The sequence below is a fragment of the Glycine soja genome, chromosome 4 (assembly GCF_004193775.1).
Source record: "Glycine soja cultivar W05 chromosome 4, ASM419377v2, whole genome shotgun sequence".
Lineage (NCBI taxonomy): Eukaryota > Viridiplantae > Streptophyta > Magnoliopsida > Fabales > Fabaceae > Glycine > Glycine soja.
This window is the reverse complement of record NC_041005.1, coordinates 8,226,539-8,290,460: the sequence shown is the minus strand read 5'-3', so window position 1 is coordinate 8,290,460 and position 63,922 is coordinate 8,226,539. Positions and strand designations below refer to the sequence as shown.

At 32.1% G+C, this 63,922-nt stretch overlaps 4 protein-coding genes, 3 long non-coding RNA genes and 1 pseudogene across 9 annotated transcripts in view; 5 read left to right on the top strand and 3 right to left on the bottom strand.

The window, feature by feature from the left end:
• The window catches only part of LOC114409212 (O-fucosyltransferase 31-like), a 5,552-nt gene extending 3,753 nt beyond the window's left edge, over window positions 1-1,799 (bottom strand). The window contains exons 1-6 of the mRNA XM_028372574.1: window positions 1,483-1,799; window positions 1,286-1,348; window positions 1,065-1,146; window positions 858-928; window positions 605-693; window positions 308-511 (exon numbers count right to left, since the gene is read on the bottom strand). Coding sequence (XP_028228375.1) covers window positions 308-511; window positions 605-693; window positions 858-928; window positions 1,065-1,146; window positions 1,286-1,348; window positions 1,483-1,617 — 644 coding nt within the window. The 5' untranslated portion in view covers window positions 1,618-1,799. The remainder of the gene's footprint in view (window positions 1-307; window positions 512-604; window positions 694-857; window positions 929-1,064; window positions 1,147-1,285; window positions 1,349-1,482) is intronic.
• Window positions 1,800-5,444: 3,645 nt separating this feature from the next.
• Window positions 5,445-6,648, bottom strand: LOC114409214 (dnaJ homolog subfamily B member 14-like). Its single transcript, XM_028372575.1, has one exon. The coding sequence runs from the start codon at window positions 6,528-6,530 to the stop codon at window positions 5,796-5,798; it is 735 nt and encodes a 244-aa protein (XP_028228376.1). The 5' UTR covers window positions 6,531-6,648; the 3' UTR covers window positions 5,445-5,795.
• Window positions 6,649-11,063: 4,415 nt separating this feature from the next.
• Window positions 11,064-18,843, top strand: LOC114408096 (MADS-box protein AGL24-like). Its single transcript, XM_028371213.1, has 8 exons — window positions 11,064-11,246; window positions 17,013-17,091; window positions 17,522-17,582; window positions 17,676-17,776; window positions 17,851-17,892; window positions 18,141-18,182; window positions 18,529-18,707; window positions 18,825-18,843. Exons 1-8 carry the CDS (start codon window positions 11,065-11,067, stop codon window positions 18,841-18,843), a joined length of 705 nt encoding a protein of 234 aa, XP_028227014.1. The 5' UTR covers window position 11,064.
• Window positions 18,844-22,012: 3,169 nt separating this feature from the next.
• Window positions 22,013-23,766, bottom strand: LOC114409210. The gene is made up of 2 exons (XR_003666008.1): window positions 23,572-23,766; window positions 22,013-22,450 (listed from the first exon to the last, which is right to left on the bottom strand). It is a non-coding gene; the product is annotated as an uncharacterized LOC114409210 (long non-coding RNA).
• Window positions 23,767-30,871: 7,105 nt separating this feature from the next.
• Window positions 30,872-32,516, top strand: LOC114408095. Its single transcript, XR_003665808.1, has 4 exons — window positions 30,872-31,076; window positions 31,226-31,264; window positions 31,564-31,800; window positions 32,414-32,516. It is a non-coding gene; the product is annotated as an uncharacterized LOC114408095 (long non-coding RNA).
• A 152-nt stretch (window positions 32,517-32,668) lies between these two features.
• LOC114408094 lies at window positions 32,669-35,920 on the top strand. The gene is made up of 6 exons (XR_003665807.1): window positions 32,669-33,027; window positions 33,153-33,198; window positions 33,293-33,337; window positions 34,941-35,076; window positions 35,508-35,586; window positions 35,772-35,920. It is a non-coding gene; the product is annotated as an uncharacterized LOC114408094 (long non-coding RNA).
• Window positions 35,921-37,326: 1,406 nt separating this feature from the next.
• On the top strand, window positions 37,327-47,491 carry LOC114409209 (annotated as a pseudogene). Its single transcript, XR_003666007.1, has 15 exons — window positions 37,327-37,515; window positions 38,436-38,719; window positions 38,861-38,951; window positions 39,060-39,106; window positions 39,505-39,702; window positions 39,784-39,859; window positions 40,061-40,169; window positions 40,512-40,568; window positions 41,198-41,329; window positions 42,243-42,443; window positions 42,530-42,749; window positions 44,085-44,178; window positions 45,135-45,254; window positions 45,744-46,133; window positions 46,521-47,491. The product of XR_003666007.1 is annotated as a probable ubiquitin-like-specific protease 2B (transcript).
• A 1,171-nt stretch (window positions 47,492-48,662) lies between these two features.
• LOC114409208 (pyridoxine/pyridoxamine 5'-phosphate oxidase 1, chloroplastic-like) lies at window positions 48,663-55,854 on the top strand. 2 transcript variants are annotated; one of them, XM_028372570.1, is made up of 14 exons: window positions 48,663-48,947; window positions 49,043-49,240; window positions 49,342-49,380; window positions 49,604-49,771; window positions 49,875-49,980; window positions 50,411-50,580; window positions 50,722-50,964; window positions 51,154-51,242; window positions 51,387-51,437; window positions 51,535-51,625; window positions 53,186-53,290; window positions 53,379-53,449; window positions 53,663-53,758; window positions 55,494-55,854. In XM_028372570.1, the coding sequence occupies exons 1-14, from the start codon at window positions 48,789-48,791 to the stop codon at window positions 55,558-55,560; spliced, it is 1,653 nt and encodes a 550-aa protein (XP_028228371.1). In that variant the 5' UTR covers window positions 48,663-48,788; the 3' UTR covers window positions 55,561-55,854. The 2 variants fall into 2 exon arrangements, with proteins under 2 accessions (XP_028228371.1, XP_028228372.1); XM_028372571.1 differs by lacking the exon at window positions 53,663-53,758.
• Window positions 55,855-63,922: the final 8,068 nt, after the last annotated feature.

Sequence of the window (63,922 nt, the reverse complement as noted above, 5' to 3'; positions counted from 1 at the left end):
ACCAATATAATTCTCTCGAATTCTGTAAAATATTTCTGAACATTTTATTTCCTTTTTTCCCTTATTTTGTCACACTTTCTCACACATTATTGATTCATATCACAGAGAATAACACTTATAAAATGTTTTTTGAAAATCCATCTCAGCATTAGTAACAAAAGCTTTTAAGTCATATTTACAGAAAATAGAAGCCCGTAACTAACCAAGTAAAGCAATGAAAATAGTGGTAAAACCCAAGTCCAATAGTGGAGGATGGGGAGCGGGAAGAAGGAACACATTAGAATCTGAGGTTAAGCTATGTACATACCTCTGAAGTACAGGCAAGACATTTTCTATATACCAATCAACAGTTGCTTGAACAGGTGCGGTTTTGATTCTCGTAGCTCTTATGCCCGTGCCATAGTACTCTCTTGTACTCCAAGAGTAGTCACTAGGAAGCTCCTTCACTATGGACACTTCATCACGGAGGTCATCAATAAAGTGATCCACGTCAAATATATCTGCAAATGAACTGCGGAAACACAACAACTTCACATAAATGGCAACTTTCCAGTTTGAAAATTAAACATATAAAGGTTGAAAAAATAGCAGACTCTGGATATACCTTGAATCTTGCCAGACAGGATTCACTTCAAAATGTGGGAGCACCAACGTCGCATTCAAAATCTTAGCAACAGCAACAGCATCACATATCTTTTAAAGATAAAAAAGAGGAAGAACAGTATTAGACAAGCGATCAAGTTTTGACTTTTGAGGCAAATGTCAATGAGATAAATGATAAAACACTACATTTTTTTTCCACTTTACCTCTTCGATCAAATTATACCCTTTCAACACAATCTCATTCATTCACTTACCCCTATCTTCTGCTGGTTCAACCCTCCATCAAGGAAAACCTGGATATAACCCCATGACTTTTCAGGTAGTGCTGCAAGAAATTATAAGCAAAAAGAAACATGTAAAATACCAGACACTACCAACAGACAACAGAGCCCTCGTTTTCATGAGAAATAAATGTCCAATGTGTAAAAGAAAATTAAATTCAATATACAATTTGAACTCACAAGGTGGTTTTGGACGCTCAGTACAAGGCTTCCATCCTTGGAAAGCCAAGGGAGACCAGATACTAGTTTGGAGTTCAACTGACTGAAAGAATAAATAAACAATTGGTAATCTTGAAACAACTAGAGACACAAAAAGCATGCCAAGTCAACCTAATTTTTTTAACAGTTAAATAAAATTATCATTATAATCATGAATTGATTAACATGCATTCTTCACTCACTGTTTGGCGTTGCAAGGCACCCTCTAGCAAAGCCACGTGCATAGGCCTCGGAGCATTCCACTCCTGCAATGGTAATTCATTGATTTCAAAGTAAAATCAATCTTCTTTTTTTAATTTCTCACAGAGAAGTCACATTTAATTTGACAAATTTAAGGAACGAAAAAATAAAAATAAAAAAGTTGAGAATTAGGAGTTACAGAGAACGTAGAAGGCGAAGCACGACCGAGAGGTTGGAAAAGATTGGAAAAGAAAGGCGGCAAGAGAATCACGAAAACCACCGCGAATGCGGATTTTTGAGATTGGTTCAGTTGGGTGAAAATCTGAAGCTTCATTGTTCATACAAGCGAGTTTCAGTGCTGCTCTAAACGCTGCGTTTCTGTACCCGATCAACTCAACTCAGAAGATAATGTTCCCTTAGCTTCATTAGATTCATCTGCATCTGTAGGTCAGAGATCCAATTCTGGAGCACAAGAACTTTGTTTTATGAAAATTTTCAAGATTAATGTGGTACTAACCGGACTCAATTACGAGAAGAAGGAGAAAAAATTATTTCACATTTTATTAAGAAAATTATTTAACTTTTTAATAAAAAATTCTTTTTTTTAGATAACAATCAAAATTTTCTTAAACTACTTTTTGATTGAAATTCGATATCAACATAAACTTCTATTAGATGAAGGATAAACGAAGGATAAGAATAATTAAAATTTGTTTATATTTAAGAGTGAAATGACTTTGAGATCAAATTAATTTACAAAAATATATTAAATATTAATAAAATTATAATATTTTAATGTTCTTTATATAAGCAATTCAACTTATGTTATCTTTTAAGTAATTCAATCATTTTTTCTTAAATGAAAGTTTTGAATATTAAGGTAGCGTTTTTTTATAGATTATTTACTTATTTTTTGTAAAACTTATTTTCACATTTGTTATAAGGTGATAAAATGATTATTGAAGGATATATCACACATTTTCTTTTAAGTATCAGGAATAATATTTTCACGTTATATTTCCAAAATAATATCTTCGAGAATAAACAAATGCCTCGTAATGTTTTTTATAAAATAACTTGATAGTGTATTAAGTGAGTTATTTAATTAATTCATACTAATAAAAAAATTCAATCACAAAATTAAGTTTTTTTATGCAAATCATAAAATTAAAAGTTAAACATTTACTTTAACAACTTTAATGTTAAAATTGACTTTTATCTAAAATACTTAAATTTATATAATAACTTTCATAAAATTGATATAAACAACTCATTTAAATAATTATGTATTATAAATATTCTAAAACTTTTATTTATTGAGGAATTATACCACAACTTGAACAAAATTTTGATTCACATTTGAAATTCAATATGAAAATAATATATTATATTTTTAAAATTAACATCAAATATTATTTTTCTTAACAAAACAATAAAAAAAATTTAAGAACTGTATTAAACAAATTTGTTAACGTCAATTTCTTTGAGCTAATTTAAAACTTAACATTTAAGCATGATAGTTTTTTATTTAAAAAGAAAGTATTTATTATAATTTTATATTTTAATGTAATAATTAATAAAAGCTTACCACTTTTTTAAGATAATTTTTTAATACTTTTAAACACTTTAAATTAACTCTTTAACAGCTTCCTATATTTAATTACCACATTGGTAAGCATAGTTTAAATTGCATTGTTCATAAATGATTCCATCTAATACAAAATTATCCAAAAAATTGAATATTGAATGATGAATAAATCTAAAAAACTGAATGAAAGCAAGATAACTTGTGTGTTTGGTCATTAGTGTTTTATCCCACATAAAATACGTGAAAATCAGAAGCTATAACAAATGGCTTTTACTTTGATGCATTTAATTAACATACCAAACACATTTAGATTTACATCGTTTTCATTTTTTTTGCTTTAAATGTAATTTTAGTTTTTTTATTTTTAAAAATATGTAATTTTGGTTACTCTATTTTTAAATAGAGATATTTAATTTTCATATTCTCTAAATTTCATAATTTTAATTTTTTTTATTTTAAAATAGAAATATTTAGTGCTCCAATTTTATAAAATCTATATTTTTAATCTTTCAATCAAATTTAAAAAATATTGATAAGTAAGAAATTTACTTAATGTGATACCAAATAATTAGTTTAATCTATGTTATAGTCAACGTTAATCTTAATTAACTTTCAATTTGAGTAAATGAGTAAAATTGCATATTTTATATAAAAAAAATAGGAGATTAAATATTTTTATTTTAAAATAGAAGATTAAAATTACAGATTTTAAAAAATAGAAAATTAAATGTCTTTAATTTAAAATAGGAGATCAAAATTACTAATTTTTAAAAATAAAGAAACCAAAATTATTAAACTTTTTTTCAGTCGCTTAGATTTACATCTAAAATCACGTTTTCACGTGAATGCATAAACAATTCTTTGATGCTTCAAAATTAACATGCGAATGCGGATACCAAAGAAGAATTCAAAGACGCTGAAAGAGTCATTTGCTGGCTCAAACTATCCCTGCAGAATCACAGAATTGTTCATCATACGGAATATTTGTTTTTGAAAGGAAATCTGTATTTTTTAATACCTATATTATATAGTTTTTTAAGTTATAATTTTGTTATAATTCATTCACGTATTCACCTGTATTTGTAACTTGTAAGTCCTTGTACATGAGCTGGATGGGGTGGCTCATGGACTTAAACGAATATTGACATTTACTTCTTACTTTAGAGAGACGCTTATTTTATTTTAAAAGAACTTCATAATGTTTTCTTTTTTCACATAGGTCGACATCTCACATAAAGTAAACCAAGCGAAATCGAAGATGAGTCTAATCAAGCCTATAAACTTGTTTGTTTGCAGTTGCCTAATTATTTAGTAACAAACTCCCTAACTATTTATTCCCCTAAAATATCATCCTTTTATTACTTTCAACCAAACATAGCCTGAGACCGAGGAGGGGAGATGGACTAATAAAATTGGCTGTTATTAACACAATTCTAGATTATCTCACGAACAACTATTGAACATTCAACAATGTGTTAAATGAAATAGAGCTAATGCTATGGTAGAATGCAGTTTGTAAGGAGGACTGTAATGGCTCACCCAGATTATCCAATCAAACATTTTGCCCAAGGCAAGACATAAATTTAAACCCTAGCTCACGTGCTTATATGAGTTCTAAGCAGGGAGAGTATGAACCATACCAGAAATATTATTGACCTACTATTATCTCTAGCCCCTATCCTTCTCTCTCTTGTTTGATCTGACTACATATCTTTCAGCTCCTGAACTTGATCTGCCTATCCATAACTAAAGAGACTAACCATTTACCTGATCAGTTAACCTACACACAAGAGCACTTGTATCTTAATCCTACTGTTACCCATAACCTGGTTATGAGGAGATATCTGCATAACACAATGGACACATGTCACTATCCAATAACTCCACTCTTGATTTTCTTATTAATGGTTACCACAATACTTTAATCTTCTATACTAAAGTGCATCCCTCCCTTTAGAGGAGGGAAAGCTTAACAAATAATGGTGTTGTCATCATAATCTAGATTGTGATTTCCTTTTAAGCCTATACACACTTCATTCAACAAGGGCAAGGTTGCGGTATAACACCCACTGAATGCAAGTTTGGAATGGAAGAAAAATATTGGACCTCAAACTCGTCCGTCCAAACTCCGAATGCAAAGGCAGTTTTAATTCATAAGTGAGTGGAATACCAATTTGTAAAGATAATCTAGGGTTGCCTCTTAAGTACTTACAATCAGTGCATTGAGGTTCACATAAAGTTCAACAAAACGTGTCCCAAACTAGTTCAACATCAGTAAAACAGGCACAAACTTGATATACAGAAGAAGAAAAATAGAAAAGATCGGCTTCCCAATATCTAAAATGAATCTTAGATCAATAGAATTTTCCTAAACAGCAGAAATTACAACGAAACTGATCCACTTAAAAAGTTTAGCAATTAGCTTACGTATACAAAATGAACTCCAAAACTAAAAATCCCCCCACAGCAATTTAGTGAGAACATCGTGGCAGCATCAAATGAATGATGATGACAAAAGGATACAGCAAATGTGCCTCAAACAAAATCCTTTAAACTTGAGTAATGATCGTATATTTAATGTAAACAACAGATGAACGTTTCCCAAATCCATATAAAGCTAGAAAACTAGCCCAGTACTATAAGTCTATAACCTTATTCTGAAATAAATAAATAAAAGAAAACGGTGATGATGATATTGAGTGACATAAACATTGATCTACTACTTTGTGCCATCGTCATTGTACCAGACACAAGAGAGCTACATTTATAACATCAACAACAACGAAAAGAGCATGCATGTACAACAAACAAAGAAATAATTAAGGTAAAAAAAAATAAAATAAACAAAACAAAACACCACCTCCATGTTTTGCTTCAGTTGCAATTCGCTCCAAGCAAAACCAAAAACAAAAAGTGAACAAAACTCAAACCCCCTTTCGCGGCCTTCCACGCTTCCGCGAAGCAACGTTAACCCCATTCGAAACCGCCACCGCAGTAGGTCCATTCTCGACCATAGGCCCAGGCCCAGGCCCGTCGGAGCCCAAATTCCCAAACACAAAGCCCATGGGCAAGCAGCCCCAGTTACAATAATAGGCCTCCTGGCCCGGCACGAGCGGCGGCAGCGAGGGAATCGAAAGCCCATGGAAGGACCTCTCGCAATTCTGGCACCTCAGGCAGCACCCCTCGCAAACCGCAGGGTACTCGTAGAGAAAATAACAGTACGGACACGCGGTCCAGAAGCTCTCCGGTTCGACCGAACCGGCCACGTCCCTGTCATAAATCGCTTTCTGGACCGGGTCGGAAAGCACGGCCCAGGCATCGGAGACGAGCTTGAAGGCGTGGTCGGCGAGGGAGAAAGGGTTCTTGTCGGGGTGAAGAAGAAGACCGAGTCTACGGTACTGTTTTTTGATGAGATCGAGGTCCTGGCACGTGCGATCGACCTGGAGAATAGCGTACCAATCGAGGTGGTCGTTGGTGATTGGCTTCTCGGCGGCGAGGAGGACTTCGACGATGGCCAGGATCTGGTCGGAGCCTTCGAGGAGCGGCTCGGCTTCCTGGGCGAGGATGGCGAAGTCGCGCGAGCTGCTCAGATCGCGGCTCTGAAGCAGCTTCTCGCCGATCGCTAGCAAGCGTTCCGCTTCGGCTCTGCTTGTTTTCATGTTTTAGTTTTTTTTAATTTATTTTGTTATTGTTGTGGTGATAGGCCTCGTGCTGGGAGTTACAGTTACATCAGCGACAGTGCTGAACACATTGACTGCTACTTCTGGACAAACTGGGTTAACCTTTTGTTAAAACTAGCCATGCCCCAAGTGTAAATAAATGTTGGATTTTGTATACTCTGTTTCCAGATTAACTCACGTCACGTGATTTTCATAACTATTTTTTTTAATAGAATTATTTATAACTATTTGGTATTTACTACCCGTTTGCACTCTTTATAGTTTTTACACGAAATTCGTTAATTTAGTTTGGTAAAAATATTGAAAATTAACGAAATGTCCATTTAAAAATGGACAATGATTTGATTTTAATGTATTTGTTTATGCTCACCTAAAAACAGGTCAGTATTTAAACATATAAAATTAGGATGTGCAAAAATATAAAAATTTAAAATAAATATATATGTTTTATTAAAATGAGAAAATGCAATTTTTTTACCTTCATATATGATTAGGTTCATCAATGTCAGTGAATTTAAATTCTTCTTTATTCTTTCAACTCTTTTGTTTCTTTTGCAATCACCAGTCCCCTTTATAACTGCATTAAATACAAATATATTTTTTATGGACTAATTAGGCTGTTGGTTACTTATCTTTATTTTAGGTTATAAGTTGCCCCTTTATTTTTAAAAGTTACAAAATAGTATCTTGTTTATTGAAAGTTGTAAAATTGTCTCTTAAATCATTTTTTGTTTATCTTGAAATAATGACTTTTTCAGTTATTTTGGATAACCATGCTATAAAATATTATTTAAATGATCATTTTATAGCTTTTTAATAAATATAGGACCATTTTGTAATTTTTCAAAATGTCTCTCTCATTATGATGATAAACATATAGGATATATTATTGATAATAAAGGATATCAATCAAACATATTTAGAAATTAATTAATTTTAATTATTATATGATACACACTAATTAATAATGTTTAATTTTAATAAATGCAATCATACATGTAACTTTGTAAAAAATAATTATTATAAAAATAAAAAATATTTATCAAAAATATTATTGTATAATAAATAAATAGTATAGTTTTTTTCACTGTCACACTATATTTTAAATAAATTTATTGTACAATAGTATAGTTTTTAATGCAATCATACATGTAACTTTTTAAATAATGACATTGCTTGACTAAATAATAGTATAGTTTTTTTCACTGTCACACTATATCTTAATTAAATTTATTGTATAATAAATAAATAAATGTATTATTAATTATTTGCATATTGATTATTGATATAAAAAATAGAAAAATTAGTATAGGATAGAATAATGTATCATATGAAATAATAATTCAGAGGTAAAAGCACGTCAGACAGGCAGCATGGCCATGATGTACGAAAAAGCAATACTCCACAGAAATATATAAAATATTCATTGAAAAAATAAATAGAAAAGAATTTATAGATAAACAATCCTTCGTATTATCAAATGAAAATAGTTCGTGTACATCATGTATGACCTAACATGATATTAAATGAAAATAATTCATGTACAAATTCATTGAAAAAAATAAAAATAATTTCGTAGACAAACAATTCCTCCATATTATAAAATGCAAATTTTATCTAACATGATATTATTAGGGATGTCAATGACCTAGCCCGTTTAATCAATTCGGCTTGGGACAAAGGGATTTTTAACAAATTTGGATTCATAAAATTAGACTTATACGTTAAAAAAACAAGTCCAAGTCATTCAACTATAACTTCTTAATTTAATAAATAAAAAATTATTTTACATAGATATTATTAATATTATATTTATATCGATATTATATATCTTAAAATATATATTACAAAATATACCTTAATTTTTGTTGTGTATTTATTTAATTATAAGATTTAGTTATATTTAACATTTAGATTAATATATTATGCCAATTATGACCTTATTTTCTTTCATTTTTGTTGGATCTTAATCGAATTAAATTTAAGTTCACGGGTCAAATATAAAGCTATCCCAACTCGTCCTATAAACCTCTTATTGAGTTTTAATTCACAAGAAAGAGATAAAAATATAAGTATGATGATAATATAAAAAAAAGGGAAATATAAACAAATGATAAATATTGATGAAGTATTTATTTAATATATAAAGGTACTTATATTACTGTTAATTAATTATTAATCTGCTCCTATATTATATTATAAATACGAAGTCATAATTCCTTATCATTGAACGGGAGCATTTCTTAAATTCTTTTTTTTTATTCCACTGAGATACATGTCTTATTTAAATTTCTATAGTGTTTTATTTTATTTTTAGAATACATCTCTTAATTTTAATTATTTTATTTAACACATAATCCTTAAAATTATTTTTTAGCTATCTCAAACTATTTTTAAAATCTTTTTTATAGATTATTTTATCTTTTTTTAAAAAAAATATTTTTTTAATAAAAATTTCAATAATTAAAAATAACTTTATATGATAATATAAAGGCTTAAATATTAACAAGTCATTAGTCCGATGGTATTGGCTCGATCCTTTTAAAAAATATATCAAGTTTAAATCTTGTAGATGAAAAATCATACCTAGGAGATTGACTAAATGTGACTAACCATGTTTCTTGGTAGAACTTAGTCATTAATAAAACTAATAAATGCTTTAGAGTAATGTCATGATGACTCAAAAATAAAATTTTATATTCTTTTTGGACCCCTATGAGTGTATTTGTTTAACAGATTAAAGGTTAATTTCGGGGATGTAACATAAGACTATTACATACCCACGTTTGTTACTAGTTTTGGAAAAAAATATTTTAAGGTATTATTGATTCCTACAAATATAATAACTTCTATTTTTATTATACTTTCCTACACTTTTATTCCCAAGTGGAGGGACAAGAATGAGGTATTCTCATAGGAATAAGTATAATTATTTGCTAAAATATCATTAATTTTACTTTTATATATTTTTATTTAAAATATTTAAAATTTAAAAAGATATTCTCAAACATATTAAAATGTAACCAAACATTATTTTTTAAAATACTCATGAATGAAATTTTTGAGAATGTAAAAAATTTCCATGAAACAAACATCTTCTATAGATTTATGATTGTATCATTTTAATTTGTTACCTAAGAAATTTCTATTACACATTTGGTTTTCACATTTTTGAAATTTAACAATTATGGTTTTTACTCTTAATTTGTTGTTATTTTTTTAACAAAAATTGATAACATCACATCTAAGTAATATGATAATAAATGTGTGAGGCGATAAATAATGTGATAGTCTTAGACATATGATGACTTGACCCTAATCAATGTATAGAGGTGATAGTATAAACTAAAATTTGAATTGCTAATATCCAAACATGTAATATATATATAGAGAACTATCACTTTATTTATCACATTAATGTGTCAATGTCAAATCATCATTTAAATATTACATTAATATTTTTTATTTAAAAATTAACAACAAACTATAAAATTACTAAATTTTAAAAAAAGTGAAGATCAATGTGCAATAAAATTTGTTATTACAGCAAAATTGTACAATCATGAATTATAATGGATAAAAGTATATTTAAGTATAATATAATGTATTTATCATAAATTTAAAATATTTATTTATTATAAATTTAAATTTATATAAAAAATATATTTATCAAAAAATAATTGTAAAAGACAAAACGAAAAATATGAGATCGCGTTCACATCTATCTCTAAAGAACCAATGGCAGTTTTCCTAGAATTGATTGTCCTAGTTTTTTGAAATATCCTTATCCAACTTTGACCATTTTGTCATGGTCATCTTAATTATTTTAAACGAATTTCAGGCAAGAAAAAATAATTAAAAAAAGAAAGTATATTGTATAATTAGTAATAAAAATAGAAAGAGTCCGACGTTTACCTATTAAGGGAAGGTTTCTTTCCTTTCTTGTTACCAAGCCAGCATTTCCAATCAAGGTTATCTTTCTTTCTCTCTCTTTTCTGTCTCTCTTTCTTGCTGTGTTCCTGACTCCTCAGAGTTCTCGTTCTCTAGTTCCTTTATTTGATACTACTATATCTGATTGGTAACATTTTCTTCTTCTTCTTCAATTTTCCCCTTTCACAAATCGAGATAGTGCTCCAACTAGGGTGAAATATATCAACAAATTTAAATCAAACCCCACCAATCCGAATTTGGCTTCTCATGAAAAAGGACAACGAGGTCCCACCAATCCAAAGCTCTCATACCCTTGCATGCTCACGAGCTTCCTTTTGGGTAGTAGGTTCTTTTTTCTCTTCCCCTTAACTAGATCTGAAACTGGCCAGTGTGTGTTTTATTAGGGTTTTTTTTTTCTATCTAAGTTACGCAAGAACCCAGTGTTTATCATCCCATATATATGATATATCCTTATATATATGGCATATATTGTTATTTTGTTTTTAGAAAAGTGTGAGAGAATGTGTTTAATTAAAATAGTTGTTTTTTTTTTACTCTCAGCTTTGTGCAGCTAATTTATAAAATGACGAGGGCGAAGATAAAGATAAAGAAAATCGACAACATAACGGCGAGGCAAGTAACATTTTCTAAGAGGAGGCGAGGGCTGTTCAAGAAAGCTGAAGAGCTTTCTGTGCTATGCGATGCTGAGGTTGGTCTCATTGTTTTCTCATCTACCGGGAAGCTCTTTGATTATAGCAACGCCAGGTACGTACATACGGACTAGTATGTATATATATATTATCACTCACTACTCTTTTGACTTTTCTCTCAGTATTTATATACACATATATATACTAATACCATACTTATATATATACATGTATGTGTAAAGCACATTCTTACGTTGTTTTCTATCCTAATTCCTAGCTAGTAGTGCCTGTAGTTTATGTACGGAGTATGTGGGAGTGTGTTAGAGAGAGTCTGTGTATAAGAACTGAGAGGAGAAGGACGGAGATTAATTAGACGTAATCTCATGATGGGTTTGGAACAGAAACCTCGTTTCACTCGCTTATGGTTCTAATTTTATGGAAATTTAATAGTAGTTTATTGAAGTTTCCATGAAAGGTAAGTTGTGATGGGAGAAAAAAAGAAAATGCAGCATTAATTAATAGTTTTACTTATTACTAAGCTTTTGATAGATCGTTTTAACTATTTTTTAAAATATTATAAAAAGGAAACTCTTTGATAGATGATTGAATTATGCACGTCATGCTATTTAATTGCGTGCAAAAGCATTGCTATTATTGACACATCATACCAGGGATATTTCTCCTGTAGAATTTCGATTTGAACTTAAGTTAGATTTCAAAAATTAGCTTATAGAATGAAAATTATATATCTTATTTTGTTTATTTTACTATTTAACGTGAGATCACCAACACTTTACTCCTTCTGAAGTGATCATTTCGTGGCCCAAATTGTTCCTCTTGGATAAATCGTGATCGCTAGCTCCAAGTGATCTAGCAATATGATGGAGTTTTTGTATGACTTACAGCATCGTTGGACAAGCTGTGCGATCTACGTCATTGTCAGATGGCCTCTCCAATTGGCGCTAATGCTAGGCATCCTCTACCACTTCCCTCTCGTTGTTGTTGACCTCTCACTCCTGCATTTGCAATCTCTCTTATAAGGAGTTAGGGTTTCGTAGACAGAGGCACTACTTAGCTAGCAACTAGGGGTGTTTGTGGTTTCATTTAGATCCAACTTGAACTAATTAAAAGTCATATGATTAATTCAAAATTAAAATAACTTGTGGTTTGGAAGACTGATTTCTTAAAAAAAATAGGTTCAATCCAACATGATAATAAGATGCGGTTCGGATTAAATTAGATGATTTGGTATTTACCAATACATTATGTCTAAGAACATATTACAATCCTATATTATTTATATTATTTAAATATTGCTAAGCCAAAAGAAAATATGAATTGCTAAAATCATATAAAAAATCATAGTTATGCAAGGCAGAGATAACTTCCAAAATTCAGAGTGTGTATGAATTCAATGATGTAATTCTTGGAGTATTTGATGCTAATAACAGCATAAATTTTCCAATATAAACTATTAAAAATAAATTTACATATTTATATACCTTTATTTAAATAGTTACCAAAAAATAATCTTAAATTAAATATATTAGTTAGTCCTTATGTTAATATATTATAATAATATTGGGAAATTATATTCTATTATGATTTTAAATTCTTTGATATGTTGGACGACATGTATGGATGAAACTATACATATACGTGAATAAAAGCCCTAAATTCTAAAAATATTTCTAACAGTGGCTATTGGTGAGGAAATGTTTTTTCCTAAGTAAACTACATTCTTAAAATTTTCATCATTATCAGAAATATGAGCAGTATGGGAAATTAAGTTGACTAAGTATATATTTAGTTGTAATGTTTTAACTTAGGAATAATAGAATTGCTTTCTCAACATAATGTCATTTTTAGGTTTGGTCAAGGGAAATATCCCCAACAATATACTTAGCTTTCTCAAAATAATCCCAATAAAAAAATAAGTTAAGATACAGCACATTGTCAATCAATAAAGTCATTGTTAGTATGATTTTAAGATAATTAATGTAAAAGTCAATAAACTTATCATTACAATGAGTAGTGAATGAATAACAGTAAAAACTTTTTTATAGTATTTTTAGTGCACAACATATCTTTTCATAAAAAAACTTACATCTTACTATGGTAATATTTAGAAATTCAAAGTTTTATAGTGTGTTGAAATTGTTTTCACTACTAGAAAATATACTTTTAATATCAGTTATTACAAACTTTCAACATCGATTATGAATCGATGTTAAAACTACCATCGTTAAAAGTATCAATTTTAACATCGGTTATGAAAACCGATGTTAAAATCTACTATACAACATTAATATTTATGAAAATTGATGTCGTATAGTAAGAAATATACAAAAAAATGCAAAAATAACATCAATGTTGACCAAAACCGATGTTGTAATGTAGTTTACGACATTGATTTTGACCAACATCGATTTTGATCAAAACCGATGTTGTATGGTGGATTATAACATTAGTTCTGTCAAAACCGATGTTGTAATGTTCAATGCAACATTGATTTTGGCAAAACCGATGTTGTTTTGCACCTTACAACATCGATTTTGATAAAATTGATGTTGTAAGTCACCATACGACATCGGTTTTGACAACATCGATTCTTCATTTCTACATTTTTTTAATATGCTATCTATTTTGTTAATTAACCCAAACCTGCAAATTGCAAACAAAAACCAATTATGTGTGTGTATGTGTGTGAAATCTGTTAAGTTTATACTATTATTGAATAAAATGTTAGTATAAAGCCCAAAAAAAGGAAAAATAGAAAGTAATAATAATATGTCTTTAACATGTCTTCCTCATGTATTTTTCATTATGAAATAAAAAAATAATATGCATAATGCACCATTCTATGCATATGGTTAACTTTAAGGTAGTTTGGTTTAAATTGCCTTGGGTGAATTTGAGATGTGAGTTTTAAAAAATGGTATAGAACTTATACCTCTACATTCTACTTTAATTTAAATTTTTCATCTTTTTTCATCTCTTTTTACTTTCACATCTCTTCCATTTCTTTAAACTAAACATAGGCTAAAGATCATGTGATGATTCAATTAAAACACATAACCTACTGAATTAGATAGATCAGATCAATCATCAATAGAAAAAATTAATTATAATTAGATGTAAATTAAAGAAGTTAGTATAACTACATGTCTGGACCAAACGTGACACAAGTGGTTGAAGAGAATTGTGGTATTTCTCTAGGCTTATAATATGTCAATAGTCCAGCAGTAGCACCACCAATCAAGTGTCCGACAATTTATACAAAACTATTATTATAACTATATGTTAAAATATAGGATGAATTACATTACATGATTGAATAAAAATCACATATTAGAGATTGATTACCTTTAAGCACGATCAATTGGAATCATATAACGCAATCAATCAAAAGTGCGAATGGTTGGTTACCTTTAAGCGTGAGAATTCTAGTGTTAGGATTCATACGTTGTTCTATGGCGCAATTTCCCTAATGCAAATGTACTTGTCCGATTCCATGGTGACATGCGTGAAAGAGACGTGCACTGTTGATTTTCTAGATAAGAAACTTACACTAGTGCACAAAGGAATGAGGCCGCCAGAATTCATAGGGGCAAAAGCTGTCAAAGAATGTTGTGGTGAAACTAGAACAATCTATTGACTTGAATGCATTCACATATGAAAAGAAAACCCTGAAACATCAAAATTGGAAATAAACTCAAGAATTGAAAAGAATGTTGAAGAAAAGGGGAACATACTAGGGATTTTGAACATGAAAGTGACAGTGTTGCTACCATTGTCGGCCTTGATGGTGATGATATCGTCATTACCAGCACATGGAGATGTTGCGGTCGCAGCAGTAGTGCTCGAAGCCCTCAAATCGAAGGAGGAGCGTGACGAGGGCAACATGGTTGGAGTCCATGGCTTGGAGGGAGAACCCTATGGAGGAGCAGTTGAAGTTTGCATCGTTCATGAGCTCCTTGATGGACTCCAAAACCATCTTCAGGAGGGAGCCTTGCATGAGACGGAGTTCCAACATCTTGATGATGATGATCAGAGAAAGAGGGTTTTCTTTTGTGATGAGAAGAGAGAGTGTTAGGGCGACAGTGTGGTGCTTACTCACTCACTCACCTAATGACTTCAAGAGAAACAAAGAAATGGCAAAAGAGAGAGAAAAAGTAAATAAAATGTGTTAACATCGGTTTTTAAAAATTGATGTTGACCGAGTACGCATAATATCAATTTAAAAAAAACCAATATTGAAATGGGAATCTTAACATCCGTTTTTTAAAAAACTGATGTTAAATGAGTATTGACAACATCGGTTTTTTGAAAACCGATATTAAACTTCTCATTTCAACATCGATTTTTTAAAAACTGATATTAATGATGACATTTTATTTACGAAAATTCTATCACACATTTTGTAACATCGGTTTTCGTCAAAATTGATGCTAACTTGACGATGTTAAATCTTGTTTTTGTAGTAGTGTTTAGCCAAATTTCAACGGGTAGGAATTCGATATGTGGTTTAAATTGGTGGTTGAAGCAATGCGAAAATAAGTGAATAAAGGAATGGTGATAGTGTTTTTGTATGTGATGTGGTTAGTTACTCTTTCCCTTAGTTACTCCATCTGTCCATGTCTGAGCTTATGATATACTATATAAGTACTAGTAGCTTGTATCCTTCCTTTTCCAGCTAAATGAGAAAATTCACCTTTTTCTTCCATTGATGTTCGTGCTCCTCACAAAGAGCAAGTCTTGCAAGCTCTCATTCTTTCAATATTTCTTTTATCTTGGCTCAATTTTCACAAATGGTAGAAAAAACAACGGAACAAAATCAAATGAATGTGAAGCAGCAAATGAGTCTATGATAAAGGAAGATAAAATCAATAGACAGTTTAACATTTTGGGTTGTTACATTTTTTTTATATTCTCACAGGAATGTTTTAATCTCACTACGTACAAAGCAGCAGCAGAAGTGAAAATTTTCTCCCTATTTCATAATTTTTCATTCCTAAATATGCTTTATACATAATAGTTTTCTTTAATATTTATATTAAATGTAAGAAGCTTTTATTTTCACTTTATTTCCCATAAATCTTAAAATATGTTTTTTAGCTGAAGAAGTTTGTCTTTAAGAAATTTGTTTGTTGGTACGTATATCATCATATAGTAAGATGATATTTCTTTTTAAGTTCCAAACTATAAGATGCAAGTCAGGAATGATTTTTAACCGTACGAGTCAGCTGGAATATGTAAGAGTTCCTAACTACCTCAAAAATAAACTGTCAGAAATTGTTTCTCTACAAATAGAGAATTTCCATATGAATTAATATCGTTCACGTGCTCCTTCTGAAAGATTATTTGCATAAGAATGATAATATGTAATATACACTGATTAATCACCTGAACCAACCTGTTTATAGAGCCAAAAAATTACCAGTGAGAATGATGTCACTGGAATTGCTTAATTCACCCGTAAAAGTAGTCTTTTTGCATTGCCAACTTATATGTGCTTATATTTGTTCATGTTGATCACGTGTTTTTTTTATCCTCAAAAAACATATTCTATATTGTGGCTTAGCTTCCTTCTAGTTTGATTTATAAGGAAATTTGTGCCTAGTTAACAACTTCAAGTTGCAAATCATAGTAGAGTACGTAGTAGACAACTACTTTAATGAAAAATACTGATCATTTTAATTATATTGGCTTGAGGATATCCTTTAATTTCCGACTAATAAGAACTAATATAATTTTGTTTTTCTCGAATATAGCACAATCCTTGCAAATGTGCTTCTTTTTCTATTAAAAAAATTATTTAATTTGACACTTGTTGACTAACTTTTTTTTCTTGATATCTTCTTGTTTTGGTCGTGTAAAGTATAAATGACATAATTACAATTTATAATACGCACTCCCATGGCGTCAACAAATTGGGCAAGCCATCACTAGAATTGCAGGTTGTACAAAAAACCAAGTTCTTATATTTTGCTTTTCTCTATTTATGAGTTTCTTATGATTGTGTAGAGCTTATACCGCTTGAACTTCTTGATGCCCAAAGTATAAAATTCAATATGTTTATATAATTGCTTTAATTATTTTTTTAGAATTTAATGCTTATACACGGATAATGTAAAATAATTTTACATTATCATCTAATCACAAATTACCGTTTAAATTAATTTAAAAGGCAGTAAATGCATTGTGATTGGATGATTATGTAATACACTATTAATTAATGTATAACTTTTTTATTTGTTTTTATATATTTTGACTTATTTATGTTATTGCTTACATTTGAAAGAGGTGTAGTTAATGAAATAGTCACGTTTTAACATTTTAGGCTGTTGTTTGTTGCACTAACTGGTTAGGCACTTTTGTTCATTTCAGCTAGAGGCTGGCAATAGCGCCAAATTTAGTAAGGAAATTGTAGATAGAACCCAAGAATTAAGGTATATTAATTTCGTTAATTAAAGATACAAATAGGTGAATATAAATAGATGAATTTAGTAAAATCTATTGTGTTTTATATTTTGATCGACCTGTTGGTTGAAAGACAATGATCTTCAAGGACTAGGGCTAAATGAGTTGCAGCAACTTGAGAAAACAATTGAAATAGGACTCGATCGCGTGACTGAGATAAAGGTACACAAATTAACCTCTTCTGGGGCATTGTTGATGCATGGTTTATACTAACTCAATTCAACTTTTACCTTCAGGAAAAGCAAATAATGAGTCAGATTTCTGAACTTCAGAAAAAGGTTTATTGATATAGTTTGATAATGAAGCTAGTATTTGATAATGAAATAAACATATAATTAGTATAATGCTCCTTTTTGTAGTGTAACGGCTAGATAGGTACAAGTACAAGGTATTCTTGTTGGATGAATCTTAAATAATGCTTACTTTAATGAATATCAAGATTTCTGCGTTTCTAGAATCTAGATTTGCACTCACTTCAAAATTTTGAGGATTGTTGGTTTCTTTTGTGTGCATCTCTGCTAATAAGGGGAATCTGTTGGAAGAAGAGAACAAACATTTAAAGAAAAAGGTGAGAAATCAAGCAATTGCACACTTGATTTCTTTTTATATGTTTACTTAAAAAAATAATACAGATTAAATAATGTAATTAGTATCCTCTTGTTCGTATCTAAAATCATGTTTAACGTTTTAACATGAGATTCACTAAGTACTATTTTTTCTTTCTTTTATGATAATTAAATATTTAAGAATTAAGTGAAGATAAATACATAAATGATGAAAAGATAATAATTAATATCATCTTAAAAAAACATGCATGGAAAGTGCGAAAAAAAGATGTGTTGGGTTTGTTAAAATAATGAGAATGTCTTGATCTTTTTTTTCATTTCAATTACTAAGTTAAATTAAATAATCAGTTAGTGGAGACAGAGATGGAGGCTATGCTGTGTGAGCCAGAAATTCCTTTCATGGTGGACTTAGATAAAAGAATAATGCAGGAAGAAGGTGTCTCACTAGATTCTACAAATAACATTAGCAGTTGCATCAATGATCCTCCTCCCGAGGACGGTTCCTCAGACATATCTCTTACGTTAGGGTAAGCAACCGAAACAAATTAACACTTACAATTAATTAGTTACAACTGTATATTATATTCTACAAAAATTAGCTATTTGCATTTTCATTAATTTGAATAAGTTCTTTGTTTTTTCAGGCTACCCTTCTCTAACTGAAGAGGTAATATGGTGAAAGAATCATGCCCCGTTTAGGGCGTTATTAAGATTTTTTCTTAAAAGTGTACCAGTATTTTTCTTTTTAATAAAAAATTGTACCACTATTTGTTGGATTTGTTTATAAGTGAGAAGTGTGTTAAAAATTAAAATGTATGATTATTAAATAAATCAATGAAATATATTTTAATAAATTTATAATTTATTATATATTTCCATGTATTAATTTAATACAATATTAACTATTAATCTTCTCATCACATATATCTTTGTAGTATTTTACTATATTTTTTCTTTGTCAAAGTGTACCTATGGGAAATCAAATTGATTTTGGTGGTATCCAATGGATATGAATTAGTTGATAATACACCTTGAATTTTTCAAAAAAGATTTATATTTCATCTTCGTATAATACACTCTTAGAGAGAAGAAAAGAACTTTTAAGTGTGATTAAAAATCCTAAGACATAGTCCAATGGTCAATCTAAAGAATTAAAACTTGTGTACATATCTTGAGTATCACTAGGAAGGTTAAGGTCTTAATTATGATAGTATCAAATAAAAAAAATGATTTTGGTGGTTTTACTACATTTATACTCCACATGTGAAGGACTAATAAATTTAGGTGGTTGTTTGGACTTTGGATCCTTTCTTCTCGTTGTAACATAGTATATATAGTACTAATGTTAAAGAGAGAGAAATGATTTTTTTGTCAAATAAAACATCGTTATAATTGATTGTAGAATTTGTTTCACATACAATCAATTAAAGAGAAAAAAAAAGAAACCGATATACTCTTAAACAGTTTTTTTTTTCCAAATATCATTCAATAATATTAAACAATTTAAATGAAATTATATATGAAGATTAGTTTAATTTCTCACGATATGCACAATTTAACCATTATTTTACTTTAAAGTTAATAACAAATGCAAATAATTAAGGATAACAACTAATGAAAATGGTGAAGAAAAGATTATTTAAATTGCTAGAACACTAGGTAAGAAAAATTTCATGCAATTGAATAGAAAAAAAAGGATAAAAATGGATCTTGAGATGATCTCAGATATCTCAATTATATCAGTAAAATATCTTTAATGATTTATTATATAGATAATAATAAAATATATATTATTAATTTATTTTTATTAAACATTATTATTATCATATTATTAAATTATAATATATTATTTAATTATATTATATGTTATATTATTGTATCATTATATTACAATAACTAAATTATATAATATTTACTTTTTTTTTCTAATGAATCATAGAGTTAAGACAAAAAATTATATACTATTTTATATAGATGAGGTTTAATAACACAATAATGTGTAGATATATTAGAATATGCATGATAATAATAGTATAATTTTATGTAATATATGAAGTAATAGTAAAAGAAAAGAAAAACAAAAAATTAGTGAGATTCCTTTAATCAGAGAAAAGATAAACATTTTTTAATTTATATATGAGTTTAATTTTTATGCATAATCAACTTAAAAAAATAAAACAATTAAATTAAATATCATCTTTAATATGTTTTTTAAAATAATTATTATAAGAAATAACATACTTTTTTTCTAGAAAGGAGCTTAACTCCCAAGAACACAATTGATTAAAATTCACGAGGAAAACAAGTTGTAAATACATCAGCTAACACCCTCGTAGATGCAAAAGAGGGGATCCAATACAAAATAACTAAACTAGTTACTTCAAGCCAATGCTTGATGTAATGTCCTTCGTTATAACAATAAATCATATATAAGATTCATCAAAGACTAAATTTCAAAAATTAAAAAGGTTTGAAATAACACTCCAAATATATTAAAATATCCAATAAAATTCATCTATGTATAAACTGAGTAATGAAATCCAACATTCAAATGTCTATTAATGATCATAAGAAATAATAAAATTTATTCGATCCCAAATGACCATTTATTATTAAATTTCAAATCAGTCTAGAATCAAACTAAATAAAAGAAATAGTAATTCTTCAAGCTCCCTTAGTCCCAATGATTTTGTCTTTATGTTCTCAAAACAACACTAACTAATGAGATATATAATCCTAGTGAATGAAACACATAATTATAAAATATTTTGCAAATAATGCTTGTTTTCATCTGACACGACAATCGAAAAAATTAATCATGATACCCACATTCTTAAAAAATAACACTATAATAATAATATAAATATCTTAAATTAATAATTTTCTCATATTACATATTATAGCATCATCACACAAGCCTTTTTCCTAGCAATGATTAATCTTTAATAATATCACAATCAATCAATATTAAACCAACCAATTTCAAGGCATTCAATGTTATGTAGAGATATATTTTTTCATCAAAGAAAGTTACCTCAATCTTACTTATGTGGAGTACCAACTTAATCTCATACCACTACAAAAAAAAACATGATTTAGCAATTTGTCTCTAAATCGTACAATTCGGTGGCTAAAGACATTAACGATCAAATTCTTTGTGTTGCAAAAACTTTAGTCGTTAAGCCCTTAGCGACCAAATATAAATTCAGTCGCTATTTAGTCACTGAAAGATTCAGTCGCAAGTACATAAAATTCGATCGCTGTGTATTTGGTTGCTATTTTGCTTGGGACCAAATCAGCGACTGAAATTTTTGGTGACCAATTCTGTCGCTAAAAAATAATTTGACTTTTAATGCAACAAAAATTAAAATAATATTCGGTTGCTATTAAATAATAAAATTTAACTAAAATTGAAAATAAGTACATTCGGTCACTGATTTGGTGACTAATTTTATAATATAAAATGAATTAAAAATAAGTTCGATGGCCAATTCGATCACTAATTTATAATTGATTTTTAAATGTAAACTAAATTAAAAATGTATTTCAGTCGCTAATTCAATCCCTATTTAATGTTTAATTTTAGGATATAAAATAATTTTAAAATACAATTCGGTCGCTATTTTCAATTTTTAAATATAAAATAAATTAGAAATACAATCTATCGCGATGAGAGGAAAGTCCAAATTTGTACAATGAATTTTTTTACAACCATCTTAGAAGTTCAAAGTTAATAATGTTTAGGGTTCCAACATGATCAATCCATTTAACATTGTAACACTTTTAAGTCTTGGCGATACAATTCAATTTCAATGTCAATGACAAAGTGAAGTTGATCAAATAGAGTGAGGTGCACAACAACTTAAAAAGCTTTAGTGAAAACAAAAAGTCAACTGGCGAGTGCAAGTGTGAAACAAAGAAAGAGAAAAAAGAACATTTGGAGTAATAAGGAGGTCATAGATGAGTTTGAATCCTCCCAATTTGAATCCTCCCAGTGTCATAACATTTGGATTAGAATATTATACATGGTATATGGGTTGATTACAAAAGAACACTATATTTAGTACTTATCTTCCATCCAAGCAACACTGTACAAATCCCCTAGGCAAATGATGTACTCTGGAGGTGGAGAAGGATCCATTCCAAGACAATAAGTTCCCCAACTATTCTCTTGTGCATTGGATGCAGTTGTGACATAAATCTTCAAATCCTTAGGCATCATACCCTCAAACATGCTTCCCCGTATATCACAAGCTTCCACGTATATGACCTACATGATCACATGATAACTCCTTAATAACTTAAGTAAAGTGGCTTCTTTTCCCGTCATGATATGCTACAAAAATGAAGTTTTTATACCCTTAGATAATTTTATTTTATACAACTATATTCACATATGAAACTATACCTCCATGAACCAAAGAAAGAAAAAAGTCTTTGGAATGATTTTTTTTTTTACTTCAAGTCACGCTTAACTCACTAAGAACTCCCGGACCTCCATGATTAAAGTAGATATAAATATTTTGTCCTCGAGTTTGCTATTGATCACTTTCCCACTTCCTCCCTTCACTTTATTCTTGTCCCCAAGAATAACGACAATGAGGTTTTGGACCGTGACATTCTCATCGGTGTAATCCTAAAAGATAAGTAAATCACATCTCATCAAAGGGACAAATTCAATGAATAGAGCAACACAACACAAAAGATAATATGTGACTAATCTCGTTAGACAATGTAGCTAGTGCTAGCTTATGAATTGACCATTAAGTTATTACTATTTGAAAAATATCACCAAGGGACACAAATTTTACACATTTATTTTATTTGTCAAGACGTCTCACCCCACTAATGTCTATCAACAACATAATAATTGCGATAACCAATGTTCTCTTCTAACTTTTATCTAGTCAAATATATTAGATTTTTAAGTTACTCTATTATGATGGATACGAACCACAATTACTCTAATTAATTCAATTGCCCTCAATCGCGGTCTCATTTCGGTTTTATTGTGTTCACTGATATCGCGGCAATTAAAATGCAACAGTTCCTAATTGAGATCATGAGCAATTAAATTTTTTTAACCTTTTTCTAAAACCTAACAGAGAAACAATCTAGAAAACCAATGCTTCGGCGTGAATATTTGCTTGCCATTGTCCCATTCTAAGTAACCGATTTCAGTAAAAAAAAAAATAACTGTTGAGAACGCAAACAAGTAAGCAACCACACACCACCATTTCGAGGATTCGCAATACAAATTTCTTTCTCCGCGGCAGAAACGCAAACGCAAAGAACCGAAACAAACACGTTCACGCTAATAATAATAAATATAAAGGGGAACAAAGAGTCCTCCAAAATAGAAGGCGAAGAAAAAGAGAGAGACAGAGTTACCGATTATTGCTATTCTCTCTGTGATTCTGCCACTGAGCCGTCGAACCCAAACACCAAAGACTTGCAGATCTGGTTCGGACTTGTGAGTTATGACCATTTGATGCCCGTGGAAGCCATCTAAAGAACGCGTCTTTTTTGCAACATGGACTCGTACACCAAGCCCAACAGACAAATCATAACACCAGCCAAATTCAAGGATTATATATAAAATATTAATAAATGTAGAACCTTTTCGAATGTAATAATCACCCACTTGGATGTCTAGGATTTTGTGACCATTATAGTTGTGCTTATATACTATCGTGAAACTTTCATACAAGGAAGAGTTAACGAAGCCATTCTATTAAGATTATAATAACAATATTTTTATATATAAAAGTTATATTTTTAAATTATAATAAATAATTTAAATTATGCTACAAAGTTCCTTTTAAATTGAAATGATATAATTAGTTATTTTTAAACAAATTTTGACACCAATATATTTTTTGACACCAATTTTTAAATTACATAGAACATCAGTAACATTTAGTTAATTATCAAGCTTTGTTTAGTGCATATGATATACTAAAGTTATATTAGACCTTGATTGGATAATTGCTGAAAAATATAATAATAATAAAAATTTTATGCAAAAATAATTTAAAATTTTAATTTTTTTATTTTTTGATTTATTATATTTTTATAATCTTATTTATTGTCTTTTAAAATATAATATATAAAATTAAATTTTATTTTTACATAAATTAAAACAAGTATACGTATATAAGTTTTATTTTAATTTTATATATTATATTTTTATAATTTTATGTATTTATATCACATTACTCAAAACTTATTTTACACAGTAAAAATATAATATAAATTTTATATTTAATATATATTTTTTATATAAATTATAATTTCATAAAATGATAATATTTTATTATCTTTTAAAAGATTTATATATATGATTTAATAATAGTATTTTCTATTTTTTATAATATTTATGTATGTGATTTATGGACAATACTTTTATCTATATTACAATAAATAACATGAATATCTTAATACAGATAAAAAAATATTATCACTAAATCATAAACATTATTTAAAAAAATATAATATATAAATATACATATTCTAATTTATGTGAAAATAGAATTTATTCTTATATATTATATTTAAAAGATAATACATAAGATTATAAAAATATAATAAATTAAAAAAGAAAAGAAATAAATTTTAAACTATTTTCACATAAAACTTATATTACTATATTTTGCACCAAATATTCAAACAAGCACTTGCATGTAGTGGTGAAGGAGTGTGTTTCTCACTCCAATGACCATGGTTCTAATTCTTCATTAAGTATTTTTAAATTTTGAAATACAGGGGACTAAGATAATGAATTAAAAAATAAGGAGACCGATTTGGTGAAATATGAGAACGGATTTTGCAATTAAGCCTTATATTAAATTCAATTTGGGCTTTTAGTGAATGCATAAGTCACACAATACATCTTATTGGATCTTGCTTAGTGTACATGTTGTATTAAAGTCAAATTGGATCTTTATCAATATATAAATTCCACTTACACGAATCTTAGTGAATCATCACTCATTTGTGTTACAATTATGCCTTATATTTTAAAATACTTAATTTTACAAAATTTGATTATGACATATTTACATAATATAAAGGGTATTTATTTATTATCATTTTTAAATAATTATATAAAATAAAAAATTGTTTTGTACAAAACACAAATTAAAGCACTAATGATAAGCATGATTTATTTATCTTAATCAAATAATTTAAAAATAGATTTTTTAATTTATTAAAATTATCATAGTATAATTAAAAATATTATATATTTATAAAAAATATTTTAAATATTGGTTTGTTAATTTAAAAATATTAATAATATATTAAGTTCAATATTTTATATTAGTTTCTAAATAATTTTTATAAAAATTGAAATCAGTCGCTAATTCGGTTTCTAATTTCAAATAACGGAATCATTTTCGGTCGCTATCTTCAAGCACGCTTCGGTTGCAACTTCGGTCGCTATAGTACTTTTTATTCAGATATATAGCGATCGTAGTAGCGACTGAATGTTTAAACAACGCTAACTTTCAGTCGCTAATTCAGTTGCTGACGAAAGTTAGCCACTAACCTTAATTCGATCGCAAATTCAGCGTAATTAGAGCTAGAAGATTTGTGGTCGCTATTTTAGTCCCTACTAGGGACTGAATCTTCCTGGTTGCTAACTATGGTCGCTAAATTTCTTGTTTCTAGTAGTGTATAGAGATATACTCATTCCTCAAAGTAGTTACCTCAATCTCAATTATATAGATCCATCAATTCAATCTCATGTGGAGACATACTCCTCGAAGAAGTTACTTCAATCTCAATCTCAATTATGTGAAACACTAAAATCTTATGTGGAGATATACTTTATCCTCAAAGAAATTACCACAATCCCCTATTATCAAACAATTACATATACATTCAAGACATGATATAAAAAACATTTAGTTTAATTAACTCACATTGAGAGTCTATCACAATTCAATCAATTATAAACAAACATCAAAAAATCATATACCATCTCAATCAAACTTGTAAATATAAATCAAAAACATTAACTAATGATATAAAATAATCATTTATAATATTATACATATAATATAAACTAAGATGCCAAAGACCTATATCTCAACTAAAAGTTTAACTAAATTCAATTAAGATTTTTGGCTAATAATTCACCGTACCAACAGGTTTATAGGTGCCCCTTTGTATATCATATATACTTATTTTACAAATGAAAAACCTTAATATACATCCCAACATTCCATGTTCACAAAAAACAATTATCAACGCAAACAAATATTAATAATATATATAAATTATAGTAATTTAATTTATTTCTTTTAGAAATAATCTTCTGCATATGAAAAATATTTGATTATCCTTTAACCAATTTTCGCTCAAGTATATTCAAATCGTGCGCAAGAATAACATAACACAACACAGACACAAAATCTCATGAAAAAAACCATAAGAAATATAACCAAATTGACTTCAATTATCCATTACACTTAACAATCGTATGTAACTTTTATAATTTCATCAACTCCCAAAATTTCCATTATCAAGAACTCCAAGAAGTTATAATTTCAAGAAAAAATACCATGAAAGCTTTAAAAGTATATTTTACTAATCTTATAAAGACCTTGTTAAGCTTCTAAATTAAATGTTCCCAGAACGTATCCTATAAACAAAGAAAGTTCTCTTCCTGTGTGATAGATGTTCTCGTTTATTTTCAACTGTTTTGATCTCTCCTCCTTTTTTTTTGTTTCTATGTCTCTCCTTTTCTCCCTCGATTTTCTTGATCTTTATTTATAGTAATTCCTAACAACTTATCTAATCATTTCACTGCACATTTCTTATCTTATTTTATCATATATGTACATATAAAATAAATCTGATAATTTATCTTCTTTCATTTATCTTATATTTATATAAGATAAACTAATATGCTCAAAAATAGCAAATAAACTAAATATATTATTTTATCTTATCTAAATTATATATATTCTATCCTACCAAATATATTATTTTATTTTTATAAAAAGTGCTATTCTTTTTTTTTTTGGATGTTACACTTGACAAGGCTTCTCTAAAAACATGAAGCCAAGAAGAAACGCCTTGGTTAGCAGATTTGAGAAGGATTGATTGGACAATAAGAGCACACTCATCAGAAGGCACACACCCATTGATAATGGGATTGATGGCTACCTTGAAATTAGAATTCACCAACAATTCACTAAAACACCTAGACCGAACAAATATCCATTGCATAATCAATTAAATGAAAATATAATTCAATAAGAAATTATCACATGATAATTAGTTATTAATTTTTATAATAATTATTTTAAAAGTTATAGTAATGGTGGTTTTTAATTAATTGATAATATAATTTTTTTTACACTAACTAAGCATAACTTATGAAAAAATATTTCTATTTTTATTTTCAAGAAATTATAATTACTAATCTTTAAAAAATTAAATTACTAATTTTGGATTTAAAACTAAAACATATGAGAATTGAAATGTCCATTATCAAATGGAATGTCGAGTATGACCAATTTGTAAATTTTGAATTTTTTAAATCAACGATCAAATATGTTTTATTCTTTTTATTTTTTCTTTCTCTTCCATTTTTTTCAATCTACCACTCTTTCTACAACACCAACCTAACACTAAATGCCACACATAGAAAGATAGTGGGGGAAGAGGCAATGCATAACACAACGGTGACAACAACAATGTCACTTTGACCTCTTCGATGGAAGTACAGAGTGTGGTGATCGACCCAGGAAGGTAAGCCACCATTCTTTACCTTGCTAGTCCAATTGCGATAAGGCGAGTGATTGAGGAGGATACAAATGGAGTCCGTGGCAATCGTTGGTGGGGCCACTAATGTTAATGATGAGGGAATCCTTATGCATTTAGTTTTATGAATTATTGTGTAAAAATTTGAAAATTAGGTTAGTGATTTTTTAGATCTGGATAATGCTCATTTTTGTTGGATTTGTGATTATCATGAAGGTATATGTGTTTGGTTTTGTTATTGTGTCTCCATCCATGTCATTGCCATTGATGTCGGTGACATTGGCCTTGACGCAATGGTGTTGGATCATTCTTGAACTCGCGCTCACCGACAAGTTAGAGTGTCGAAGAAGACGAAGTTCAACATGGTGGCGTCACACGATTGTCATCCTCTGCAAAGAGTTGAAAAGAGTGGTGTGTGAAAGGATCGTGTTGAGGTTGATGCTTTGAGAACATACTAGTTCTAACGATGATAACTTGCATCCAGCGATGCGGCAACGCTCACAAAGGAGACAAAGGGAGATTAACTTATTTTTTGTTTGTTTTTTGTTCTTTCTTCATTGTTCTCTTCTCTTCTTACTTGCACTTAATTTTTCTATTGCACTTATATGTAGCAAATTTGGTGCCATTTTGGTTATGATTCAATTATTGTAGGTTCTAAATTTGGTGGTTTTGAATAGGATTTTGGATTATAAGACTTAATTTTGAATTCATTCAGACATATGGAAGAACTCAATGATAAGGACTATTTTGTAAAATTGGAAATTATGAATTTATATTAACAAAACAAAAAAAATAGCCAAAGACTACTTTTAGTCATGGTGCATCTTTGTTCGTGGAGAAGCATCTTAGTTTCAGGAGAAGAATATGAAAGGGAGAAGAACATGTAAGGGAGAAGAAGAAATAGTTGTTGGCAAGAAGGGGAGAGGCTAAAAAAAAATCAAAATTGACAAAATAGTTCATCTAAATATCCATGACAAGTTCGTCTTATCGAGTCAGCATCTCATTTGATAATTTTTTTCATGATATTTTAATCCCCACATGTAATATAAGTGAAAATGTTACACTTACCAGGAAAAAGTAATGACAACACCAAAATGTTGACATTTTTATTAGGAGTGTTTAAACCCGAACTGTTTCAAAAATATAACTGAAAATTGATCCAAAAAATCAATAATGGATCAAAACCGAAGTGTCATTGGTTTTTTTCATTGCTTCTTCACTCTTTTGCTTGCGCCACTAACACTCTCTCTCCTCCATCTCTCACTCTCGACTCAACCTCTCAGGTCTCTCATCTTCATCCTTCACTCTCTCGCTTAACCTCTTTGTCTCTGCTCTCGGCCTTTTCTCAAGCTCTCTCTGTCTCTCACTCTCTCATGAAAAGCCATCGAGAGCCGTTGTGAGCCAGAGCCACCGTGAGCACCACTCTTGCAAGTCTCGGCCTTTTCATAGATCTGCTACCTTAGCCACCACGAGCCAGAGTTGAACCACCATTCTCGTCTCTCGCAAGTGTCGGCCTTTCTTGCAAATTTTCTTTCTGAGCCAGAGCCACCACTCTCGCAACTCACAAGTCTCGGCTCTTGCATTTCTCAATCTCTCTCAGGCTCCTCTAACCTCTCGCAATCATCACCGATTCATCGTGATCGTGAGCCACCACTGTTAGCGAGACAACAACTCAGTCTGTGAGCCACTATTGTTGCATTGTACGCTATATTGCTATTAGTTGTTTCAAATTTCATTGTACTGCAGTACTGTTATGCTGATCAATTGATTATTGTGTAGTGTTCAACGAATCCACTATTACAAAAATAGCTTTTTACGACACCCATTCTATGACGGTTGTATGGGAACTGACTTAGAAAGTAGTACGGTGGCATTTTTGTAATTATTATAAGGATCAGAGCATTTTATGACACACATTCTAAGACAGTTATTAAAAACCGCCTTAGAATGTTATATGTAATTAAATTTACGACAGGTTTTAGTAAAAACCCATCGTAATTCAGGAAAAAAAAAAAGCAAAACGCGCAACAACGTCCTCCCACCTTCTCTTTTCGCATTGAACCCTAGCTAGTTCTTGAACCTTCATCAGCTGACCCTCTCACTCTCACATTCTCATACTCATTCGCTCACTCGCTCCAAGTCCTGCTCCCGCCCCACTCCCTCCCCCTGCTGCAGCTCCTGCGTCGTTCGCCCCCACAGCACCGTCTTCGATCTCTTCACCTGCGACGACACCAGGAAAACAAAACATTATCACTCTACGTGTACAGGAACACATTTGCTGAAGACATTGGTCACTCAGAGACCAATGAAGAGATTTATGGTGTTTTTTCTTTGGTGTTCTGGACTCTCACATTCATCTCTCTGGCATTGACTATCTTTCTTTAAGAGAGTAACGCAATGGAACAACCACCCACCAAAGCAGTGGAATCCTTATCTGTCTCCGACCTTGAGATCCCCCAATCATCCAATCCCAATCCAACTCATCTGTAAGTTTCTTTCACTCACTAACTCCGTTTTCTAGGGTTTCAATTTCATTGTTTTTTCTTTTATTCCCAGGTTGGCCCCTGATGAGAAGTTTCAAATTGTGAGGAGCGTCGGAAAAGAGTGCATTCAGGAAGACAAACTCTTTAACCTCCTCACCAAAAAACCCGAACCCATTTGCTAAGATGGCTTCGAACCCTCCGGACAAATGCACATTGCTCAGGTCAATACATCTTTATTCTCAATTTTTTTTTAATATTCATATTATGTACTTATATTTAGCAATTGATTACTTGAATTCCAAGGTAAATGGAAAGGAATCTTTTAAAGGTGGTGTGGATTACATTATAGTTACTTTCTTTTACTTATATATATATATATATATATATATATATATATATATATATATATATATATATGTTATTATAGGGTGTTATGAAGATAATCAATGTGAATAAGCTAACATCTACTGGTTGCCGCGTCAAAATATGGTTTGGCTTGTTTCCTAATTTCCAATTGGCCGATGAAGAGCTCTCGGAGTACAAAAAGCACAGTTATGGCATGGCACCGAAGAGAATTGAATGCAGTTTTCTCAGCAGTGCCTGCCCTTGAGCTTTCAATGTCCAAGGAGCATCACAGATGTAAGTTCATCATCAAGACTTTCTATGTTTGGTCATGGCATGTTTTAGCATGCAAGTTAACAAGGAGTTTGATAATTGTGTGGATCATGAAATGATGATTATCACTTCTAAGTAATATATTCATGGTGACTTTGTGAATTTTGATGTAGTCCATTGTGCACGATGTAGAGTTCCGTGGCATATAGAAGGTATTCCATCTACATAACTTTTACTTTGGTGATAAAATTAATTCATTTTAGCCATTTAGATTATAAGATAGCATATAAACTGTATTGATGTAAAATACATGTGAGTGCAACTGGCTTTTATTTTATGAGCCCTGTTTTTTGGGTGGGGGAGGAATTGTTTTATTAAAATGAGAGATATTTGATGAAAAACATTTGTTTTTAATACACAAGGAGACTAACAATTACAAGAATCATCAATTTCCTAGTTAGTAATTACAAGATTTGATTAGTTTATTTACATTATTATTGTCCAACTGTAGGTGGTAAACTTCTTTTGGAGCTAAATAGAGTATTGAGTTGTGGCCAGCCAAACTGACCAAAGTGCCTTATTGGTTGTCGAGTTCCCAAGTTGGAGTTTATGGAAAGCCAGCCCCTCAAGATTTCACTGCTGATTATGAACATTGGAAACGTGTAATGTCCAAGGCTTATCTAGACGGGATGGGAATTAAATGGTCAAATGTACGCAATGTCATTGATATGAGATCTATCTATGGAGGGTGAGCTAAAGTCACTGTTTTGATTTTCAATTGTTACTCTGAATTAGATTTTCACTTGCTAATATGTCCCACTTTGCTTGGCATCTTTCACCGTTTGTGGTTTCCAGATTTGCTATAGCTTCGAGAGATTTGAATGTTTGGGTCATGAATGTGGTTACAATAGACTCCCCAGATACTCTTCCCATTATTTATGAACGAAGTCTTTTTGGTATATATCATGATTGGTGTGAATCATTTAGCACCTATACTAGGACCTATGATCTCCTCCATGCTGATCATTTGTTTTCAAAGCTTAAGAAAAAGTGCTAATAAACTATATTTCATTTCTCATTCATCACCAGCAAACTTTTGGTTATCTGATTAGTTTAAAACTGTTACTCTGGTTTTGCTAATGCTTGTTGGTCACACAGTGCAATTTGGCTGCTATAGTGGCTAAGGGTGATCAGATTCTTAGGCCTAAAAACCAAATCACTGTACATAATATTAATAGTTAAGTGGTTAGGATTTTAATTTATGTTTTTAAAAATAAAATTGTGAATGACGGAATAATAATAACAAATTGATTTGCTTGGCTCTATGTAATTATAAATGGATGTTGATTTTTGGGTTGCAGGATCTCATCTCAAGGGCGTATGCTGGTTATTGTAGCCTGCTGTACAATTAATTGTTGGGATTAGTCATGTATCTTGGGTTTCTTTGCCTTTTTTCATTGGTAGCAGTATATAGGACTTGTGGATTGGTCATGGACAAGCAATTATTTAGGTATCTTTCGATAAGCTCCCCCTTCCTCAATTGTTACAACAGAATTTAGAGTTTGAATATAATAAGTTCACTAACTCTGGTTTTTATGAACTTGTAGGTGGTGGAGAGCTCACGTGACATTTTGGTCACTTTTCCTATGTGAAAGAATTTGCTGTTTATATGTTACGAAAACAATGTCATTTAGTGCTGCTAAGGTTTATGGTAGCGTAAAAAATTCACTAATTTAATTTATGGGATATAATTAAACCAAATCATTTTATTTCACATAAATTTGATGATCCTTCATATATCAGTTTTATTAGATAACTACTATGGATTGTACAGTCAAACATGCCAATTTGGATTAAGTTTGTGCAGTTTTTGTCTGGCATCTTTTGGTATTAAAATCAAGTTTACTGACAATTTTGCATCTAGCAGGAAGAATTAAAATCTGTTGAGGGCCTTCAACCCAAGATGCTGCAAAGAGTATGTTTGTACATGCCATTTAGATTGTGAAACTATGAAATGAAATAAGAGAAATTCCTTCAGATGTTTGAATAATAAATTGCTAGCCAAATGTTCTTTGCTGATTAAATGCCACAATATTGTAGGATTGCTGATTATGTGATGGCAAACGCAGATCCCCTTGTTACCTTCGTAAGAATTGTTTTCATCATTCATCAATCAGTATATGTTAGTTTAAAAAACATCATGATTCTTAATTTCTTATGCCTTTTTCTCTTTCAAGCAGAACCAAGAAGAACCGCCGGTCGTGTCGCTTCTGGAAGTGGCTCTGGTACCACTTGTTTATCCCGTTTTTGTTTCTGTTTTTATACCAACTGTATGTATATGTATGAAAACTTGCCTTCAATGCAAATAGATTAAACAAGTTTTATATAATAATAATGATATCGCACACAAATAACTAGTTGACTTTTTTTATTAAATAGTAATTACTAGTATCACACAAATTTTCTATCTGATGTAATACTATGTAGTCTATTTTTGCATACACATGCAGTTATTTGTTCAAAGGTATGACAAGAGATTAAGCATCAATCTCAAGCAAAAAATTTCTTTTCCACTCATACCTCTTTTTCATTTGAGTATTTACTTGAAAAAAGAAAACGACTAATGACTAATGAGAGGGACCCTTTCTGTGAACACTATGGTTTAGCTTTAAGGAACAACACTCTTAACATGCAGTTATTTATCAAAAATTTAATTTTACTGCAGTTATGACATGACAGTAGAGCACTAGAGCTTCTTTAATTAGCTCCAGTACTTCTTAAGTTGTTTATCCATGAACAGATATTTATGTTACTGCTTTTTTTATTTCCTTGGAGGGGAATTAAATGTCTTTTCAGTTTGCTTTATTTTTTATTTTGCTGATCTTTTTAATCTTATGAGACATGCATATAATCAAAGTTGTTGCAGCATTTAATTCCCTTGTCCTAAGTGATCCCACATATACTATTTATATTTAATTATATAACTACTAGTACCAAATGTGTGTGTAGTTGTGCTTCATAACTGTGCCTTTATAGTACCAAATAATAATTCATATACTTTCTTAAGTTTTTTTAGAGTGATAAATATTTTGAAACAAATAAAAATAATACAAAATGAGAGATTTTTTTATATAATTTTTTACAACAAGAGAAAGATGTTTTAAACATGTCCTAAAATACATAGTAAAGTAAAAACCATTTTGATTGAAGGAGCGGTTCAGTAAGTTATTTTATTTATTAAGGATTCCATATATAGTAAGATACAATTTTTTTGTACTGTTTATAGATTCATGCATGCTCCTAGTTTTTGATTTTCAATTTTAATGGTGGTAGTAATCATTATTTGGTACTTCAAGTGAAATACAAGATTTATCTCACCTTGGCTATAGTGAAATACTGGATTCATCCCACTTTGGCTATACTGTTATTTTTCTTTTCTCATTTTTTGGCTATAGTGACTTTATGTGTGGTTTATATGTCTTTTCAACATAAAATTAACATAAATATAGTACATTTTTGTAATCTCATTTTTTTCTCAAACTTTTATATATAGTATCGTGCAACATGCAACCTTTTTAGGTTCTTGGGCAACAATTCATTTCTTAATGTGTGATTTTAATTAAATAGATTCCTGCCAATATCTTTTTAGATTCTTGGACTCTGAACCTAGATTTCATGTTTAACTTCAAACCTCCCTCCCAATTAGTATATAGTGTGTGTGTGTGTTCTCCTTTTTGAAAATAACCATATGATGATTAGTTACGGAGAGTAGGGGGACATCGCACCGACTGTCAATAAATATATATTTATTTTTTACTAGCTTTTGTGGTAATTGCTTATCATCTACTATTCTCGGCTAACTTTTTTTTTGGTTTTTTGGTCTTTAAGATGAGGCATGTTGAAGATGATTCAACAATAATGTGGGCAATAGAACCTGATTCTAGTGCAATAGCAAAGAATGCAAAGTTTTGCGGAGATGAAGTTGAAATGGTTGTCCCCATTTGAAAGGACCAACTTAGTAGAGGTACAGTATTTACCCGTGGAATAGTTCGTTCCTTCCCTTCTGTCAAACTCTCTTTGCTAATAGCAGTGTTTGGCTTTTATCTAATCATAGCTAACAAAGCCATTTTCTTCCTTTTGTAATTAAATATGTGCTTTTAAGTACTAAGAAACTATAATCTGATCTGATTACATAAGTATTCTATATTCATTCATATGGCCATGTAAAAAACATGATTATACTCCTCGGTCACATAGACTCTGATGTCATGCAAATTACCAATTTCTTAAAACCTCAAGCTATTAGGTAAAAGCTCATAAACCAAAATAACTAGAAAATAAAATAATGCAATAGACCAAATAATATGAGGTTGTAATCAAGAAACATATACATGACTGATGCATATAGCTATAGCTTTACAATTTATTTTTTCCAATTTTGCTATAATTTTTCAGATACTCTGACAAGAAGGCCTATGGACAGTCCAAGTTAGCCAACATATTACACACCAACGAGCTTTTTTGTCGCTTAAAAGTATGGTACAAATTTTCTGGTCCTTGAGTTTTGGATCCTGAATTAGGAATGATTTAAATCTAAAGAAAGGATTTTATCAATATATGTAGATATTCTTGTCATGCATTGATCCCACAATGGCTAGTTACATGTTTTCAAATAAAAAATGTTTGTGTTTTGTTAAATATTTGTATGTTTAAATGCAGTTCCTAGGAACTTCAGATTGCTGGAGGAGCTTCAACATGGTGAAAAAGGAATTGGAGATGACACAGGTAGCTATGGAATGGATGATGGTGATGACATTTACATGCACTCTTGGACTGGCACCATTATTGGCCCCCATAATGTAAATATTCATGCCTCCCTATTTTTTGTTACTATTGGATTGACTTAGCATATTTATATGGTAAATAAGTCTGTGTCTTTGTGGTATGAAAATTTGTCTATGTCCATTGGTAATGGACATGTGAATGTGTGCTTTTGTGTATGGTTTGGTTCAGGTGTAATTGCATCTTAGAATTTTGAAAAATTTAATTATATTTGCATTGTTTTTGCCATTCATGAACAAAAAGGAAAAAAAATAAAAATAAAAATTAATAATTCTACATCGGTTATTAGGACAACCGATGTAGGATTGGTGGATATTCTACATCGATTATTAGGAAAATCAATGTAGGATATTTACCATGGGATGGCATTCTACTGTAGAATTACGGACATTCTACATCGGTTATTAGGACAACCGATGTAGAAATCTGACATTTTAAGACAGGTTTAGAGACCAACCCGTCTTAAAATGGACACATTCTACATCGGTTCGACGCCACAACCGATGTAGAATGATTAGAATTCTAAGACGAGTGTGGCTCGAGACCCGTCTTTGAACCGAGTCATTCTAAGATGGTCGTTCAACTGTTGTAGATAGACATGAGTGTTTCAACGACGCCGACTATAGTGATGCGTGATTACCGATGTAAAAAGGTGTTTTTAACCGATGTAGAAAGGTAATTTTGTAGTAGTGATCCTATGCTTTATTTTTGCCTTTTTGGTTGATAATATTGGATCATTGAATTTGCTAATTAATTTTTTTTAATCTTAATATTGAGAATTTGTGAACAACTAAATAAAGAAAAAGAGAAGCAATGAGATATAATATTCATGAATGTTATAATGATATCAATGATAATTTCTTGTTGTTGGTAGTTGAATTATATTTATTAAAGCATGTCAGAAGTTTATATATTTGTATTAAGATTTTTTACTATGACATCATATCATTTATTTGTAAATATGAAAGCAACTCCGAAAATATGAATATGTTAGTAATTATAGAGTCTTTAGTTATATTATAAAATGTTCAACAATGAAAATTTTATAGCAATAAAAACTGCAAAAATCTAACCAAATTAAATTATAAAAGATTAATTTAGTTCGGATTTTATTTTAAATTAAAACTTAATCAAATTGTATGTTTTTTTTAAAGTTTGATTGGAATGATATTTTAATAAAAAAAATCCAACCAAATCAGGTCACAAACACCTCTAATTTTTACGCACTCAAATAAAAAAATATTTTTCATGTTTTTGAAACTCTTTTCCACTTTTATAGAGTAAATTGAGTATTTTTCTTATAAAAATTCACGTGGTAATTCCATACTCAAGAGTCGAAAGAAAAAATACATCAACCTTTCAACCGAGTTTGGGACAGGTGGCAACTTATAATTGGCGGATTTTAATAGTATTTAGGGCACTATTTCAACGCACCCCCAATTCCCAAGAGTGGCATAGCTTGCATCAATTTGGCGCTCTCAACTCGCTGCTGCTCCCCCCAAAAACCCTTGCTGTTGCTGGGGAACCATGAGCAAGTCTCCGCGCAGAGATCTGCAAGTCTTCGATTTCAACGAAGAGGATGAGGTCGCCTCCGATAAACACCACAATTTCCTCGCTCGCGGTAAGACGATTTCCCTAATTTCCCAATTCGAGAAACAAACGTGATCTTCATTTGGAATTGTTCATATATAGTACTCGTTTTGCCTTTTAGATGGTAATTTAATTTGTAGGTGTCGCCATTGCGTTATATTTAATGTTTGATGATTAATAGTTTCGATTTTAAAGTATAGCGAATGCTTCTTAGAGAGACAACTTGAAGGAACTGAAGGAGAGGAATGGAACCTAGAGAATTCTTCCTGATTGTTATTGTTTTCGTTTTCTGAGGACTTAAAGAGTTTGTAAGTAATTTAAAAAATGTAATGTCATGATGGCTGGTTATCTTTATTGAGATAAGTTGGGCTGTCCTTAACACAAGACGTTGTCGAGCATAGGCAGTGGTCTCGTTTTGATTCTGGATGGGCCCTAGTGCACGCCATGGTTGTTGAATTCGTGGAAGGGTAGTAAACTTCAATATGCTTAAATAGATAGATAACGAAGAATGGCATGCGTATATATAATTATCATGAAATGAAAAAGGATTAAAGACAAGCAAATACTAATCAGGGCACTGGTTAAGGTATTATAAGTGCATAGTTTTTATGAAAAGTGTTATTAATATACTCTTGCCACAATTTCCAATGCATCTCCAGTGTGATTTTCAATATGTTTTTTTTTATAGTTTTTTAATCATTACCCTTGGAGCATGGATAGCAAGACCCTTAAAAGATAATAAAATAGTAGTAATAAATTATGGATTATGAACGGCAAGATTGAGAGTCCTACTCTTTATTGTTGAAAATATGCCATTCAGTCTTTATTTTAGTAATTTTGCTTTCTTGAAATAGTTTCCCTCTCATGTTCCCCACTTCTTTCTATTTTTCCTTTTATTTTATATAAGCATTTCAATTAAATTGATTGTACATATATTGTGATGTATTGCAGATTCCGAGGTCAATAAGGTTGGCATCAAGAGTGTTGCCAGTATTCATTGTGTTGATGTAGCTGGTGCTATGTTTAATTTGGAAAAGGATTGTTCTGACCCCTCTCCTGACACAGTGGAAGATATATATGATAGTAAAGAGAATAGTTCTGTGTTGGAAGCTGACAAAGAATCAAATTTGATTAGTCATGAAAGTCGTCATCATTTTAAAATAGATATTCATAACCATAACAAACTAGAGAAAATGGATACAAGTGGTGAAGTATCTTCACCTGAAACAAGCCAGGTTGACCCTTCAGGGTCCTCATTTTTTTGTACAGCCCCTTCAGGGTCTTCATACAGTGTACTGTAACGTCAATTTGTCAGATTACAGTCTAAGTAATTGATTTAATTGTGAGATTTATGTCTATGTTCAATTTTTTTACAGAATGAATCAATTGATGTCAATTCAGAGGCTGATGATAGCATGGATGAGAGTGCTCCAACAAGTCCTGCTTCGGATTTTCCAGAGAATGGTGGTGTGTTTTTTGTAATCCTGGATTCCTTATACTTGGTAACTCTACCACGTTCAATTTGGAAATATTATATTGCAGTTTACTTACTAAACTTAGTATTCATTATTTCAGTGTCATTAAATGGTTGTGGACTGAATGGCACAGACAATTCTGACATGGTAATTTTTTTAAGCACATGACCTTTTTGTGCTAAAGAAATTGACATCTCATGCAGTATTTTTGTCATCTTTTGTGGGTTTTTTAGATTTGGTATTGCTTTAGTTGTTTTTCTACTGTTGTCTTTTATTGCTTTTTACTTTTTCATTACTGCTGCATATTAATTTTTTGGATTATTTTGTCTTTCCCCTTACTGCTTCATCAAGTTTACCTACCTTTTATCTGAGAATATAAGCTGATGTACTAACTGTTTAAGCTACAAACTTTGTATTTTCTTATCTCTATATCTAGTACATCAATATAGAATGCTTTCTACGGCATTTGATTCACTATTTTTGTGGCATATTATGGGTCATTTTATTTTTGTATTCACTATTATTTTCTTTCATGTAATCTTCAGGATGACACAAATACAGAAGTTGTTCTTCATCCTGATTATGTCATATACCAGGATAATTATTATCTGGGGCCAAAGTTAACCTTTTCACCTTGTTTTGTCAAGATCAATGTTTCAACTACATGTATAAAGCAAGAAGCTTTTGATCTTGAATGGACAGTTGATGATCTCATTGACATTAATTGTCAGTTGTTTCAAAGTGTGAGTTTTATAATTCTATTGCTTGCAATATGTGTGTGTGTGTGTAAATTCTATAATTCTCCTTATATGCCCTTTCTTCAGAGTGGAACTGTCGTGATAAAGCTTCGAGTAATATCAAGTAATGCAAGCCAATCAAAACATGTAAGCGATGCTTCAGGTGAGTGCTATTATTATAGTTGATCAAAGGGAATGGTTTTCTTCTTCGTTATATCTTGGCTTACATGACGTAACTTGTCATTTTTATTCAAACTAGCTAAATTTATTTGGGTAATTTCTGATAGTAGGAGTTTGTAGTTTGTTTTTGCAGATAGTAACTTATCTCTGTTACTGATTAAGTGTATGTCTATACATATGCTAGGCATTGAGGAATTGGAAATTGCGGTTGCTGATTACAATTGGTCTCTTAGACATAGACAAATCACATCTCTTAATCTGAAATACTTGGCTTCTTGGAACATGGCTCTTCGGTAAGTCATTAAGTTGTATTTTCTATTACATTTTTCCTTGGTCAGTTGGTTATCAATTTTCTATAAAATTCTACACAGATTGTAGGTTTTCACCTGTTGGATACTGGTTTCTATCGATTATAATTGATTGATGGATAGGCTGCAAGTCACAAGTCTCGACTGGACTCTGTTAATTGTAATATTTGTGTTTTGTTTATAAACTTGTGATGTGTGATTTCATTGTATGGAAAAGTTTATTCTTGGTTCAAAATTGATTTGAGGTGCATATGTTTTTTGCTCTGAATGCCAGTTTATGTCATTTTATTGAATGTATTATTTTTATGACTAATTTTTCTCTTGTAGTGCGGATGTAGAAGGCAATAAAACTGATTCACGTGGGTCAAGATGCTACTTCCCCAAGTAAGAATTGTTTGTTAATTTCCTTTTCCATTTTGGAAAGCATATCTACATGTATGGATGCCGTAGCCCATAGCTTTTATTTTGAAAACGTGTTCAGGTTTAGTGCTTTATGGTGTCCTATTTCCTTTGCCATTGCATATATGCTGTCTATTAATCTTCTTTTCACCGTATTCCATAGTTTATTCTATGGTTTAATGTGTGCTTCTGAGATGTTTGGCTTGGGATGTTGAAGCTGAGTGCAATCCTTTTCACTCATTCTTCCAATTAAAAATGTTGTAGATATCATTTATTGGAAATGTGAGGTTTGAGTCCATGGTTACATCTGTATGATTTTCATGTTTTCCATATACCTTTAAGTAGAAACGTGCACAACTTCTGTTATGTTGAGGAAAACGTGTTCACATCAATCTTCTGATTTCTATATACTTTTTTAATGTGTCTATTTGAGTGAATGTAAAAGATCATGATATCTTGTAAATAACCATTAGAGCCTATTGCTTTCTACTATCATTTTTCATTTTCTCGTCTTGCTTTGTGTGTGTGTGTGTGTGTGTGTGTTTTGGGGGGCGGGAGGGAGGATGTAGCTCATAATACCATGTTTAATTCTAAGAATTTATGATCTGAAACAGTTTTGAGGAGCCTTTCGATGATGTTATCTATCCGAAAGGGGATCCAGATGCTGTTTCCCTAAGCAAGAGAGATGTAGATCTCTTGCAACCAGACACATTCATTAATGACACAATTATTGATTTTTACATCCAGTGAGTTTCTCTCTCTCTCTCTATACACACACACACTCATATGTATGCATGTGTGTATGCATAATTATCATTCTTTTGTCCCATATTTTTGTTAAAAACTTTATTCATCATATGCAAGACTACAATAACATTTTTAGCTTGTTCTGTCCTTCTTGGTTGCATTTTCTTTCTTATAGATTGCATCTTTGTGAACCATGGAATGGAGTGTCCTTTATCTTTTCTCCCTTTAAAAACTAAGTTCTCTTTCATATGATTTTTGTAACATACAATTTACAATTGAAAATAGATGATGATATATGTAGGCACTTATGGGCAGAGGAATATCAACATATATTGCGTTTATATAAAGAGAATACTAAAAGGATTGATGATTGTAGGATATTGTGAAAAGGCAGGAAATATTAAATAATGAAAAATTGATGGATACTGAAATTATAATATAAGGCAACGAGAAACTCTCCTTTATGGGTATAAGTTGATTATTAAGTTCTGGACACAGAAATGGAACAGAATGAACAGAAGAGAAATAAAATGCAGCAAGAAAAAGAACAATCAGAGCTGAATTAGTGGATCCTGCCCTCCCTGGCTAAAGCCATTAAACCCTTTCAAAAATTCTCTTCTCCTCTGCCAATCTCTTCTCCTTCCACTATATTCATGTTTTCCTTACCCTCACACAACATTGCAGAATTTCCTCCCCAATTTGCTAATGCCACATGTAAAATCTGTTACCTCTCCATCCTTAATTTTCTCTTTACTCATGGCAGCATTTCTCACCCTGCTTTATGTACCTTCCATTTCCCTTTTTTTTTTCTCTTCTGGTATACGTATTTTAAAGGCCCATTATAATTATATGGTTGTTGATCTATATTGTGATTGAAGATGGTTTGACATTTTGGAAATCTCATTTTGGCAGGTATCTCAAGAATCAAATACCGGACATGGAAAAGCATAGATTTCATTTTTTTAATAGTTTCTTCTTTAGAAAGTTGGCTGATATGGACAAAAATCCGTCTAGTGCTTCTGATGGAAAAGCAGCATTTCTACGCGTTCGTAAATGGACAAGAAAAGTAAATTTATTTGCAAAGGATTATATCTTTATTCCTGTGAACTTCAAGTAAGATTCTTTGGAAGTTTTGGTTCTCCATCTGTCTCTAACTGTATTCAAGTGCTGATCAGCCTTATCTTTTCATGTGATGGTAGTCTTCACTGGAGTTTAATAGTCATATGCCATCCTGGTGAAGTGGTTAATTTTAATGGTGAGGTCTCGGCTTATGATCATTCTTGTGAAACTATTTTCTGAGATTTATGTTATTATATGTATTCCAGATAAGGAGCCGGACAATTCACTTAAGGTACCCTGTATATTGCATATGGATTCCATAAAAGGAAGTCATAGTGGTCTGAAAAACCTAGTGCAAAGGTAGACTAGAACTTCTTACTTTCTTTTATTCCCCTCTCTACCCCTCCCCTGTCCCAAAAACGTGTATGCTGGTTATTATGTGCGATAAATTAAAACTGAATTTGATGTTATATTATATATGCAAGTACAAGTTATATTTGGGTTCATGTTTGAGACCATTGCAGACCATCTGCCCCTGCAGCTGAATTTTGAAATATTGATTTTGTAGTAACTTCGTTAAATTGTGATTTTATCAAGCAATTGATAATGAAGTTCCTAGTGGTTAATGTGCTTCCTTTAATTATGTAATTACTAATTAGTTGTGAAGTCTTGCATGACTGTCAATCTAACCAAATTTTGTAAACATATCTATCAGTCCTAGAACCATTCAAGGGAACGTTTCTGGCCTTAGAACAGAATTGTATATCCTTAGCTAGTATTTTGTGTATAATAATTTACTTAAACGTAGTCAACTTTGTACTCAACTTTTTGCACAACGTTAGACGTAGACATATATAAATCTGAAAAATAGAGCTCAGACCATTGATCCTGCATTTGATTAAACTCTAAGTGAGTCTTCTAGATGAAGTTTCTTCTTAGTTATTGGAACTCTTAGAATTTGGGCTTATGGCCTAACTCAACCTCACAAAACTGATTTTTAAGGTAGGGATTGCCCAAGCATTATGAGCACCACTTAGGACTTATTTTTAATTGATGTGTGATCTCAACCTGCTAAGAGTTCACTTCCTGGTGGCTCCACACTTCACTTGGCCTTTCTGGTCAGCCCCTTTGTAGATAGTCTTTTCTGAGACACTGACCCAGGGGTGACCATACCACAACTAAGGCAACTTTCCAACCAAAACACAATGTTAAATTTTCTAATTTGACTTTTATGTAGTCCTTTAGTTTCACCTTTAAATTAATATTTTTTTTTTATCAGCAAACTTAATAATATATATTAATTGAGTACCAGAGGTACTAACAGTACAAGTATCAATCCAGAATTGAGCTTAACATAGTTTGGCCAATCTGGAAAAACATTTAAATAATACAGAAACATGCACTGCTAATACAAAAACATTTAATATTGAACCCTGAAAAATGCAAATATCATTATTGTTTTATCTTTTGATTATGAATGATGGTGTAAACAAACAAGAAAACCAAAATTATGTGCTTATGGATTCTGCTTATTCGTATTGGCATTTTCTGTTCCTTACTTTAATTTCAACGTAATATCAATTATACATGCTTATTTCTGTTACTACTATGCAGATTCCTTATATTTGTATTCTGATTTTAAAAAGTGAACTCAAGAGAGTTGTATTTTGGTCTTTTCTCATCTGATATTGACAGTTACTTGTGGGAAGAGTGGAAAGAGAGACATAAGGATACTTTGGAAGAAGACCTTTCATCAAGATTCTTAAATATGCGTTTTCTTCCACTTGCGGTATTGCCTGCTAATATTTTGATGACTTTCACAAGGACAATCATTCTTCCTTTAAAGATCCATTTGTGTTTTTAATGAAACAAATTGCTGTTATATTTGCTGAGGAGTAGATACTATATTGTTTTGGAAGTTACTATAAAAGGTTTGCTGTTTTTTGATAAAAAAAATCTCTTACTGGTTGATGAACCTGAAAATCTTTTCCTTCTCTGTCAAAGTGAGGCACCTAATCATTCATATAGGAAATACAGGTATTTGTTTCAATGCATTATATGTTAGAAGTTGTTTTGAGTAACCCCAAAATTAATTTGAGATTGTAAGGGAGGGAGATTTTAGTTCTTGAGATTTTAAAAACTTTGTTAACCCCTGATTTTGCAAAAAAATAATTCATTTTAATCCTTTTGTACTTCTTTTCCATTGTCGTTTTGCACCAAAAAGGGCTAAAAATGAATGATTTGCAAAGTCAAGCATTAACAGGATTTTTAAAATCTCGGACTAAAATGCCTTACTCATTCAATCTTGAAGACTAGTTTGGGGGTTTACTTTGAGTTTTTCTGCAAACCATTTGTGTTACATACACTTGAAGTGGAAAATCCCATCATTTGATAATCTTAATTTTCCTCTATTTTTTTGTTCGCCATATAGAAAAATTTGAGAGAAATGGAATATGGCATACCTTTTGCATTTGTATCTTTCCTCAATTTCCCATGGCTCATTATTAGTTGAGTTATTCAAGGAACACTGATCACTTTTTGGTTTTATGCTCTTAACTTTTTTTTTAATTTTATTTTTTATAATATTATGATTGAATGTTCTTACTCGTTGACAATTGGCACAGCAAGAAAATTCATATGATTCTGGCCTATTTCTGCTGAATATACTGATCACTTTTTGGTTTCCTGTTTGAGTTTTTCTTTCTTTTTAATGTTTTGTGATTGAATGCTCTCACTCCATGACAGTTGCCGCAGCAAGAGAACTCATATGATTGTGGCCTATTTCTGCTTCACTACCTAGAGCTGTTCCTTGTTGAAGCACCTCTTAATTTCAATCCTTTCAAACTAACCAAGTTTTCCAACTTTGTAAGTGATCTACTCATTCTTAGTTCTGGTTTATTTCAAACTTTTTATGAGAGCACAAACAAGAAATCATTGGAAAGAGTATTTCCATTCTAAAATCAATCATCCATTCAATTGGTTACCAGTGTACAAAGAGCAGAGCTAATCTTTATCTGCTGTTTGACTTTATTAATCACTTGAGTGGTTCAATATTTTTTTAAGTTGAAAATAATTTACCCATAGTTCTTTTGTTGCAACGTCCTCAATTTTGTTTATCTCTTCATCTGAGGAGTTCTAGCTGAACAGCATTTTAGCATTCTCTTCAACACACTGTAATTGGGTTAAGTACATGCCCTACTAAATAACCTGGGTCCCACATAAAATTCACTCAGTGATAGTATATTGAAGAATGTGTTAAAAGGAGTGTGTTGTTAACATTTCTCTTAGTTGTTAGTCATGCCTATTTTAGTATTATATCTCCCAATTTGACCTAATATAACTAGTAATTTCCAGCTCAATGTGGACTGGTTTCTGCCTGCTGAAGCTTTTCTCAAGCGAACACTGATCCAGAAGTTAATCTTTGAACTTGTGGAAAATCATGGTTCACATGAAATCTCTTCCTCTGACTGTAGTGGTGATGATGAGTGCTTAGAAAATAATGATAACAGAACTGGGATTGATCACCCTGAAGTCAATAAGGAGCCAACAACTTCTCATGCTGGGCAGGGAATAGAAATCACTCTATTGTCTGGTTCATCGTCTTTGGATCCTCAATCCTTTAACAATTCAGGATTGGTTCTTAAAGAGCTTTTTGATCCAGGAGCTACTGCAGGAGCAATGTTGGGACAGTGCCAATCCTTTGACCAGCGGTCATCTGATTATCGTTCAATATTTTCGATGGAGGTATCTACTCATAATCTGTCTCTGCATTTTTTTCCTTGAATTTGTTTGAAGCACTCCCTAGGTCATGTGTAGTCTCTCCTCCCAGCAACATTTTTATCACATGGACATAACCAGTTTCCTCATCCCAAATACAAATTTTGAACCCTTATGCTACAAAAGGCTTCTATGGTTGTCAAATAATTTATGCTGCCTGCATTACATTTTATACGTTGTAATAAACTTAGGACCTATCCAGCATAGTTTCTAAATGTAGCCGTTGAATGATGTGTAAATTTCTTCTAAACTTAGAACCTATCACATTTATATTAGGTTCTATCACTCCTTTTTTACATTGATGTTGTAAAACTAACTCCTCCGCTCCCCTCCTTTTCTATTGTATTTTAATAGGAAGACACGGATCTTGGGGACCAGTTTATGTACTTGGCTACAGATCCCAACTACCAGCAAGTGGCTGGAATTACACCTCAAACATGTTCATTGCCATATCTTCCTAGGGATTGTGGAGATGAGAAATGTCATAGACCACAAATCTCTCTGCTAGTGGATCGTGATGTGGTGCAGCCATCTTTAGATGCATCAAATAGTGTCTTGGATGATTCAGAAGATATAACAGTCTGCAAAAATTGCCTTGTTGTGAATGAGCCTGGGTCATCTAATGAACCTGAACAAGGTGAGAAAACTTGTTCAGCCATGGAAAAAGCTGAGCATGTTATAGATATTTCCAACTCGGTGGTGGGAAATTCTCTAGACTCGATTACGAAGTGTGATGATAACAAGAATGGAGATCTCCACTCTTCTGGTCAAGAAACTACGACAATTTCAGTGCAGCAGTTTCCTGATGCATTAGATGATGAGGAAGCTCCAACAATACCATTACAACAAGTTTCTGATGCAGTAGATGACGAGGAAGCTCCCACAACACCATTGAAACAAGTTTCTGATGCAGTAGATGATGAGGCTGGATGTGATGATGGTCAGATGATTGATAGCATGGAGCCTGATAATTGTGAGGAACAAGCTGCAAAGAGGAGGCGGCTTATGCCTCTACGGTGCAGAAGTGGCGGCATTGGGACAGAATCCGATTTGTAGATAACTTGATATAGATAAATATGGCATCTTCTTTTACCTTTGGTTTTGAATTATTTCTAGGTTTTACTTTATCATTATGTGAATAGTGTCGTTGCTTGGTAGTAGTTAATTCTGCGACCAAAACTGAGAAATATCTGCGGACTTTAGGTACAATTCAACCGGGCAATGATATGATTTTTTTTTTCCTTGATGAAAACCTTTGAAATTCGTTCTCCCTCTGTTTCTTATATTCTAAGATCCAGATTATGAATTTTACGATTGTTGCTTTTGATTTTGTTTGTGATACTAGGGTTATCTCTTGCAAATGGTGAAGTGGAAAACAATAAAGAGCTTACTGTTAAGAAAATTACTTAACAGTGTAAAAGGGGAGGTAAATTTAAAATAAATAGTAACTTATAAAATTAGTTCATGGATCATGTTAATCCTCATTTTTATTTCAACAACTAATCACATCCAAAAAAACTTAAAAAACGATATAATCAATTTAAATTATCTAATCATATTATTTTATTGCAGTGTTTGACAAATTTATAACTTAAACTAGATAAACCTTACAAACATTAGTTGGCTCGATTCTAACAGTTCTGGATGGTGAGGGATAATACATCATGGTAATTGGAAAGTTTTTCATACAAGAGTATGGTGATTTTTAAGAATCATGAAACTTATGTATATGATTTTTGAGAATGATTAAAATCAGTTATAAATTTTCTAGGTAAAATGTTCATATATGTTTCTTGAGAATAAGATATTTTCACATTTAGTATGAATATACACGTACTTCTTTTTTTTTTTCAAAATAATATCCTTTTAATGAAATAATTTTATTAGATACATTTCTTTAAAATTTATTAGAGTTTAATTTTTATTTAAAATTAAAACAAATTTTATTCATCAAACTGCTTCAATAATATAAATTAGGGGTAAAATAGTGGATTTCCTTAGTACTTATTTGAAGAATTTAGAAACAAATAGTGAATATTTCCAACTATTGTTGGAAAGCTTCTTCCATCCGAGTTTTCCTCTTCAAACACTTGTTATTACTTACTTTTGATGTACATAAACTTAGCCCCAAAACTAATGATTAATGACCATGAGGAAAATAGTACAAGTAATCTGATGAAGTTAAGGAAAAATATATGGATAAAAAATCTGTATTAATAAATACAATGCAAGGATTAAGAGAAGTGATAACAATATTTTTTTAACACACTATCCATTATTATTATTAGTTAAAATTTATTAAGAATTAAAAAAATTACAAGTACGATTCATTCCATATTAAATGACATTCACAAAATTATGTAATTTTTAATAAATTTTATTTCATGATTAGAATGTGTTAATATTTTATAGCATTTTTCAATCACTAAAACTTAAATTTCTAGATAATTATCAAATAGTATAAATAAAATGATTAGTTTCCAAATTATTTTGATGTCATAATAACCACATGTTTTGGTTTTCAATTATCTATTAGGTATAATCACTAGTGTTAAGAGCGCAGTACAGTGGTGATTGGTGAAGTGAATAGCGGGGAGATGCAGAAGGGCAACTATCAAACCGATGCGTTCATTGGTGCCGAAGGGAAGCAGCAGAAGCATGACATGTCTATGCCTTACCCATTCACTCACTCAAACCCATAGCCATAACCTACTGGCTACTACCTTCTCTTCTTCTCTCTATAATAGTAACAACCGTAACCCCCTCTTTCAATTATTCTCCGTAAGTAACCAATTCCCTCTTCTCTCATTCTATCCACGAGTGTCTCGATGCTTCTCTCCGAAATTTTGGCGTTTCTATCTCGCGTTTTGTTTCAGGGTATTCTCCGGCCTCGAATTCGAGCATTTTCCACCGACTTCAGGAGCGCCCCCACACCAACTGCTTCTTCTTCTGCCTTTGCCCAAAGCATGGCGAATTTCGACGCTGATTCCGTCACTTACCTTAAGCAGCGAGATGCCGCGGAGATCGACGAGACACTCATGGGACCACTTGGCTTCAGCGTTGACCAGCTCATGGTTATTTCATTCTTCACCTCATTCTCCATTTTTCTTACTTTTCATTTGTTAACGCTTTCGCATTGCTTATGTTACTTAACGCCTTTCATTCCTAATGGCAGGAGTTGGCTGGTTTGAGTGTCGCCACTTCCATTTCTGAGGTATTTACTTTGTGTGTACTCGTCTCGATTTTGCGAAAAAACAATAATAATTGTAAAATTTGAAACCTTCTAGGCATGAATGTCTTTCTATTGGTGTGTAGTTTACACCAGAAAGGAGAAAACATTGTCTGAGGGAAATTTGCTCTCTTTCTCTATGGATTATTGTCTATTAAATTAATACTGGTGCGTTTGTGCTTGAATTGTTTCTTTTCTTCTTTTACAGGTTTACAAACCGAGTGAGTATAGTCGTGTTCTTACTATATGTGGTCCCGGTAACAATGGTGGTGACGGTCTCGTAGCTGCTCGGCACCTGCATCACTTCGGTTATAAGCCATTTGTCTGTTACCCAAAGCGTACCCCCAAGCCTCTATATGCTGGGTTAGTTACTCAGGTAGGATGGAATGGAACTCATTTTGACATAGTTTTGAACCGCCACTCTTTTTTAGTTATTGTTTTTGTATCTTCAAGTCTCATGTGAAATGTTGTTGCATTAGCTTGAAGCACTGTCAATCCCATTCTTCTCAGTGGAAGAACTACCATCAGATCTTTCAAATGGTTTTGACGTTGTCATAGATGCAATGTTTGGATTCTCATTTCATGGTAGGTATTTTTCTTTTTAAGAAATTGTTTGCTATCCATGTACATCTAGAGCATCTACATTATTCTCACCTATGTTTTGCAAACCGGGGACTAAACAATATACTGTTACCACTGTTTTTATGCCTCTAATCATCGTCTTGCTTGTGCTACTTTTCTCTTTTTTCATGTATGTTTTCTTTTTATTTTGATGATTACTGTCTCCTCAGAACTCTGGGTGGGTTGTTCTCCCTGTTAGGATCAATATCATTACTATAATTTTTAAACTATAGCTTGCAACACTCAGTTAATTAAATTAAATAATGCTTTCTTTGTTATCAAGTAGGTTCTCTCATCACATTGGTTCTGAATACCGAACTACTGTATAGACCCTTTAACAAATAGTTCCATTTGATTTTGTATTATTTTTCTTTATTATTTTCTGTTTGTTCAGGTTCTCCAAGGCCTCCTTTTGATGATTTGATCCAGAGACTTGTCTCTTTACATAATAATAATAATCAAATTGGCCAAAAAAGATCAGTTATAGTCTCTGTAGATATTCCCTCTGGGTGGCATGTTGAAGAGGGAGATGTTGATGGTACAGGCATTAAACCTGATATGTTGGTATGTTTCAGGGATATATGTGTCTCTATTTATTTCTTTGAATGTTGAAATTTAGATATAATATATCCTCAATATTTATTTCAACATAAATTGTGTTTCTATTGAGATGCCATCCCACCGTTGTGCTTAATTTTTTTGTAGGTTTCTTTGACAGCCCCAAAATTAGGTGCAAAGAAGTTTGGTGGTCCTCACCACTTTCTAGGAGGTAGATTTGTCCCACCTGCTATTGCAGAAAAATATAAGCTTATACTTCCACCATATCCTGGAACTTCCATGTGTGTTCGAATTGGAAAGCCTCCACGTATTGATATCTCAGCTCTAAGAGAGAACTATATCTCTCCAGAATTTCTTGAAGAGCAGGTGGAGGCTGACCCTTTTAATCAGGTAAAGTTCATCTGACACAATACTGTTTGTTGCAGAGGTGTTGTCTGTCTTTTACTTGTCAGTGGTTGTTAATGACTTTAGTACTTTGCCGTGATCTATTTCAGTTTTCTAATCTGAGTATTTTGAGTACTTAGATTTTAATGGCTGCGAATGATTGCAAATCTATAATATTCTATTTGTTATCTGCAGTTTCATAAATGGTTTAATGATGCATTGGCTGCTGGTTTGAAGGAACCAAATGCTATGTCCTTGTCAACTGTAGGGAAGGACGGAAAACCGTAAGATCTGCTTCTGTTTTTTATGTTAAAATGCTGTTTGCCTAAATATCAGTCGGTCTTGTAAAATAAATTACTCTCCCATAATTCTGGATATTATGTGTAATAGCTGAACTAAGATTTCCAAATTACTTCATTTGGCTGCAGCTCATCAAGAATGGTATTGCTAAAAGGCTTGGATAAGGAAGGATTTGTGTGGTTAGTACTAATCTGTTATTTTTATGTTAGAACTGCTGTGGCAATGCTATTTGGCAAATGCTTATTTGTGTTCACCTACTGCAATTGCTTTGCGCAGGTACACAAACTATGAAAGTCAAAAGGCACGTGAATTATCTGAAAATCCACGTGCATCACTTCTTTTTTACTGGGATGGTTTAAACCGGCAGGTGACTATTGCTTACATTCTCTCTAGCCACATCTTCAGATTGACTTATTCTTACATGGAATTGATGAAGTTAATTTTTCATGCCAAAGAATATCATGCCTTCTTGAAAACCTATGGTGCAGCATGCCATAATGTACTTTACTAGGTGGGAAAATGAGGATAAGTATAATAATTGATAGTTCTACTCCTAAAGAGACCATTTAAGATTTGGATGAGTAAACTTCTTTCAGGTGGTATAACATAGGGGATTAGAATATCTACCATTAGTATGGCCTCTTCTTTTGGAAATCTTGAGTTGGGTCATTTTGGTAATAAGATTCAGTTGGGATTCATAAGGGCTTGATTTGTTTGGTGATGCTTCTACTTTGTTTTCATTTTTTGAAGCCTAGGTAGACAAAAACTGATTTTCTATGTTAATAAGTTTTGTTGCATACAGGTGGAGATTTTAGTGATGAAAATACTAAGCAAATTGATTCCATTTTCTGTTAGGGTTCAGTCCAAATTGCACGGTGTGAAGTCTGTGTCCTTTATCTTTGTTGTATTCTCTCTTTTATTAAGCAAAATAAAAATCCTGATTGATCTTAATCTGGTCTGTCTTTTATTTTATCCACTAGTAGTTGCATTACATTTGATAAATTAATACTACAGAAAACTTCCTGCTCTTAGGCTTACATGCATTGATTGCCAGGGAATTTTTTTTAAAACCTTTTTTCCTTTACATGATCTTACCTTAGGAAACCTGCAAAAGAAGTGATAGAAGATGAACATCAGTAGTATTTGTTCTATACTAATTGATTATTTAATTTATTATTATTAAGTATGAGATTTGCTAACATACACCCACTTGCTTTTAGTTGGAGTACGTTAGCAAGTTACAACTAGAGATTATCTTAAAATACACCCATGGTGTAGTAGCTTGCTAACATATCCCAACTAAAAAACAAGAGGATGTATGTTAGTAAATGCTTGTGGGGTTTGCTAATGTGCACTTACGTATTTTTTAGTTGGAGTATCTTAGTAAGTTATAACTAAGGATATTCTTAAAATACACCCACATTGTAGCTTTCTAACGTACTCCAACTATAAAACAAATAGGTGAGCATTAGCAAACCTCATTAAAGTATTATTATTTTGCATTTGCTGACTTGTTTTACATTGATGAAGTACAATGGTTTGTGTGCCAATTTAACAGGATGCGTCTAGTTTTTTTTTTTTTTTTGAGGGAAAAGATGCATCTAGTTTGATAATGCAAACTTCGTGACACTGCATTTTGGAGGCACGCCAATTAACTTATTGATAATCATGATATTTTATGACTGTTGGATACTGTTTTTGAAAATATGAAGCAGCTATGAATTGTGATTGACCGATTTCGTTTTCCCAGGTCCTTTTAGTTGAACCAGCTGTTATCAGTAATCTATTTGTATAGCAGGGAAAGGAGTTTTTTTCCTTTCTATTTTAGGCTCCTAAATTTGTGTACAGTTTTCATTATTTATTTCTTCCCTGTAATTCATATTTGACTAAGGAACTAAAACACATTGTTGTCTATATCTTTTCCTAGGTACGGGTGGAAGGGCCTGTTCAGAAAGTCTCTGATGAGGAATCAGAACAGTATTTCCATAGCCGCCCTAGAGGTAGTCAGATTGGAGCAATAGTCAGCAAGCAGGTCTACTTCTGCCTCACTTCAATTCAAATTATTATGTATGGAAATGATATGGTATGTATACTTATAATTTAATTTCTTGGATCATTAGAGTACTGTAGTGCCGGGTAGGCATGTTCTTTATCAGGAGTACAAAGAGCTGGAAGAAAAATACTCTGATGGGTAAGTTATCGAACAACTGCTTTTGACTCTGTTATTTGTGAGTTCTGATAAAATATGATAGTCCTATGAGATGGTCTATAATTCCACATCTCCCCTTGGCTTGGACTTGGAAATCTGATTAGCTAACCATCTCATTTGGCCACAAGTATACCTTTTCTCCCATTTGTTAACTCTAGGGGAGCTGCAAATAATCCTCATATTTTTTGCTTGCAGAAGTTTAATCCCTAAACCTAAGAACTGGGGTGGATATAGGCTAACACCACAACTTTTCGAGTTTTGGCAAGGGCAGAAATCTCGCTTGCATGACAGGTGGTTGCTACCCCGTTTATGATAGGTTTCTTGTTTTCTTTTTTTTTAATGGATGAAGCCAAACAGTATGTACATAATATTTTTTAATGACATATATTTGGTTTTCAAGCCATGGTTTAGGTTCAAGATCCATGATGTATGCCCATCAATTTGAGTTGATCTATATCCTAGGCTGGCTGCTTGGTTATGATAGTTATAAAGTAGTCTGCCATGTCTACAATAATAATAACATTTTTACTTTATTTACTGTCCTCCCACCAATCAAGTTACTCAAATAAGTTTTAGGTTTATATTCAAAATCAACACTTACCAGCTTTTGCTGCATCTTTCTTCCCTCATTAGTCATCCATACACAGCCTAAATATTGAACCTTATCTTGAGATTGCTTAAAATTTGGATATACTTATTCTTGATGGGCAATTTTGATTTGGAACCATTTATTATTTAGGGACTTTGTCATATTTCAAATTATCTTATTCTGGTATAGAATAGGGTTATCTTATCAGAGTGTTTTGTTATGTATTGTCTATAAATAAACCATCCATAGAAAACTGATAGAAACATGGTACTTTATTAGGAAGAAATATTTATAAAACCCAATTACAAAGATAAAGCATTATTGCCTTTGTTCCTTCTTCAAAATTGTTTGACCTGGTTCTTCTCCACCATATCTAGCATAGTATTTTTTTTCCTCACTGTTTTCCGTTTCTCCTCCCTTGCTGCAATTCTGGTTCTCAATCTTCAACCCTTCATTTTCCCTTTTGTCTTGCTCCCAAGATTTCCCTTCCCTTTCTTGGACCCTAACTGGCAAATTCAGATCATACCTGGCCTGGAATTTCTTGAGCACTGTCCTCTGAAACTCTTCCCATGACACCTTAGGATTACTGACCTCCCACTGTTTATACCAATCATAAGCATGTCCTTCTAATACTTTCACAACCGACTGCAGCTTCCCTCTCTTCTTCATGTTAAAGTGCAGTTGGATTTGAATCAACCATCCATACACATCATCTTCTTGAAAGTCTGGGATTCCCAGACGTCCCTCCTTGAGTTCTCTCTTGAAAATTGCAATCTGGTTCCTCAGTTCTCCAATGATGTCAAGAATGTCTTCATTCTTTGTTGAAACCTGAACAATTCCTGAATCCAACTGCAGCTTCCCTCCCTTCTTCATGTCAAAGTGCTGTTGGATTTGAATCAGCCATCCATACACATCATCTTCTTGAAAGTCTGGGATTCCCAGACGCCCCTCCTTTAGTTTTTCTTGAAAATTGCTATCTGGTTCCTCAGTTCTCCAATGATGTCAAGAATGTCTTCATTCTTGTTGAAACCTGAACAGTTCCTGAATCCTTCTATATGCACTACCCACAGCTCCGAGATTGGGAAAAAGTAGGGATAAACCCCAATTACAAATGATCAAACACTACAGAAATTCAAGGCTCTGCACCACCGTGCCCTAAAGCTCCCATTCTCTCACAAATGACTAGCTACCTGTCCCTCTCAGCCCCTCTTATTTATGAACGAGCTGCCTGGTTTCTTCTAAATATCCCCGCCCAACTAACTCCCTCCCTTGCTAAAGATGCTAAAAGATATCTAACACAAACAGACACCTAACAGAAACATTTTACACCCTTCTCTGCGTTTTAATAAAGTTCTCTAGGTTATCGTTCTGTCAGAGCTGAGCTTCATATATAGTGAGGTAAAATTTCCTGATATTGTGTGCATGTTTTATTGACAGGTTGCAATATACTCCCCATGAGATCAATGGACAACGGCTGTGGAAGGTTGACCGGTTGGCTCCTTGATCATTTTTTCTTCTATTCAGTATCTCAACTTGTGAAAAATAAGGGAAATAAACTTGTTTCTAAAGCTCAGCCTTTTTTTTTCTTTCGACATATTGAATTGTGCTGTGTCTATATTTATATTACTTGTATTTTATTTTTTTACTTGGCATTCTAAGTAGACTTGATCGCAGGCCTACATTCTAAGTAAACTTTTCCAGAACGATGAGCTTTCGCCCGCCGAAAATTTGTAAAATTGAGATCCGGGTCTAATTTTAAGTTAATGAAAAGACAAACCAATGATGTTGAAAAAAGACAGAGAGAAGCTGTTCCTTGGGAAATTGGGATCATACATAAATAATCGTCCGATATCATATCATGATTTATAAGATAGCTTCAATTAGTCAACTTGAACTACATTCATTTCAAAAATAGCAAGTACAAAACGTTATCCGTTGTCTTAGGGGTCTTGTAAGATGTAAACGATAATAGTTATGTGAATACCTTGTATTTATTGTCCAATATTGGTCGCTCACTTGCTCCCCCGTACCTTGTATTTGTGTAATCGCATGCATTTGTCATATTTGGAATCTACCAAATGTTACTTGCAACCCCAAATACCGTTGCATGATTTAGGGTGTTAGCCTTTTTCAGCTTTATTTGCTATGCCACGTTATTGTATTATAGTTGTTGTGGACACGTTGGTAAGCTCATTTTGTTTTTCCTGAATCAAATCATGGTCCCTCGGATCCACGAGTTAGAGATATTTCAAGGTATTGTGATTATTCGTAACTGCAATACAAACTTTGATTCTTTAAAAAGGGGTGTTACTAGGTGCATCCAACATTTTAAGTAAATGGGCAAAAATGTTTTTCACTTAAAATATAAAACCTGTACATCCAACACTGTTCACGCGTTCTGTACATTCCTCTTCCTTGTGCTGTTTGGTTGTTTTCGCGACGACGCTTGAGCTTCTTCTCCTCCCGATGCCATCTGCTTTCCTTGGAGGTTCTTTTGCCGCACATTGGGTGGTTCATTGTTGGCATTGAGGACCTGCAGTTCCATCTTGTTGTTCCACCGTCGAGGTAAGCTTCGCATCTCTTTTAATGGTTGCGTTTTCGTTTTTCCTCTTGTGCATTCGTACGGATCAACATGATCCATATAACGCATACGAATCAAGTTGATTCGTATGCGTCATACAGATCATGTTGATCTGTATGACCTTTTTTAATTCAAATAAAATTAAAAATAGGTATTTATGTTTTGAAAAATGTTTTTAAATAGGTAGTTTATTTGTTAGTTTTGTTTTAAAAATAGGTATTATTTGTGTTTTAAAAAATAATATGTATGATTGTATGGTGTTATGAAATAATTATAAATTTTAATAGTAAATATATGAATTTGGTAGTTGTTTATGTTTATTTTATTTCAATAAAAAATAGTCATATATTATTTAATTATGTAGTTGTTATTTTATTTATGAATTTTGTGTTTTAATTATGTAGTCATATATGCTATTATGAAATAGTTATAAATGGTGTTATTTTATTTCAATGAAAAATAGTCATATATTATTTAATTATGTAGTTGTTACTTTATTTATGAATTTAGTGTTTTAATTATGTAGTCATATATGTTGTTATGAAATAGTTATAAATGGTGTTATTTTATTTCAATGAAAAATAGTCATATATTATTTAATTATGTAGTTGTTATTTTATTTATGAATTTTGTGTTTTAATTATGTGGTCATATATGCTATTATGAAATAGTTTTAAATGGTGTTATTTTATTTCAATGAAAAATAGTCATATATTATTTGTAGTTATAAATTTTGTAGTTGTTTATGTTTATTTTAATAGTAAATATTGAATTTGACCAAAAAATGCATGTGTGTCAAAACTTGTAGATTTTGGTTAGAACTAGAGGGTTAGGTCGTGTCTTAGGCAAGGTTATAGGTAGAGCCCTGAGGAGAGAGGATCATCATCATTTAGATGATGTTCCCCGGCGACGAAGGCCTACAGCATCAGCACTTAGGCAACAGGAAGTTGCCCCTGTTGTTGAGGATGCTCTTGATGTGACTGAAGACGTACATGCACATGCTGAAAAAGCTGTTGATGATGCTGAGGGATTTCCAGGTGGTCCGCATGACCCATCAGTGCTAATTGACTATGGTGACCACGTTGCGTATGGAATTGAGAGGTATTTAAAATTTTTAATTAAATTTATTTGTTAAGTATTTGTTATTATTTAAATTTGTCATAATTTTAATTACTATTTTTATAAGTTGTTGAATCATTTAATTTTTTTTGCAGGAACATCCTCAATTGAAGTTATTCTCCCATGGAAGGAATGTTCAGAAATTTGGGAGGCCTGCTCCTGAAATTGAAGGGCTAGTCGTTGCCACAAGATTAAGCCCTTTGATTGCATGTTCAGTGGACACTGGCGATCGGAGACTTATATCTGCTTTTGTGGAGAGGTGGCATAAGGAAACTAACAGTTTCTATCTTCCCATTGGAGAGCTAACCATCACCTTGGATGATGTGGTCTCTCTGCTTCATCTTCCTATTATAGGCGCTTTCCATAGCTTCGAGACTCTACATGTCGAAGAAGCGGTCTTGATGTTGGTAGAGTTACTTGAAGTCTCTGGAGAGGAAGTTAAAGTTAAGACAACACAACAGTGTTATCAAATAGTGGCCATGGCGAAAAAGTGTGCCAGAAATTTGAAAAAATGCCACCGAATAGTGGTGGCGTGGCAGGTTGGGTATGGTGGCACCATGGCGGCCATGGTGGCCATGGTGGAATAGCAGAAAAGGAGGAATAGCGGTTTTTTTTTTGTTTTTTGCGCGGTAGGTGTTGGGCTGACCCGACCCAACCTTACCCGAAATTGAAGTGCAAAAGCGTAGTGGGAGGACGCACAACACAAAACACAGAAGCACGACCTGCACGCACCACCCCACAACCAGCAGCGACTAGCGACGACGACCCCGCACCTGCACAACCCCGCGAAGGCGACGCACACCGGCACACGACCACCACCCCGCGAAGGTGACGCAGTACACACACGATCCCACATCTCGCACCTGCACAAACAGCGAACGTCGACGGCTTCAGTGTGCATTTTTGTTTTTTGTTTGTTTTCTTCTTTTTTTTGCTGCTTGACACCTGTTTTTGGTGTTTGTAGCTTTTTTTTTCGTTTTTCTATTTGACACCCATTTTTATTTTATTTTTCTATTTGACAACATGTTTTTTTTTCTTTGTTCAATCCTCTTTTAAATGGCACTTTGCACTTTGCACTTTGCATTATGTTTTTATCCTTTTCTTATTTTGAACTCTTTAATGAGTTTATTTGGTGTTGGTACTTGGTTATTGTATGAACTCATGAAACTTTTTTAACTTTTTTAGTTTTTTAACTTGGTTATTTATTTATATATATATATATATATATATATATATATATATATATATATATATATATATATATATATCTTTTTTGTCCGCCATGACATCCGCCATTTTCCGCTACGCCATCCGTCATATTTTTATGGCAGATTTTTGGCTTTTCGCCATGAACCGCCATCCGCCATTAACAATATTGCAACAAAATGTCATAGGGCATACGTACGCCTATCGTGACTACGAGATATTTATCAGAGTAAATGTGAGGCTGGACATTGGACTGTTGCAGCTTGTGCCTATCTGTTGCATTTGTTAGGTTTGCACTCTTTTTGCTAACAAGAGTGCAACACATGTTCATATTGTTTTTTAGACGCTTTTCGAGACTTGAGTCAGAGTGGAAGCTACACAAGGGGAGTTGCCGCCCTAGTTCATATGTATGATCATTTGAATGATGCTTGGAAGAGCAGCAACCGATAGCTTGCTGGTTACATCACCCTATTATAGGTAATTATTGTCAATTATTGTAATTTAATTATTTTAAAAATGTTATTAATATGTTAATTTGACATTTATTTTATTTTGATCTAATCTTTGTAGTGTTGGATGTATGAGCATTTTCCCTCTGTTGCTGAGTCTTTAAGTGATCTTGACTATGATGAGATGTCACCACATGCCTACCGGTGGATTGCTACGAAGGTTTCTTTGAAGTCATTACCAGCATCGACGTACTGAAAACGTCTAGATGGACTGACGATTGCTAATGTTTGTTGGATGCCTTACGGTGACCACTGTGTAGTGCACGATTTTGATTTGATTTCATGCTTTTTAGGTCATATAAGATGGGGTCCCGTTGTCATCAAACATCGACCAAAGAGGGTGGTGCGGCAATTTGGATATGTTCAAACCATTCCACCACAGACTAATGTTATCATTTGAAGATATTGACGACAGGTGGATGCATTTCTCTGACTATCTTGCAGCAGTGGAACAGATTTATGTTGTGCCAAGACAATGTGCATCAGATTACATGCAGTGGTTTTTCATGATTTCTCATCCATTCATGACACCGGCACAGCCTGCTGATCCGGCCAGACATCCACCTATGACGTAGGATGACACATATGTGGAGCCACATATCCCTAAGGTCCCAGTGGCACCAGCAGCAGCACCGGCACATGCCCCTTCTAATGTGGAGCAGCCTAGACATGCAGTGGTAAATAATGTTGCATTAATGTTCTATTAAATGTCATTTAGTTTAATTTTGAAATAATGTAATACTTTATCGGTTGTTTTCAATGTCATAGGAGGCTTGCCAAGCAATTGTAGAAAGGTTGGACCGTTTGTTCAACCCAAGGATAGTTACTACAGGCACAAAAATACACGAGATCATGAAAGATTGCTTAAGGATCGCTAGGGGTGTCATAGCAGAGGACAATGTTTATGTCAGGTCGCGACGAAGGCGGTGCACGGATCAGCCATAGACGTCATTCATTTTATATTTTAATATTTGGACTATGTTTATAATTTTCTTGTATTTGACAACATTTTGGTTTTCCCAAACATTTTGTAAATGTTAACTTATTTTGGTTTATAATTTTTAGTCTATGTTTATGCCTCTAAATGTTAGGGTTAATGTTAACAAATTATTTTAAATTACGTAACCGTTAAACGTATCAGGTAACCCTAGTAATGACATCACAATAAATTCATAAGTTCTACACCTTAAACAATTAAGTTTAACGTAACAAAGCTACTAACAATTATGTGAATATGTAGCCTAACAATTATATATTAATGTAGAACATTACAAAGTCATTAGAAGCTAGATGTTCAGTCTTCAATTATGTCAACATAGTCTTTTTTCAACATCATCAAGTTTTTGTACTGATGCATTCTACTAACATATGGAGCCACTGCTTTGCCTGAGGATGACAATTCCTAGACCATAACAATGCTAGAGGCGGTAAAGGACAATGATATTTTAAATAAACCTGTTGTACATGCACAAACAATTTAACATTATTATAACACAAATGATTGCATAAATTTAAAAACAGGACTATCTTGAATCTACTTGAACAAAATGATTGTCATAGACATGATCAATACATATTATGCGATGCACAGAAGAATCTGTTGGTGGTTGACTTCTAAGAGGAAAGAACGTCATGCTTTGTTGTAGCGACAATGATACAAGGATTACATTATACCTTGATGCAATGACATATCTCATCTCGGTTATATCCATCCACTTATCCATAGTAACCTGAATCAAACAAATATACACATCACATTTATTTAAAGTTAATTCTTAAAAAAAAACATAAATTACATACCATGGATAACCCATCAACAAGTAGGGACATCCTTAATTCCTCAAATCTGTCTGTGCCACCAAAGAGCTTGATATAGTCATCTGACCATTTGTCAAGTTCTTTAAGCAAATGGTTGTGCACCAAGGACCAAGAATCTTCACCCATACCTAATAAAGTAGCAATCACATGATATCCACAGTTACCGTCAGCTTTGACATCCACAATGTTGTCAATGAAATCATGTATAAACGGATGAAATTGATCCAACATCGGTATGGTCCTTCTTGGAATGAGTTGGTCAGAAGATGATGCACTACACTTCACTAAAGAATTACTATTTTGCATAGAATGTAAAGCATCAACATACTCCCAGTAAGACGGATCACACTTTTTTTATCTTTGGTTTCTGTTCATGGGTTTCTTCTGTGCACCTTTAGTGTTGATATTTTCTGGAGGAGGACACATAGAGTTTTGATCAGGGTATGAAATTTCTCGAAGTTTATTCTTTAGAGTTACTTTACCACAAATATCAAGTTTCTCAAATCGCTTAGATATGGTTTCCATCTATTCCTTTATGGTCACTTGGGGCTCAGATAACCCTTGGTCTGAAAAACTTGATCTCCTCCAAAACATATGGATTGAATCTAGTGGGATGCTACCAAGAACATATTTAGATAGCTCACATGCACAAGGAAGATTGTGTGTAGTTCTCATGACACAACCACAACGAGAAGGATTCTTGCCAGCATAATGTACACGCTCATACTCAGCACCAATCTGATTTAAAGCATACCTTGAAACCATGCCAAGAAGCCTTTTGTGTAAGGTAACTTTAAAAATATGTCCAACCACATGTGTACTTGTTTCAAATGATGCTTTAATTTTAATGTGTTGCAGCATGATCATGTTGTTCATGGCATCCCAAACACTACATAAGTCTCCAAGGCTATTCTGTAATACTCTTTTTAAAGCTCAATGAGCATATTCAACCCTACATTTGAAATACACAAAAAACAATAAAGAAATACAATAATTAAAATCCATCAATTCATCAACCCTAATAGAAAAACTTGAACATTTTCATACCTGTTTGTTGTTGTCTTTCCTAAGTGCATCACCTTATTTGTCCAAGCTGTAACAAAATTTTCCTTGTGGGGGATTATTCATGTTTCGTTAACATAGTCAATAAACATTGGCCAAGGTGAACAAGCAATTTCAAACTTCTTAAGGCAGTCATCGAACTGATGTTCTGAAGGACAATCAACCAAACTTCCCCAGACATCCATCACATACTCCCAAGCATTTTTTTGACCAATTAGGGATTTATATTTTGTCTTGACATTCTTGTTGATGTGAAACCTGCACAACAAGTTTGTACACTCAGGGAATACAATTTTCATTGCATTCATCAATGTTAGGTCTCTGTTAGTCACAATAACTCCAGGGAGTGCATCACGTCTTAGAAAAAAACCTCGAAACCGTTCTAAAGCCCATACCACATTATTAACATGTTCACCCTCCAGATATGCAAAACCAGCAAAGAATGTCATCTTCGTTGGTGTCACACCAACAAAATCAAGTAGTGAGAGTCTGTACCTACTTGTTTTGTAGGTACTATCTATCAAAAATACCAAATTACATGCATTGCATAACTTCATTACATCAGGGTGACACCAAAAGATATCACATACCATATCTTCATCCTTTAATTTATGCCAATGAATATATTGATCTCGTTCAAGAAGCTTCATTAGATGTTGCATTTCAGTATCACTTCCTCTAATGGAAGAACGATATACACTTCTTGCATTGTATATTTGTTTGATTGTTGCAAAACTATTGACATTGTGCTCCTTCAACGTTGCAGAATGTTTCTTGGTTTGACCATTGACTTTGTCATATCAGCAATAATTGTCTTTTCATCCTTAGTCAATCGCCCAGCGTACGGATGTTCAACTAATGACTTCGTCAATTCATGATTATGACTCCCACACATCAACTTCACCATTTAACCTTGCCCTCCAACCACTGGTTTCCCACAAAGCTTGAACGGACACCCACATTTCCTACTCCCAATATCTTTTCTAACAAAATCTTTCTTCCTAGACCTATACTGACCACTCCTCTCACAACCAATTAACAAAAATGAAATCCTTCCTTTAATGTCAGTATTTGTGTCTAACCTCATAATCACCGCCACAAATCCATTTTCATGAGCAACTGATCGACCTTACTGCAAAACATCATCTTGGGTAGCAAACACCTATAACACAACCCACACAATTTTAGTCTTCAAAAGGACATTCATTTTATCAATTTAATAACAATAATGAAAATTATTACCTGAGAAGTATTGAGCGCATCCGAACAATCAACATGTTGTTCATTCACACCACATTCTTGTTCATTTTCATCATCCATAGCAACTTTTTCAGACATTATACTGTTATACATCCATTGATCTTCGTCCATCTTAATAACAAATTAAAAATCTTCACATGACAAACATACAACACCTAACCGCACTATACATATAATATCATACAAAACTCAACATAATCTTTTACTGCACACCATTTTTTAAACACTACAATTCATAACCATATATATTAAAAACCAAAAATCCTATATCAATCTACATACGAATTATTTCAAATACACATATAAATAAA

Bases quoted from the DNA above. Each gene is read 5' to 3' on its own strand.
- LOC114408096 (XM_028371213.1), top strand. From the start codon at position 11,065: ATGACGAGGGCGAAGATAAAGATAAAGAAAATCGACAACATAACGGCG. The intron at 11,247-17,012 runs GTACGTACATAC...GGTCGTGTAAAG, and splicing joins TTTGATTATAGCAACGCCAG to TATAAATGACATAATTACAA. The intron at 17,893-18,140 runs GTTTATTGATAT...TCTGCTAATAAG, and splicing joins TTTCTGAACTTCAGAAAAAG to GGGAATCTGTTGGAAGAAGA.
- LOC114409214 (XM_028372575.1), bottom strand. From the start codon at position 6,530: ATGAAAACAAGCAGAGCCGAAGCGGAACGCTTGCTAGCGATCGGCGAG.
- LOC114409208 (XM_028372570.1), top strand. From the start codon at position 48,789: ATGCGTTCATTGGTGCCGAAGGGAAGCAGCAGAAGCATGACATGTCTA. The intron at 53,450-53,662 runs GTAAGTTATCGA...TTTTGCTTGCAG, and splicing joins GAAGAAAAATACTCTGATGG to AAGTTTAATCCCTAAACCTA. The intron at 53,759-55,493 runs GTGGTTGCTACC...TTTTATTGACAG, and splicing joins AAATCTCGCTTGCATGACAG to GTTGCAATATACTCCCCATG.